Source organism: Micropterus dolomieu, linkage group LG10 (genome assembly GCF_021292245.1).
Source record: "Micropterus dolomieu isolate WLL.071019.BEF.003 ecotype Adirondacks linkage group LG10, ASM2129224v1, whole genome shotgun sequence".
NCBI classification, from domain to species: domain Eukaryota; kingdom Metazoa; phylum Chordata; class Actinopteri; order Centrarchiformes; family Centrarchidae; genus Micropterus; species Micropterus dolomieu.
In genome coordinates, this window is record NC_060159.1 from 13,849,170 (window position 1) to 13,912,656 (window position 63,487).

The 63,487-nt window shown below is 40.7% G+C and overlaps 5 protein-coding genes and 1 long non-coding RNA gene across 14 annotated transcripts; 2 read left to right on the forward strand and 4 right to left on the reverse strand.

The window, feature by feature from the left end:
• Positions 1-21,448: 21,448 nt before the first annotated feature.
• Positions 21,449-26,520, reverse strand: LOC123978061. 2 transcript variants are annotated; one of them, XR_006826854.1, is made up of 3 exons: positions 26,289-26,520; positions 24,070-26,141; positions 21,449-21,686 (listed from the first exon to the last, which is right to left on the reverse strand). It is a non-coding gene; the product is annotated as an uncharacterized LOC123978061 (long non-coding RNA). The 2 variants fall into 2 exon arrangements; XR_006826855.1 differs by lacking the exon at positions 21,449-21,686 and having other exon boundaries at positions 24,022-26,141.
• On the forward strand, positions 23,053-28,206 carry zc3h14 (zinc finger CCCH-type containing 14). Of its 5 annotated transcripts, none has more exons than XM_046061176.1 (17): positions 23,053-23,210; positions 23,550-23,592; positions 23,681-23,795; positions 23,957-23,997; positions 24,116-24,287; positions 24,381-24,705; positions 24,872-25,035; positions 25,217-25,317; positions 25,399-25,557; positions 25,758-25,835; positions 25,998-26,154; positions 26,294-26,496; positions 26,599-26,737; positions 26,854-26,993; positions 27,149-27,231; positions 27,641-27,747; positions 28,006-28,206. In XM_046061176.1, the coding sequence occupies exons 1-17, from the start codon at positions 23,175-23,177 to the stop codon at positions 28,007-28,009; spliced, it is 2,067 nt and encodes a 688-aa protein (XP_045917132.1). In that variant the 5' UTR covers positions 23,053-23,174; the 3' UTR covers positions 28,010-28,206. The 5 variants fall into 5 exon arrangements, with proteins under 5 accessions (XP_045917132.1, XP_045917134.1, XP_045917135.1 ...); XM_046061178.1 differs by having other exon boundaries at positions 27,152-27,231; XM_046061179.1 differs by having other exon boundaries at positions 24,875-25,035.
• Positions 28,207-30,697: 2,491 nt separating this feature from the next.
• On the reverse strand, positions 30,698-34,236 carry eif2b2 (eukaryotic translation initiation factor 2B, subunit 2 beta). The gene is made up of 8 exons (XM_046060711.1): positions 33,961-34,236; positions 32,794-32,914; positions 31,880-32,031; positions 31,599-31,762; positions 31,381-31,476; positions 31,165-31,302; positions 31,018-31,084; positions 30,698-30,893 (listed from the first exon to the last, which is right to left on the reverse strand). The coding sequence occupies exons 1-8, from the start codon at positions 34,130-34,132 to the stop codon at positions 30,736-30,738; spliced, it is 1,068 nt and encodes a 355-aa protein (XP_045916667.1). The 5' UTR covers positions 34,133-34,236; the 3' UTR covers positions 30,698-30,735.
• Positions 34,237-37,066: 2,830 nt separating this feature from the next.
• On the reverse strand, positions 37,067-43,234 carry tmed10 (transmembrane p24 trafficking protein 10). The gene is made up of 5 exons (XM_046060407.1): positions 43,010-43,234; positions 41,404-41,524; positions 40,908-40,981; positions 38,979-39,105; positions 37,067-38,530 (listed from the first exon to the last, which is right to left on the reverse strand). Exons 1-5 carry the CDS (start codon positions 43,184-43,186, stop codon positions 38,409-38,411), a joined length of 621 nt encoding a protein of 206 aa, XP_045916363.1. The 5' UTR covers positions 43,187-43,234; the 3' UTR covers positions 37,067-38,408.
• Positions 43,235-49,097: 5,863 nt separating this feature from the next.
• fosab (v-fos FBJ murine osteosarcoma viral oncogene homolog Ab) lies at positions 49,098-51,561 on the reverse strand. The gene is made up of 4 exons (XM_046060406.1): positions 51,290-51,561; positions 50,625-50,852; positions 50,403-50,510; positions 49,098-50,287 (listed from the first exon to the last, which is right to left on the reverse strand). The coding sequence occupies exons 1-4, from the start codon at positions 51,422-51,424 to the stop codon at positions 49,613-49,615; spliced, it is 1,146 nt and encodes a 381-aa protein (XP_045916362.1). The 5' UTR covers positions 51,425-51,561; the 3' UTR covers positions 49,098-49,612.
• A 2,150-nt stretch (positions 51,562-53,711) lies between these two features.
• On the forward strand, positions 53,712-60,018 carry LOC123977594 (proto-oncogene c-Fos-like). 4 transcript variants are annotated; one of them, XM_046060404.1, is made up of 6 exons: positions 53,712-53,777; positions 56,904-57,047; positions 57,221-57,322; positions 57,631-57,840; positions 58,440-58,547; positions 58,748-60,018. In XM_046060404.1, exons 2-6 carry the CDS (start codon positions 56,919-56,921, stop codon positions 59,462-59,464), a joined length of 1,266 nt encoding a protein of 421 aa, XP_045916360.1. In that variant the 5' UTR covers positions 53,712-53,777; positions 56,904-56,918; the 3' UTR covers positions 59,465-60,018. The 4 variants fall into 4 exon arrangements, with proteins under 4 accessions (XP_045916360.1, XP_045916359.1, XP_045916358.1 ...); XM_046060403.1 differs by lacking the exon at positions 53,712-53,777 and adding an exon at positions 54,223-54,532; XM_046060402.1 differs by lacking the exon at positions 53,712-53,777 and adding an exon at positions 55,188-55,280.
• Positions 60,019-63,487: the final 3,469 nt, after the last annotated feature.

Genomic DNA, 63,487 nt, shown 5'->3' on the forward strand with positions numbered 1-63,487 from the left:
AAACTTTGATTCTGCAGCTCAAATAAAAAGGCTGTGGCAAGCTATAATTTCAGCGTCAGCTGCGGGAAACAGGGCAAACACTTTGGGTTTGGGGGCACCAGCTGTGTCTCCCTGTCCAGGCCAAAAGTCTCAGCTGGGAATTTTTCTCTTTTACAAAGCTGACAGGAAAACATAGAGTCACTGTAACCTGAGATCAGGCATGGAGGGAGCGAGATGGAGCTAACGTAGAAAAACAAATCCTCTCAATGCTGCCAGTGTGTGTTAAAGAGAGAGGGACGGATTAGTGCAGGGTGGGGTGGTTGAAGCATCCCTCCCCCTCCTTGACAAGCTCACACAGAGACAGACAAAGGAGGAGGAAGGAGGTGCAAAAAGATGAGATGAAATGTGGCATGATGATAAAAAACACATTCCACAAACAAAAACCTCGAAATGGTCTGAAAGTAAATAAATGATGTGATTTCTGATAATGCCAGTAACATTTTGGTGCCATGTCTGTCTGCATTATGAAAATAGGTTTGCCTCCACACAGAAGCCTTCTTTGGAGTTTCAGGGACTTTCTCTGGAGCATCGACCTCTCCGTAGTTCTCCACAGCCCACTTCAGGGCTGCAATCAGCTTGCACATGTGTAGCTTCCGAGCACCTCCACCTTTGTCTCCATCCCCTGACCCTCCTTCCTCATGAGCTTTCAACTTGGAGGCCAGCTCAAGCCCAGAGCCAGTCTTTTCATCCAGCTGCCCTTTGAAGTCCTCCAGCTGATCAGCAGTGACCTCCTCTCTGCAGGCCTCTTTCTGCATGGGCTTCATCCCCTCCATTTCTAGCTCGAGAGCTTCTTTCTCCAGCTCTTTCGACCAGCTTCAAGTTCTTTGAGACTGCCTCCATAAGCGGAAGCCTTAGCTGATCATTTTTAGCTGCAACAAAACTTTGCAGCTCATTCAAGTCCCTTATGAGCTCCTCTTTTTTTCCTGTTATTTATAGTGTCTTTCGACTCACAGGGGCTCAGCTGGAAGCGCTCTGGAGGACAGACTAAATTTTTTTATGTTGCCTTTGAGCCTCTCTACCTGCTTTTCACACATGAGTCTCAAGCTCCGCTCCTCCTCCACTTTCTGCTGCGTCTCCGGGAGTCTGCCCCTGACGATAGCTCTGTTATGCTCCGCCATCATTTCTTTTTCCTGCTGAGATGGTAGTTTGTTACGTGCAGGCACTTTTTAAGAGTCAGTTCCTCCCTCCAGTGGTTTTGTGGTGGCCTTCTTACCCGCCTTGAGGCCGGGGGACTGAAGCTCCTTGTGGACATCCTCCACTTCTTGGCGGATAGTCACAGCTTTTGGCTGGGTGGGGAGCTACTTTTCTATTCGTTTGCTTGGTGCTGCTGTTGCTGCTGCCGTCATGGAGTATGGCTCTTAACTCCTCATGCTTCTTTGACTGAGCCTTGATCTCCATGTCCACCATCCACCAATTTAAAACCAAAACTTCCACACTACATACTGGAACACATGCTATGAACACAGTACAAAGTTAAAAAAGAGCCTTGCACAAGCCTTGTCAGGCCAACAATCAATTTTGATAGTCTAATATTATCTAATGTACTTGTAGGTTGATTTAGTTTCAGTGTTTTAAGTCTCAGGAGTTTGAAATGTTTGGAAGACATGTGTACTGACAAGAACCAGGAAAAGAGATCATATTTCTCCCGTTGTAGCTTCTCTGCACTGGCTCCCTGTAAAATCCAGAATATAATTTAAAATCCTTCTCCTTCTACTTAAAATTAGCCTGACCATTAAAGGATTTGTACACCTACAAATTAATTTTAGGACATAATGAGTTGAAAACTTGTGAAAAATGTTGTAGTGTTTGATTGATATTGCTTAACTGATTTGATTGATTGATATCTTTTTATTTCCAACATGTAAAAAAAAGAATTACACAAGGATAATGTCTTTATTTTAACAGCTACATTTTAAATGTACGTTGTATTTATGTTGTTCCATAATTATTACGAGATTGTCAGGAGAGGAGTATTTCACTGTGAAGACATCCAGAGTAGCATCTGTAACCCCATGCTTGACCCCTGTGACCCTCTGACCCACATCCCACTTTACAGACAAGACAGGGTATCAAAATGTGATTTATGAAATGTGTATGACACAGGTCATCACTATCACTGAGAAAGCTAAATAAAACATATTGTTGGTGAGGCCGATGAAAAAGATTAAAAACTTGTTCTGTAGGCACACACTCAAAACAGCTAACACGGACCAAAACAAAGGGGGATATCCTGTTTTTCCAGAGCCCACTCCTCCCAGAATAGCACAGCATGGCAGGAGGGGTTGTTATCGCTCTCATCACAGCCTGCATTATAATGGTCTATGTGGCAAGGAAACATCCCTTATTGTTTTTTCACAGGCTTCCTTTCTGACTAGGGGTTGAGGTGACCCGAGAGGACCTCGTGCTAATGGTACCACTGTCGTTTTCCTCCAGCACTGCCCACCTCATTAAGACATCGTATCTCCATCAGTGTTTGACTAATGTTACAATGACCCCACCCCCAACCTTATCTTAAGTTGCTGGAGCATGTTGAGGAGGGCGTATTGTACAAACATGCACATGCACACACTTACAACGCAATCTCATAGTCTCCCACTTTTACTAGTACAGCGGCATGTGCACAACAATATCCACACAACCTCTAAACTTTGATTGTGTCAGCAATGTTGCAGGAGCTATAAGTAAATAGCGTAATGATACATGCACTAACATGCCCCTCGTTGCAAAGCATCCCATGCATCTATGTGCACAGTACATTGCTTTCACTCAGCTATGGTTTGTGTATCAGCAACACACACACTTGCACATACACAAGACACATTCACACATCAGTTACACCCATATCTGTGTCACTCCGCTGAGTGTGCCACTTCTCATATCCACACTCACTGATACTTTGGAATGTGAAAGTATCACAGGCTCATAACGAGCAGCTTTACGCAGCAGCTGCTCTACTCATGTGCACGCTGCTGGCACGCCTTGCTCCATAAGTAAACCCACGCTTCAGGTATTTGCGGCATGTGATCCGGCCCAAGCCAGGGGCATTGTGCACTTGCGCAGGGGTCAAGGCAAACTTCAACCGAGGTCGAAAAGTCAGTAATTTGAACAGCAAGGTCAAAACTTTCAGTTGGAGGGCTGGTTAGGCACAGGGTTTGGAATGGGATGGTGCTGCAGCTCCTTCCCCGTGGAGGAGCTTCACTCTCTTCAACAGCATGTGCACTGCCAAGGTGTGTGACAATAGAGGGTCTGGTGCTTTGCTTTTGGCTCATGGTACCTTTTCTATTCGTGGTGTTACAATATCCGCCCTCTAGTCTACTAGATCCGCTGATTTCAAATTGGATTGTTTCCAATGTGCATATACACAATGTTCTCCAACCTTATGTGCAGACTTTTGCAGCTTGAAAGCACTGCAAAGCACAAGTCGAAGTGTCCAACTATCACTTGAATTTCAAAAACGCTTTGTTTTGTTTCAGGTTGGGCCCTGATTGGCTAGCTGCACCACTGCAACACAACATAGAAGAAAAAAATAGGACACAAGTCTTTTTCTAGTTATAAACACCAAATAATAGTGGCTGATGTTCACTAGGCATAGCTGCACATTTAGCATGTGTTTTTTTTTTTCTTTTTTCAGATGACTGTCAATGACGGGTGATGATTTGATTTGTGTTCTAAAAAATGTTTCACTTTTATTCATCTGTGGAGTTATGGTGCATACAAGGGCAGACTTAATAATCCTTGTTATATTATCCCTCGGAGCAAAACTGAAGATCCAGACAAAACATGTTGTAATGTTTGAAGTGGTATTGTGAATAAACTCAAACTCAAACTCAAACACACAATGACAGTGAGTGAACGCCTCCACATGCAAACTGTGTCCAAACAGAATAGTGTAACTATAGGCTTGTATTGAGTCCTGTAATTTTACAATGTAAACAAAAGTCAATTTAATGTTAGAGCCTATAAATGCAAACAGAGAGGTCTTGCTTGGTCAGTTACGAGTCAAGGTCAAAATGGTGGAGCAGTGCTGACACCGAATGCACAGCATAGTGAAAGATGTGCACCTGTCTCGCTAACTGTCAGGGCCAACTGTCGAGGACAGACGGTCGTGGGAAAACTGGGAGCATGCTGTGCTCTGATGTTTTGTTAGTCTGTCTCAGCTGAGTGAAGAGATGATTTGTCAGCTGAGGGACATGAGCTAAATTTACATACCAGTGGAGTACTTGACTTGCCAAATGTGCAATAACTCTGTTTCAAAGATCGGCAAGAATGATATTATAATCTATGAAAAGTATATTTAGAAGAACTAATTCAATCAAAGAGCATCAATTTAGACTTACCTGTATAATAACATATATTTTAAAAGTGTTTTAGCCCCCCAAAAGCTGTCAGTTTATATTTCTAGGGTTCATAATTAATGTCACTACACAATTGTGTTGTTCTGCAAGGCATTGTGCCATTTTTTGCTGAGCATTTAAAATAAATGATAAGTCATGATAAATGATAATACAATATTTAAACCCATGCTTTGCAGAAATTACAAATTGTGGAACTTCTATTTGATGTTGAGTCGAAAAGTGAAAGATGTTGTACTGTGGTTCAGGGGAGGACAGCTGACATGGCTTGGCAAACCACGTCTCACACATCACCCACGCTGTCTGAACTTGGACGGTGCAGGAGGGATGTCTATCTCCAAACTGGGTCGGGCTGCACGCTATTCAAGTGAGTTGTTTTCATCTCAGGAGAAACATGGTTTGAGGAACTCCAGGGAAATGTTCAGAGGCTTTCATGTTAACCACTTGTAAACATGATTGTGTGTGCAATATTGTGTGTGTTTTTAAAGGGAAGTAGCCTATTGTGGTCAGTGTTTTGTGGCCATGCATGATCATGTATGTTTCAACATATTTATGAACTCTCCTAAACAGTGCAAAATTAGGGGGAAAACATTACAGAGCAAGGGATCTGCTTTCCTCCACCTTGAGTAGATTGTGATACTAAAGTGTGAATTGACCATTCGCTTAGCCCCAACCTACTCTGGCTGACAAGGTCAAACACGTTACAATGGCCCAAAACATTTCCATTAGTGCGTCTGCTCATGTCGGCTACTGTACCAACTGTCAAATTTCTGTTGCCAAGCCTGTAAAGCTTTCTGTTCCCGCATATGTGGGAACAGAATTTAAAAAAGTACAAAATTTGTATATGCAATACGTGATTTTGCACGAGTCAAAGTTCTGTATATTTCTTTATCTCCCATGTACAAATCATTTCTCTTTTTGCAATAAAGATTTAAGGAGCAAAAAAAGATTCTGATTATTCCAACACCACATGAATGCACCATCAGTCACCCCTCTCTTTCCAAGCATGCAAGAGAAGCTACGGTGGCCGACGGTGGCTCTTGTGCTAAATAATACGCGTGGGCCTCCTTTGTCCAAATTTCTCTTCTCTACTTCTCTGACTTCAGACTACTACTACTACTAATAACATTACCTGTCCTTCTTCTTCTTCTTCTTCTTCTTCGTACGTATTCAACGTAGTGACAAAACGCGCTCTGTAGAGCTGTTTGTCCATTTGGGCTACTGTAGAAACATGCCGGTGCAACATGGCGACTTCCATGTAAGGGGACCCACAGTGTCTGTAGATAGAAATGGCTCATTCTAAAGTAATAAAAAGATAACGGTTCATTATGTAAGGTCTTTAAACACCACTGAAAACATAGTTATGGATAATATATTGCATTACTGTCAATAGATCAGCATTACACACTGAATCTTTAAGAGAAAAGGATGGAAGACTTTCAGGATGATGACTAAGAGCTGAGTTTGACAAACGTTATGCTAACTTGGGTAACGATGTTACAGCTGCTGCAGTGTAAACTTCCCCCAGCCCAATGAATAGCATCCAGGACATAGTGAGGAAATAATACAACGTGGATGTGCTTGTTTTGAACACCACTCTCTAAAGGTTTTAAATATGTAATATTGATCTTACCACAGCCCCATGCACTTCAGCATTTTGAGAAAAGCTTGACAGACCTGCCAAGCTTAGTTACAGTTGCTAAGCCATGATTAGACAACAGCTGGGAGGGGGTGTTTAGCGAAAGGCCATTTGGTCAGTTGTTGTTTTTTTTTACATTACATTTACATTTATTCATTTAGCTGACATGTCAGAGGTCGCACACCTCTGGAGCAATGGCTAGGGGTTGAGTGTCTTGCTCAGGGACACAATGGTAGATGGGTCACAGTGGGGAATTGAACACAGCTCTCTCACACCAAAGGCATGTGTCTTATCCATTGCGCCAACACCACCCCATAACTAAAAAGGCAGATGCCTACACTCATCCACCTTCTGACCTGTGATTTCAGTGTCACACTCTTACCTCTTTTCAGTCCTCACACCTTTAAGAATTATTTTGTGGCCGGAAAATGTGTCTCTGTTATGTTAGGTCTATTCACAGATCACAACTTAGTTTTGGCAAGAAAAAGGTGAAAATATGAGTAACTATCTTAATGGCTTCATTAACACCAGTTCTCTCCGCGGATCCAGCTGAACCGCACAAAGTAATAAAAAGAGTTTGATTATCACTACCAAAGGTTATCACTCTGACGTGGCTTCAGATTTTTTTTGACAGCAACTCTTAATTGGTCAGGGTGTGGTGCCAAGACTCAATGTGAGAGTGAAGTAGTGATGCGATGCCAGCAGAATAGCCAGGCCACAGGAGGAAGGAGTATTTTTCTTGGCATGGATTGAAGAGACCAAATCCAAGCACCCAGATGGACTCCAACAGGCTCCAGCAATAATACACACACCGAGAGAGAAAAGAGGTCACCTCAGGACAGACGCACAATAAATCCATTGTGACTGGTTGTCTCTTTACAAAGATATTTCACTGCTCGGAGACCTTATCTACCTCAGCACACCGAGGAGAACTACTTGGTGAACAATTAGTCTCAAATCTAAACAGAGCACTAGCACACAAACAGCACACTCAGAGGTTTCAAAGTGTATAGTGAGGTAAATGCATCACCGCTTAGGACATATTGGAAATCTACTGCCTTCTTTTGCCTTCATTATTGAGAGTCAGTCATTGTTAGGCTCTCGTCCAAGATCTACTTCAGTGTCTCTTGCAAAAATTCATTATGTAAGTACACCAACACTGAGCTGTTTGAAGATGGCTCTTTATACACTATTAAAATGAACTGGTGCATTGTAGGGCCTGTAAAAATGAATAAAAATGCAAGAGCAGTAGCTCGAAGTTGTTTGATTTCAGTTTGAGTGTATACTCTGTAGGAAACAAATAATGTGAGACAGTTTAATGCTGATCTTTCTGTCTCCACTGCAAACTGTAGATTTTTATTAGTTAATTGCTTTGCAGTCACTGCAGGCATTAAGTAAAAGATAGATGGCAACTGGAAAGTTTGCTGATTCTAAAGTGTACCTATGTGAGTAGTGTGCAAAAAACAGCCTGCTCTTTACTCAGAAGACATTTGTATGTCAACACAATAACAGACTAACGTGACAATGCCTACAAAGAGTCGAAATGATCATATCCCACAATATCGACTTATGGTATTAATGTCTAGACAAATGCAGACAGGCAGACTCGTACATGTAAATATAAAAAAGAATGTGAAAACCGCAAAATAAGAAAGGTGTAAACTCAATAGAAATGTTCCATCCACAAAAAATCACACGCTTATCTACACATCATCGTCAAGCCATAACAGAACCTACTATAATTCATATATAACTGTAAATGTGTATATTGAAAGTGTATTATAGTGAATATTTACCCTGTGCAAGCTTTACTGGACTTGTAAAGGAAACTGTTTATTTCTCTGTCTCTCTCCATTTCTCTGTCACTCTTCTCTCCCTCAATCTCTATGTTTTTCTCTCAGGAAAACAAAAAAACGCAGAAGCCATAGCGACAGAGAGCAAAGGAAGACCTGGCCCGGGCCTGTCACCTTTGGAGCATCCTGATTGGTCGAGGCCCACTGTGTGAGCTTTGTTGCTGTGTGGACGATGAGGCTGGCAGTTCTCTGAGCGTTGCTGTGGACGCAGAGCTTTCTCAGCAGTCCTGTCAGGGTGGATTTATGCTGCAGGCTCAAAGCTGATTTTTTCACTCTGTGACACATTTTGTGGATGGATAAAAGGAAACCTTGGTGTAATAGTTTATACTAACTTCAGTGACAGGAACAAAAGATCTGCTTACTTATTGACTGTTTATTGACACAGGAAATGTTTCAAGTGCTTTTATAAACAAGGGAAAATCAGATGCCCTTCTTTTTTTTCACAATATGTAATGAACTGTTTGTTGTGACATAAGAAATAGTCAGCCTTGAATGTGCAGTTTATTCACTTATGCATGGCAAAAAAAACTTGAAGGGGCTATTTGTAATTTTTTAATGGAATCACTTATCAATTTATCACTTTTTTCTTTATGATTAGGTTGTAACCCCACATAAAAATGAACCACGTGCCTTCCTTCTTGATCCCCTGGAAGAGGCACTTTGCTGCTTCTTGTGTGAAGACATTGGGTCGGATTTTCTGCATACGCGCTCCCGAGCCTTTTGCCTACTGATTCTAAACCATATACACACCGACAACACCGCAGCTAACAAAAAGGAGTAGCTAACGCCAAAAAACAACTGCTGCTAACAACACAGACTCCAGCAAACTCCATGTAAGGATAAAAACGTTTTATGTGCTGAAGAGGACAAATGAGAATCAGATCGATGTCAGCTTAAAACATGGATTGACATCGGAAAGGTATTTGAATCATGGAGAGGCCTCCGCTTTGTTTTGGATGAAAATAATGATCCAGAGCTGGCTTTCATCCTATTGGACCGGTAAACTAACATTACTGCAAATCATGTGAAATATATTTTGTGCTTTAGTTGGCTCAAGTTAGACAATGTTAGCTTGCCGGCTAACGCCGACCAGTTGCTAACGTTTAGCTGTTAGCTGCAAAATACTATAGTTGTAAAGTTATAGCTAACCATATTACTTTGCCAGCTTACGTGTCATGAGGCAGGCCTAGCCAGCTAGATTAGTATGAATCTGACATTGTTTTCTTCATAACGTTAAATTTAGATTTATTGCCATTTTACCGAAACTTCTACACAGCTTCTTCACCGTAACTTATGTGACCCACATGGGAAGGTAGTGGTTGCAATCAGAAACTGAACTGCTAGAGGCCATAACTACACATGATCCCTTTAATGAAATAAACAGGACATAAAAATTGCCACGAAAATAGTTAATTAACATGTTGTTGTAAGTCAACTTACTGAAATAACAACTATCAAATACAGCTGATGTGAAAGACTTTAAACCAGCATCGATATATTTTTTGGCCACAGGTGGCAGTGGAATTTAAGCTGCAAAGACAACATATTATCCAGTGAACATTTCCGCAAACAATTGTTTATTTACACATCTTGCAGAATACAGTGCCAAAATAGCACTCATTTGGAGTTGTGTTTCGTGGCCACCCGACATACAATAAGTTAACTTTTTAGCTCTGTATTTGTTCTCCACCAGCTCTAGCAGGATATATCTGTCTATTTGGCACCTAAATGCTTGTTAACAATGTCTGCTGTTTGGTTCTGGACAGGTAGCATACAGGGGGTTGATAAGATTGTTGAGACTGAACCAAAACAATAAAATTGCGGGAACACAAAACATGTAGCTAAAAGGTGCTGAAATGCACCATAGCGCTGAGGGGAGTTCTGTGATAATTCTCAGGGTTTGTCAATACAAGCAACCCGTTTCAGAGTTCACATAGTCATTTGAACCATTGTTAATATAAAAATATTTATGAGTGATACTTTAACTGCTCAAAGCAACCACTTTCAGACTCAGTTTGGTTTTGGTATAGGGAACTTTAAAAGCTAACCTATGCCATGTCAACCTATGCTATATGCTATGCTATGACAGTAAACTCAACTATGAATGATGTTAAACATCTGTGCAACTTAGATAGCAAGGCCTTATGAATGAATGCAAAGGTATGCTAATACCAAGATTAACATCTGACCTAAACTCACAGTGTTGACCACAATAGATGACTGATTGAACGGCAGTGTGGTAAATGGCACCAAAAGGTTTAAGGGTAGCAAGGTAGCAGCAGCTTGAACGCACAGGCTAACCCAATTTAGAATAGAGGGTTGTATAATGTTTTTGTTCTATTCCAGTATAAAAATCCTATGTGAATGTTTTGTTTAGTTCCCATCCTGTTCAGTGTCACAGAGGGCATTGGTGTCAATCCCAGCATGCATTGTGTCATCAGTTCATCACAGTGCTGTCTTTTATTCTTCCACTAAAGTTCAGGTAGGAAACAGTGCAGATGTGAATCTGCTTTCGGCGTTATTGTTAGTCATCCTACACTTGTTTGCCCTGTGGCACGGTGCTGAAAGATGAGGTTAAAATACAGTGAATAACTACTGACAGTTGTTTCCTCCATAGGAAGAAGACATACAATGAGTTCTCTGATTCTGTTGTTCTCAGACTGGGTCCAGATTGAGGCGATGACTTCCTATGACTCCTCTGACTCACTTTTGTCTGCATCAAGGATCAAATAACAGAGCGTTAAAAAAATCATACTTTTCACCCTGTTTTCAACACTGCACGCATGATTAATGTATAAGTTCAGGCATCCAACACCTTTATAGCAATTTTTAGCTATAAATTCAGAGGCAGTAAATTTTTAATCTTAACTTGAACAAATGGAACGGATCAATGTCAGGTTATTCATTGTGTGCTGACTTAAATTCATTCTTCCTCTGAAGTTGATGCCATTTCTAACATAGGCTGAAGACACAGGCAAAGAAAACTAACAGCCCACAAAATATGGTCATATGGTGTAGTGAGTAATCCCACGCTGGCTTGGCAGACAAAGCCAAACATGATAAGAACTGAATGTGCAACTTAAAGGCAATATCAAACAACACCTCTCCTACTACCTTTCTTACCAAAGGCCGCAAATGACATGCGCACCAAACAAGAATGTATCTCATTTAAACGTTTTTGACACATACAGTTCATATTTTTTAGTATTTGTGGATCTGAATGTACTTAGGCAACAAATTGCAGTCCTACAGTCCAACAACATTATTCATGGCCAGTATAATAGATGAACTTATAAATATGTGTGTTTTTGTCTACACGCACAGACATGTTTCATACAGCTGCAGAGTATGTGGTCTGTAATTACCTGCTAATGTGTCACAGCATTAGACAGAGCTGTGACCCCTGATGGTTGTTAGATTCCCCAGAGAACAGCCCAGAGCGATCTCACTCTGCATTCAAGCTGAACTTTCAACTCACATCAGAAAGACAAAGGATAATGACTGCACACACAGCCATACACAGACACATGTGTACTCTACATATAACACATACTCTACGCTTTCAAAAAGACTCACACGTACATACACACAAAAACACAGCAATTGCAACAAATGAAAAAGCACAATTTTCTAAATCATAATCATGACATTTTAACTTAAACCTGCAGAAGTATTTTTTGGGCCACTTGGGGGCCTTGACATATCATCACCTTTTAAGTCTAACATTCACTCTCTTTAAGCTCTTTAGCTACTAAATGCTCCACTTTGTTCACGAGCTAGTCTCTAACTGTGTCTGACTGCTGTTTAGTGCCGAGCAGGTAGTGTACAGTGGGTTTTTAGAACTTTTTCACTGAAAACATCTGCCTGCTGCAGCCAAACATGACAATATGAGAGCGGTGAGAGTGAGCCAAAACAGCAAAGTTGTGTGCCAGACAGCTAAATAATTAGGACCTCACTATAAATCTCTGTAAGAGAGAACACCTTTCACATTACACTGTTTTCACATTGTCATTTTTTTAAATATTGTTGTTTCAAATGGTTTAAAGGGATAGTTTGGCATTTTTTGTCACATAATGAGTTTCACAAATGTCAAATCTGGGTTTTTGTAGCCAGCTGATTGCCACAATACTGAACAGCAGCAAAAGCTGGCAGAAACTGAATCATTTTGAAAATGAGAAATATGGAAACCGCCTGACCAATTTGGTAGCCCTTATGCATTACTTACTGATTGAAAGAAAACTGAATGAACGCAAAAGCCACAAAAAAAATCATAATGTGACAAAACAGGCAGCTGCTGAGCTAATGGCCTGTTTTGAACTGAAGAGTTTGAACCAGAAATATTTGTTGTTGAACTTTGATTAAACATATAGTATCATTACAGATTGAATATTTGATTTTTTCCATGTTTGAAAGGTAGTTTGAATTTCAAATAGTAAGAACTACCCATAGTTCATATCATTTAATAACAGTATCATGCTGAATGTGAACACTCTTGACACTGAAACATAAAATGTTTTGGCTTAAAATGTTTGTTTGCTCCTGTGTCTGACTGGCTGGCAGGGAGATTTCCAATTTTTAGATTCATGGTCTCAGCTATAAACATTCATGTTTTGACACCAAAACCTGCAAATAATATTGCCTTATTTCAAAAGATCTAAATTATTACTTTAATATACTAATGGGATTTTAATTATCTTATTATCCTTGTTCAGTCAGAGCAGGTATTCAGCCCTGATTTATGTAAGGATTACTTGTGACAACCTAATGAAGGAATTCCCCACTGAATTCCCTTAAAATTGATTAAGCTAAAGAAGATTCCTGGGACTGTCCCTGGGGGGACATGAGACCAGGATAAATGAGTAAAGGAACATACTTCAGAAGTAACCCTTTATAACAAGATTAGAGAAAATGTCAGAAAACATAAAAAATATGCCAGCAAGAGCTCACAAGTTGCATTTGGAAAGGGCAGTGCGTACTGTCAGTTTGAGGATGACATGCTGCCATGCTAATGAATTATTTTCAGAATATGTCATTCAAAATAGAAGGGATCCAGAGAAAAGAGTTATTCTGTTTATTAGAAATTATATAAAGCCCTGACAGATTCAACGTTGTGTCTGTTCATTTGACTGCATAAAAAGAAAAATCACTTTCCCGTGCTGTTCAAAATGATCAGTTAAAATAATCACTCACTATTTAATCCCCTGTTAAAAGCATGACGTCAACTTCAAATTTATTGTTATTAAATTAACTATGTCATCAGACTCTGTTCCTCATCATTTAGCACCCATAATCTCCCAAGGCTTGTCTAACCCTCTGAGATAAGTCCAACTCCTCAGTGTTAGCCCCCACTCCCCTTTCTCCCAGCCGTCAGGTGTAGTGTGTCCAACAGCTTTATTCATGCAGTAACACCAGCAGTGAAGTTCACGCAAAGGTAATTAATCTGGAAACCTAAGGCTGCTCCCCATTCACAGCACACTAGGAAGATAATTATAGCTACAGGCCTTTGGGGGTACAAGGGCAATGAACGTGCTGAAAGACAGGCTTAAATGAACTGAAAAGTTATATTTAAAGGGTTTTTTTGTTTCAACCTCCAGAGTTTCATTTACTCCTTTAACCAGCTGCTTTTGGGGACCATCATGTTGTGAGGATAGAATATAACAAGAAGGCACTAAATGAAGGTTTTAAATAGTCCTCTTGTCAATAAAATCACATTTAAAATTATATCCTTTCTCCTACCTTTAACAACAGGGAGGCATGACGGGAGGTGTGTGGCAGTGCGGTGGTGTGGGGCTGTGTAAATGATGGTGCTGATAGATGAGTTGAGAGGACAAGGTCACAGTTCAAACCTGGAGGCCGTGACGGCAAAATGACCGTTTTAACTAAACTTGTTGTTTGGACAGTCCAGACATCTGTGGGATTCCAGACCAGCTTAAATCCATCTGCCAGTCATTAGGCTGTGAAAAGCCCAGACCTTTTCTAATTGCTGTTTTTAAGTAATTGCAGAGATGAATCTTGTCATCACAACCATTTCTCCAACAGAATATAGAACCAGTGTTTGTATTATTGACATCCAGCCATAGCTATGAATATTGAACGCATATAGTTCATCAGATGCTTTTCCCAGTTGCATCAGAATGAAAGTAAATATTGGTTCAACTGGTTCATGTGGGTTTTATCTCCATTGTCATGTGCCTACTTCTGGCCAGTATGTTAAAAGCTTCAATGTGGGTTTTGGGCAGCACATCTACAGTAAACAGTATGGGTGGCAATGCCATGGAATTTGGTTACGATCCACTGATTCATCAGTACCAAGCTGTTTACCTGAGTATTGGTATATTATAGTATTGAACGTTACGACGCAAACAGCGGCAGGTCAGAGCTACTGAAGCGTTAGCTGGCTGCTCCTGGCTGCTCCTGGCTGCATCACTATAGGCTAACGATAGTAATCAAATCGCTCCACATTTGCTTTTTACCGTTACATCCTTTCTTGAAGGGTAAATCAACAGTGGTACACAGGATAGTAACATGGGTCGCGTTAGTTGGTGAAGTAATGTGGAAAGCAATATAACTTTGCACCGGATAACATCAGCAACTGCTCGGCGTTAGCCGGAGAGCTAACGTGACTTTCTCTGTGTTTCTCCAGCTTTACTAATGCTGAATTTGTTCTTACTCAACATCACCTGAACCTGTTTGGTCTGATGGGCTTCAGCACATAAAACTTTATTGTTGTTTTGTATCCTTACGTGGAGTCTGTGTTTTGCTGTGAGCTGGTTGTTTTATGGTGTTAGTGGACTGCATGTCGTTAACTGCCATGTTGTCGCTGTAGTCTGAGAGAAGCTCGGGAGCGCGCACAGGGCTGAATCCGACCCAGTGTCCCCACATTAGTGTCTGATGGAAGCAACAGAGAAAACAGGCATGTGCTTCATTTCTAAGTGAGTTTTGAGCCCATTGACAATAAGGCAATGAAAATTTGATTAATTTCATTGAAAAACGTACATATAGTCCCTTTAAGGTGCCCACAATATGCTTTTTTTTGCTTCAATGCTATTCAAGCTAAGGTCGATACACAAAACAAGACTTGACATTTGTAATGTCGATATTTTAGGTACAGATCCGCCCACCCTTAGTAGACACGTGAATTTTGTCTTATTAGTCAGCTTAACTGATCACTCTATCCTTCGTAAAATGGTCAGTGACTAAGCAGTCTGGCTTTATGGCAACATGTGACGTTGTGCTAGAAGTTGCCAAGTAGAGCTGATGATCAATTTAATGTTTGAGTCAACAGATCACCTGTTGATTCCACAAATAAATGAATTGCTGTTAGCTGCTTCAATGACTGCTGGCTTCCTAAATACATACATGATTATAACTGTTGTCTGGAGAGCAGAATGGTTCATTAGGCTTTATGCATGAATGGATTACAACAATATATAGTAAATCATGTTAAAATTGAATAGACATAGGCTGTAATATTTAGGCATGTAGAACTTTGACATAAAACATGTAGAAAGGTTGTTATCAGAGAGTACTTTGGATTTTAAGAGGAGAGAGAGAAGTAGCTCAAAATCTAGTTGTTTTTAATTCTTACGATACCGTATACTGTTCAGAGTGCATATTGGGCAAGTTTTCATTATTAGAAAGAATATTAGTAGTAACTGCTTGTTGCGCAGTGGCTTTGGAAGTTTGTGGAAATGTCTGTGTACTCACAATGAGTCACTCAGTGAGAAATTTAACACCCACAACCTGCCTAAATGAATATTTCCTGTTGCAGGGAAGTCCTTCATGTGGGTGTAAGTGCATCTCTGTGTGATTTATTAGTATTCATAGTGTTACAGTCAGGATGATCAAGATCAGCTTGCAAATAAAACGTAAATTCAGTCAGAAGTTGCTAAATCCATTGAAAGAAAAAACGTAAAAAAAACAATTTATCTTTTGCCAAAATCAAGGGTCATGTTTAACTTTGATGATAGGCAGTAAATGGAACAGACCCCATACCCTTAACCATGACCTGAAAAATAATGATCTGTCTTGCAGCTTAATAATGTCCGCTAATATATTCAAAAGCAACATGTTAATTATAATAAGAGTTCCATTGAATATCATATCTCAAAATTCACAGAGGAGATTAGTCTTATCAACAGTAGTGATAAACCAGCACTGCAGGGCATCTCACTGTGGTTCTCAACTTCTCCCTCCTTTGGTCTTCTGATGAAAAGCACGGCTTGGCATCCCGCTAATACACTAATTAAAGGCAAACAGCCGCACAGCTTGCTCCACTATATAATCAGTCACCCCCTTCACCAAGATTCATTTTAACAATGGCATGTATTATCGCCCTTATTCTGTCTTTATAAGAAGATTATTAGTAAAAATAGCCTGAACCTGATGTGCTTTGTAAGGCGAGAAAGGCTTTGTTCAAGAAGGTCAAAGAAAACCTTTGGCTCAATAGATTGTAACAGCTACACTAGATAATGTTATTGGAACATATTTTCTGAAGTGCTATTTCAGACTTATTTGGGGTAATTTTATAAAATATTTGGAACCCCAGGACCAAACGTTAGGCCCTTAGACGAATAAAAGTGTTATCGAAAGCTACACTATAGAGAAAAATCAGGGGTTGAATCTCTTTGCAAACAAAGACTCCACATATGTTGTCTATTCAAATGGGAAAATGCACTTGTTGAAGCCAACCAGCTGCAAATGCAATCAGCAGAGGTTGTTACACGACTCTGCGAGGCGTGCCAAGATGTGAAGGCTTCAGCTGAATAGTATCTTGAATAGCTGCAAACTAAACCTGTCATTACCAGTGATTCAGACCAATATCCTCACCAAATGCACAAGAAACTGTGCACAAGTCAGGTTCAAGGTATAGGTCAGACCGGGGTCAAAGCATGTCCCAGCAAAAAAAAAGAAGCAGTCACACTGGATCTTTTGCAGAAAACTGAATTGTGTGATACTTGTGCAGTGTTAAGACCATAGACATACAATCCATCCATCGTCAACTGCTTATCCTGTGTGTACAGGGTCACGGGGGCTGGATCCAATCCCAGCTTACATCGGGTGAAAGGCAGGGTACACCCAGGACAGGTCACCAGTCCATTGCAGGGTCACACATAGACAAACGACCACTCACACCTAAGGACAATTTTGGAGACACCAATTCACCTAGCATGCACATCTTTGGACAGTGGAAGCCGGAGCGAACACACAGTGGACACAGGAGACACAGGGAGAACGGGGCAACCACGGTTTGAACCCACGACCTTCTTGCTATGAGGCAACAGTGCTAACCACTGCACCACTGTGCCGCCCTAGACATGCAATGACAAAATCAAATTCATAAAAAAAGTCACAAAATTCTTTAAAGCTAGAAATTTCAGCATCAACTGAGAAGGGCATTCGCGCCGTGCAGTGACCCAAATGTAGCGAGTTTGAAACAACTGTTTTATATTTTTAGGGAAGCAATAAAAACTGAGAACCACATGTTCAGCTTTAACCCATGGAACTCCTCCATTTTCCACACATCCAGGTCAGAAAGGATCTTGTACTTTGGCTATGTTTTAATCATTTTGCCCTACATCAATGACAGTACTGCTGTCATAAACCACAATGACACTTTATCGAAGGATTCATGGTAAATTGTGGCCTAACTGTATGCATCTCCAGTTAGCAAGATCAGCCAGAAGAAGAAAAACAACTGTGTACAACATGTGGATGATATGTAAAAATGTGGTATTGTCAGTGTCTGGGTTTCCTGCCAGGTCTCATTAACATGTGTACTAAGAATTACCAGAATTTTCACACCAAGTTTTTCCACATAAACATAACAGATGCACCTGATATTTTTAAAAGGCTTGATGTGGGTTGTATCTGTAACCACTACAGTCATTGGCGACCATGTTTACTTTCGGCACTAAAAATTCTATGTAACTGCACTGTAAGGGCTGTGCCATGGTAAATGATCTTTTCTAATAGCCTTCTGTCACATGAACATTTCATAGGTTATAAATAGTGCTTACGTCTTCCTCTGCAAATAAAAGCATTGATCCATTACACATAATCTCTCCAGAAACGGTGGTAGTAACACATTTTATTGGGCCAGCAGTGTCAATACAAGCCAAGCATTAAAAAAACAGATTTTTGTTTTTTGTGTGTGTGTGGGGTGGGGAGCAAATGGTAAAATCGGAAGGTTACAATTGCTACTTCATAACCGAGAACTTGCTTTGCAAACATCCAGTTTAAGTTAAAGGAATAGAACATTTTGGGAAACACGCTTCTTTGCTTTCCTGCCGAGAGTTAGCAGATTGTTATTTTAGCTCAGACTGAACAATAGAGATTAACATTGCAATAGTGAGATTAAGAGGTGCTGGTTTCAGAGATTATGTTACCTTTGGACAGAGCCAGGCTGTTTCCTCCTGTTTCCATTCTTTATGTTAAGCTAACCTGCTGCTGGTTAGGGTGACAGACATGAGAGTGGTATCAAGCTTCTCATCAGAATCCCAGCAACAAAGTATTTCCCAAAGTGTTAAACTATTCTTTATGTGAAAACTGGTTTTCTCCATGTCCTGAAGTATCCAACGAAGGTTGAGGTCAAGGGCAACTGGACTTGGTTGAAGATACTAGAAGACTGAAATGACTGAGAACCTTCCCAACGTCCTGAAGTATCGAAGTATGAAGTATGTCCTCATATGATCCCCTTATTCTCTGCACTCAGTACAACGATACTAAAGAAGAGACAATGTGGATTTGTTCTAAACAACCAGCTCACATCTATTGTAGAAGCTACCAAAACATACCCAGTCTGTGTGGGTGGTTAGTGTGTTTAAAAAATAGGAAGAAGGTTCATACAGACAGAAACAAAACATTCAGTCCTCACACATGATGATGCTCTCTTGAGGGCCAATTAATAATAAAATTTCACTTATCACAAAGTTCGCATATCACAGAGTGAAGTCCAGAGTTCACAAAGTTCCTTAAAGTAACACTTTCCAGGTTGTATAATTCCCTAAATATGCTGTTAAATACAAAATCAAACCTTGACCTGCACTCCTACACAACACAAAGACTGATATTTGAAAATGTTTCCAGCTGTGTAACCCTGACTCATCCAGACTCCGTGTTGGAGGGCCTGCAGTAGCCCACCAGCTGTAAATCTTAGTGGGCTTTCACTTCCTTGCCTGATTAATGAGTGAAAGCTTCAGCGCTGTGAACGTCGTGAATCAAAACAGAGTTAACCCTTTAGCATCTGGGTGTAGTCAAATCTTGTCCTCAGTCAACCTTTTGGGATTTCCTGACTTAACAAAATTTTCACGGGAAAATAGGTACTGTTGCACACTTGGCTGATGCAACCAAGCTTTGACACTTTTAACTGATTTGCATGTAGCACACTATAACTTCCACGGGAGCTTTTCTAACATCACATCTCTCTCACTATCTCAAGTGTTTGTGCACAAAATCTGGGCTGTTGTTCCTCTGTGTGACTATGCAGTCTTCCTTTCTGTGTTTGTATCTGTGTGCAATAGAAAAGTGCGATTGTGTGCTGACACGCAGCTGCAGCAGCTTCATTCATACAGGTGTCATTTTGTGCAGGAAAGCCTATATTAGGTTTCTGAACACTGTCAGAACAGGTGCAATGAATTATCTTCCTGTGCACGTCTTTGTTACAGCTTTTTTTTGCATTCAAATGCCTTTCCATCCTTTCTTTTACCTCTTTTCAGCCTCAAGGCAGGATCTTGATTTATCCAAACCGTAACGTGACACTAAAAGAGTATTACTTTCCTTCATGATGGACAGGTTTCAGAGAGAGCAGAGAGCAGCACTTCCCTGCATTGCTGGGTCAAAGGACTGTGGCTGAACTGTCGTCATCACAGCACATGTGGTTGAAGAATTCGCAGAAGTTTATCAGCTGATTCACAACTGATGCCTCTGAGCTTATGATAGCATTTCAAAGAAAAGGGAAGTAGACTTACCACAGTCCCCTGTGTAGGTGCCGGAGGAGACCAATGCCAGCCACAGGATAGCGGATTTGTGGTCACATACACACACTACAGATGGTGACTGAATGCACTTGCAGTTGGAATTAACATAAACATTCTCAGAAGTGTTTTTCATATCGCACTCTTATATAGTACTACTGCTATGTTGGCAGAATTTCCATGCAAATGCGATACGTGTCACCTGGAACATTTCAAATGCTTCATCACCAACAACCTTAATATAAACAAAAGTACAGAGACTTTTTTCATATTTAAAAAACAACTAGTAATAACCATAATAATATGCTGCCAGGAGTGCTTTGTCACTCAAAATATGAAATGGTCTTTGAAGGGTTCACATATCAGGCCATCAGATAAAGCTGTTTTGCTTTTGTTGTTATATGTGCAGTTGATGTGCCAAATGTCCATTGTCAATTTTATGCCTCTGCATTGAGTATGGGGCTAGAGCTAGGATATATTTATCCTAGCTTAGCATAAAGACTGGAAGCAGGGGGAAACAGCTCACTCTGTCCAAAGTTCAAAAATACACCTTCCAACACCTCTCAAACCCACCAATTAACATGCTGCAACTTGTTCATTTAATCTGTACGCACACAGTGTTGTAAAAATGACTAATGTGGTGTAACCATATCTAGACAAATAACAGATTATCCAGTTGCCCAGCACTTCTGTGCAGCGTTTTAAGCTATAGGGTTGCAAAATGCTGTTGTTGAGCTATAGGCTTACACAATGTCTACACAGCCCACCTAGTGAAATCAGAACATTAGCAGAGCAGCAGCAGCAGCAGCTTCAGTCCTATGTCCTATGTCAGTGTCTACACAAGATGTGTTCAGGCTCAATATTGCATGTAGGTCACCTGTGTTTTAGCAGTGCTCAGACTCCAACACACAATCACTGTAGTGACACTGCAGTTAAATGGAAAAAAAGCATAAAGCATAAAAATACGCTTTGAGTTGCAGATGTAAAGTGCAAACCAAGTGAAACATGAGCAGTTTTGCAGCCTTTATAGACAGCTGAACTTATTAACGTGTATCTTTTCCTTCACACACATGAGAAACAACTGAAAAGCAGCTGAGACGCCTCCTGTGTAGACGAGCTTTAAAGTAGAAGTCTCTACAGGCACAACAGTAGCAAACATGGCAACCTCACGGTGGTGACAACGATAACTCTAGGAGGCTGCCAGCAGTCACTGTTACACAGTATGCACCTGGATTGCGCTGTACCAAAACCACACAGTACCGGGTCAGGGTTTCTATTCAAGGTTCTCTTTTATTCCGATAAATAGGAAAGGCCGCCCTCTTCACACCCTCAAATGAATCCAGTCCTGCTTCCCCTTGAAAATATATGGAAATCACAGTAAGTTGTGCTATGTCTGAAAAATTACTGAAGTGACCATTAGGCTTCAGAACATGTGCATAGTTTCCCAGTGGCTCACTTGGTTGAAACACAGTGCCCATCACTTTAAAGACACTTTTTGGTAAAAAAATAAATAAATAAAAGGTATGACAATAGTGAAAATTTTAGGCTACTGGTAGTAATAATAATGATAATAATCATTTCTACAGAAGGAATGCTAAGAAATGTCTGTGCAGGTTCTTGTATGACAGGCACAACATGAAGTGTCATTTGTGAAAAAAAGACGAAGTTGATTTTTTTCTAAACATTACACTATTTGTGCCTCAGCACTGATGGTGTGAACAAAGCCAACAGAGAAACGTGAGCAGACAGCGGTGGTTGAGAGTGTGTGTGACGCTTGTCTAGACGGTGAGCAAGATCCTTCCCGTCATTGTTGGTTGGCATTGAGGGGCTGCAAAACAGGAAATAATATTTGAGAGAAAACATAGCTAAGAACATTCGAAAGTCTAACCACACATAAAAAATAACAAAATGGAGTATTTGAACGTTAATAAAAATGTTATTATAATTCTAACACAAAGCGCCTGCACCCTCTGAATGGCTTTTATGTCCCATTAAAAACTGTGGATATTGTCCAAGATGAGGTGCAACATCTATGATTATGTCAGTTTAAGATAATTAAGACCAATATAGAAACTTTAGTCCTTTAGGTCTGTATTTTGTTCACCAATCTGTTTCAAACTATTGGAGCAAGTCTTCAGGTCTTCAGCCATGGGGGCAGTCAAAGGGGTGTCTGTTTAATGGTCTCAAACGCCATCTTGTGGATATAGCATTCAGGTTTGAAATAGTCATGTTTTTACTCTGCCCATGAAAAAAATGACAAAGAATCAGAAATGTAATTAAATTTTCTGTTTCTGTTCATGACGAAACATGGCCTCCGGATTCTCAACATATTCACATTGAGTGTGTTATCACTGCACAGTACAATTATTAATAGGGCCTACAATGAAACGATCGCTTTTGAGTTCGATAGTCCTATCTTTGTTTTACCATAATTATGAGAAATCATTTCCTCATTAGGGTAAGTCTTATTTTACCTACACCATTTTTGCACAGATATGCTCAAGCGTTATTTGCCAAATATGCAAAGTGTTGCTCTTTGCTGTTGTAGCCAACCACTTTACTTTAATGCCACTTTGAATACCAGCTGACCTACCTCTTCGAACAGATATCATCTTCCACAAAATATACTATCTACTGCATTAGTTTTATTGTGTGTTGTATATTTATGTGTGTAAACATGTTGTAGCTACTGCACGACGAGAATCTGTTCTCAACCGGCCTGCCTGGTTAAATAAAGGCAAAATAAAGCAGAACACACAACACATAGAAATCAGACACAAAATACCACCTTCATACATACAACCTTGTTATTGAGACCTGATTTGTATTAAGGGACACACAGCAGCAACAGATTTACAATACTGAGGGCTGGATGCTGTCTGATGCCCTTATTTTAACTTCACTTGTTAATGACAATCTCTTCTGCATTGCCCATCCAGTTTTCTGTTTTTCCATTGTATTCTGTGGATCTTGATATAGCTTGTCTGCCTCTTTAGGGGGATGGTTTAAATCAACAAAAATGTTGATTGTGAGGTGTGTGTGTGTGTGTATGACAGAAACGCTACATTTTTAACTGAGTTACTGTAATGCTGATAGTCTGCATGACCCTAAGCCTTCCCTTAGCGATATTTTAGTATTAAAAAATTGAGCCAATAAACATAAAACCGCTCTACGGTTTTGGTCTTTGGTTTGTCCCTGTTCGGCTACCCTCGTCGGTCACGTGATCATACATGATATTTGTCCCTGTTGGTTAGCAGTGAAGCTGGAAAAACAATCGCTTTTTTATAATACATTTTAAGAGAACGCAACGATAAACATGGAGATAGGAACAGAGATCAGCAAGAAAATAAGAGTGGGTATCGTTATGGGCTGAATATAAATTATTTTCTCCGGCCTGGTTACGGGTAGTGTAGCATAGGCGTTGCTAGCTAGCATTAGCTTGCTAGCGTAATTTGTCAGTCGGACAGAATGGGAACGAGGTTTTTATTTACAAGGCCGAGGAATGGGCAGGTCTACAGGCTACAGACGTCTAGCAGCTTTTTATTTGATTTTAAACAAACTTCTGTAGTAGCTATACGTAGTGCCACGTTGTCGTTGTTGGTAAATTTATATCAGTGCAGCCAGGATGCTGATCATTATTTGTTTAGCTAGATAATATAACCTGTAACGTTACTGTACTGGTCTGTTTCAGGCTGCCATCAAGGGCAAGCTTCAAGAGCTGGGTGCCTATATTGGTAAGTGAATAAAATACATATTGTGGTGTGCTTGGTACTCCCATCAAACATTACACGCTGTTTGTGTTTCCTCTCTTTTCTGCTTTAGACGAAGAACTTCCTGACTATATTATGGTGATGGTAGCGAACAAGAAAACCTCCCAACAGATGGCTGATGATCTCTCCCTTTTTCTTGGAAACAACACTATCAAATTCACAGCCTGGTACGATCAAAGCAATAACTGTATTTTTCCTGTCTCATAAAAATGTCCATATTTTTTTCTTCTAACATGCAAAAGGAACACACGCTCTCTATGCTTAACAGTTATTTTCCACACCACCCAATTTGTTTTTGCCATAACATGGGTTTGTTGACTGATTTCAGGCTACATGGTGTCCTTGAGAAGTTAAGAACTGTTGCAGTCGGTAAGTCAGACTATGTTGAATGCATTCAAAATTTTCCACACTTTTTTATTTTGCTAAAAGCATGTATGGGACCTGTAGTTTCAGTGTCTCAGACATGCTCTTCTTCCACTTGTTACAGAGCCTGCATCCCTCAAACATCAGCTGCAGTCCGACAGTGGTGCTGTGGCTTCGAAGAGCCGGTCATCTGTAAGCGAAGACAGCAGAGCAGATGAGTTAAAGGTGCTGACAGTGTCCAGTTCACGCTCTGATAGGACTGAAGCTCGTGTGTCCAGTTCAGCTCATGAAAGCAGGTGCCTAATGCGAAACATGCTGACATTCACTATTTAAAGATCATATGCCAGACCCTGCAAATGTAAAAACACGTGTATACCTCTGTTCGTTAGCAGAAGAGGCGCCTTGGAGAAGAGTTCCTCTCGACTTACCTCCACTGTTAAGCCCCTCATGGAGCTGCTCCCCTTAGAGGCTGTCATTGACATCAAACCGGAGATGGATGACGACCTCATCGCTGAGGACCACTTAGAAATAGGCACAAACCATGGTCGAACACGCCGCACAGCTAATAGACCCACCGCTGAAATCTACAGACCGGCTCAGAGCAAGTTTACATCAGTAAGCTCTGCGGATACATGTCGACCCACAGAAGGATCCTCTCACACTAGGCAGCAGGACAGCAGAAACAGCAGATCCTCCAGGACTGGGTCCAGTAAGGTACAGTGATTCCGCGAGAGCACACTTGGTCCTCTTTTCAAAGAAGGATCATTTTTCAGGACTTGCTTCAGACACAGGACTACACAAATGATCTTTCTGTTGACAACGTGTCAGGCGGGTGTAATTAAGGATCCCTTAATAATAATGTTCTGCTGTCTTTGTTCAGCAGGAGGAGTTGTCACGGAAGCGTAAGGCGCCCGTAGCGAGTTCAGTGGTGCGAGTGAACCGAGCGGCAGACGAAGACAGCGATGACGTGGAAGAGGAGGATCCAGGCTATGGAGGCAGAGGCCTGTCAAGTAGAGTGTCCCTACCCTCCAAACCAGAACGCAAGTCAGTGTCAACAACTCATGATATTTTGGAACATCATGTGGTCAAGCCAGGATTGTAATTCACTGTTAAAAATTATGTAGCAAATGTGATTGGATTCAGTTAAAATCCTAATGTGACCCCTGTCTTTCTTCTTAAATTACCAGACTGGGCTTTAATGTTACAGTGGTTTCTATCGTTTCAGACCTACTCTCCCTCCAGGCAAGCAAGCAAACCGGAATCTGATACTGAAGGCCATCTCTGAGGCCCAGGACTCAATCACCAAAACTACAGCCTACCCCACAAGTATGTTTTAACGTGTTACCATGAACATCTCAATTGTTGTTGCTGTTTTCACTTTCTTACCTTGACCGCTCGGCCCTCCAGTACCACAGAGGCAGACTGTTCCTGTGGCACCTCGTACTCGCTTGGCCAGCAGCGAAGAGATGACTGCAGCCATCCAGCTGGTCCAGGACCACCTCCACAGCCTGGCCCCTAGGGTTCAGACCTACACCTCCACAGAGCTACCTCCCACCAGAACACCTGGTATGTGAATTACTACATCAAACAGAATGGTTTTTTTTCCTGAGCACTACTTTCAACACGCTGCTATCCAAAGGCCAGAATCACATTTAACATTCTTACTGTTCAGTGAGCTAAACTAATCTAAAAAAATGTTCACTATTTAAACTCCAGTGAATAAGAAATTGTTGTTTTTTGTTTTTGATGTTACATTTTCCTCCCAGCTCCAGTGAGATCTTTAGCTTCACGCCTCCAGTTGGACTTACCAGAGAGCAACGATGGAGCCGAGCAGAGTGACTATGGTGAGTCTTTTTTGCTACAATAAAAGTTTCATCCCACAAATGTGTACTTGACTTAAAACATTTAAAGTAATTACTAATAATGAGTATCCCAGAAGCTGTCTGATTTATTGTCTTCAGCGATGCATTACCCTGGGATGTGTCCATTTTGTGATGTACCTGTAGGCGTTGAGGTCGCTGCAGGCAGTGAGGCAAAGCCATTTGATACCCGCTCCTTCATAGTGAGTCGATCGCAACTGCAAGAACCTCCAGCCAGAAGCCAGCAGCGCCCTCAGGTCAAAGAGGAAGTCCAGCCTGCTTTGCCACGCACTGTCCAGGCCAGGTACACACACACACACACACACACATAATGTGAGTATGCTGTGTCAGATCTGTCCAATATACATAAACGTAAGTGTGTGCCAATGTGGATTTGGTGTTTTATTTTCTCCTTTTCGGCTCTGTGGATTTTCTCACACTAGTAAGGAGAGGGGCGACTCTGCCAGCCCCAAGTTCATTGTGACATTAGATGGGGTACCGAGCCCTCTGGGGAATCTTGCGGACTGTGAGATGGAGCTGGATGACGTGAGACCACCCTCAAAGGTCACAGAGGCGACCGTACACGCCAACAGGGAGCCCAAAGTCAGTGTTCTTCACAGACTACAGGGAGGAATCACATCTGAAGGTGCGGGGTCTCGTCAGAGTTCTTCTTTACTGTAATATGGGATAACACAAATAATAATGTCATTTAGTCATATCCCTTAACATTCTGTCCTCTGTTTGACAGATGATGTGATGGAGGTTGAGATGGCGGAGGAGGGTGCGGTCCCTGTAAAGAAACCAAAGGTGATGGAGCGCTGCAAGTTCTGGCCGGTCTGCAAAAGTGGAGATGAGTGCGCATACCATCACCCTACAACACAGTGCAAGTGAGTATTTATGTTGATAAACCGAAGAAATGATGATGGAGCATTTATCGCTCAGCACTCACCAAATCAGTATTCACAATGTTGTTTGTTTTTTTTCGCATTTTGCTTTTCTGAAGAACTTTTCCCAGCTGCAAGTTTGGGGATAAATGCCTTTTTGTCCATCCGAATTGCAAATATGACGCCAGATGTACCAAGCCAGACTGTCCCTTCACTCATGTCAGCCGCAGAAGCACAGTTGGTCCTCTTCCCAGGCCAGGTACTCTCTCATCACCCCCAAAACACAGTCTTCTATACCAACGTCGCAGCATTGTCATTTTTGATCAACATCACAGTAAAGCAGATCTTTATTTTTTTGCAGTTGTCTAGTTTGTTAAGGGGGTGCATCTCTAACTTCACTTTTTCTGTTCTCAGCAGTGCAGCCAGTCCAAACAGCTAGCGTGTGTCGGTTCTTCCCAGAATGCAAGAAGATGGACTGCCCGTTCTATCATCCCAAGGTAAAACATTCAGAGTAGTGTAGCTATTCCACTGCTACTACAAAGTGTAGCTGTGGAGCTTTGATTCTGTAATTGTAATTTTAATGCATATACAGATGGGTGACAAATTGGTACAGATATAATGTTTGAGTGTGTGGCAGTTCAAAATCTTCCATAGGTGTGAAACTGGGTTGAGATCCGATGACTGTAAAAGCTTTTAGCATTTTATTCACGTCATTTTTATACCAGCGAAACCTTTGAGCCAGAAGTACATGGAAGCATCTGCATTGGATATGTCCCTCCACTCTTTTATTCAGGTTTTTCCTTCTAATTTGTACCCCCCGTCTGTAGGATTAGGTTCAGTGGACATTGTGCACAAGCCCTAAAGTGCCGTCTGACTTTTCTAAATGTTGTTCCTCTCCATCTATAGCCATGTCGCTTCGCTGCGCAGTGTAAACGGGCCGGATGTACCTTCTACCACCCAACCACAGCTGTGCCTCCCAGACACGCCCTGAAGTGGACAAAAGTGCAGAGCAGGTGAACAGATGAACAGACTTTAAATCAAAGAATCTCCTGCATAACAGAATCTCAACTAATGTGTGAGGGGCTTTCACCCAATAAAACATTTAATAAATTTTTAAATAAAAGCAGTGATTTATAGTAATGCCAATATATTTATCCGATCTCCTAATTACAATGTATTATAATGACATACTATAGTTGGAACACGGCTTATACAGAAATGCAGTCATATTTTTCCACCTACTAAAGGCTGTCTGTCTTTCTCTTTCACAGCTAATAAAGTCCAGGGAGCCTGACAGAAGTCTGATTATGTTAACTTGTGGAGCTGGGGAAGATGTTCTGTGTATATGGGTTTTCATTTCATGTTTTATTTTAATTAATTGTTGTTTGGATTTGTTTTTAAGAGTGAAGTGTTTTGTAACATGAACATGTTTTCGCTGAAGCTCTCTGAATATTAAAATACTCCACATTGTACTTAATGTTTTATCTCATCATTATATATCCTATATATTCATTCTATGTATATTGTTTGTGGTTACTGATATTATTTCCAATTTTAACTCAATTTCTATATTCCTGTCACAAATAACTGGGGACAAGGTCAGCCAGTCCTAGTTGAGAAGAATGTCCTTTTGAGAAGAAAGCAAAAGACATTCTTCTTACCTACATTACAAAGAAGTAGGCTACTTATAACATATATGTTAACATATATAACAGATATGTTAAAATAAAAACATCTGTATGTTCTGGTTAATTTACAAATTCGCTTGTGTACCAGGCAGTCTGGATGGAAAAAGATTTTCTTGCATGATTCTTTTTTGTATCCACAGAAGTGAAATAAGTCGCTTTGGATAAAAGCGTCAGCTAGGCTAAATAAATGTAATGTAGGTACAGTTGTAGTTCAGTCTATGGTTCAAAGGTAGATCAGGACTTCACATACAGACAGTAGATGCAATAAAATAGACTTTGTCAGGGAAATCAGCCTTTGCTGCTGCACTTTTAGTTTCCGCCGCTGCCTCGTGCTCCGTGATGACGTCATGTTAGTCCACGTCAAATGTCCTGTGAGGGCGTGCGAACGCCGCCGGGTGCGGTGGCGCGCGCCTGTAATCCAAGTTACCGGGAGGCTGAGGCTGGCGGATCGTTTGAGCTCAGGAGCTCTGAGCTGCAGCGGACTATGCCGATCGGGTGTCCGCGCTAAGTTCGGTATCGATATGGTGCTCCTGGGGGAGCCCGGGACCACCAGGTCGTCTAAGGAGGGGTGCACCGGCCCAGGTCGGAAACGGAGCAGGTCAAAGCCCCCGTGCCGCTCAGTAGTGGGATCGCGCCCCTGAATAGACGCTGTAGTGCAGCCTGAGTGATACAGCGGGACCCAGTCTTTTACACTCATCCATAAACTGCTGTCACAGCACACACTCGCAAACATTTTATCTGTTCATCACTGCTGCTTCATCTTCTTGTTCCATCAAAAACCTCCACAAACCTGCTGCTCTGCTTGTTCTACACCGCCTCCACCTGGAGGACACCTGCAAAATACTTCGCACGATGTCCTGCAGGTGGCAGCAAACTAAAACTACAAACATTTAACAGCTTCCTGTTGAATCACTCATGAACACTATTCCATCTTTATCAATGTTTTCGTGGTGATAGTTTCGTTCTAGAGAAAGTGCAGTAACTGTTCAAACTAAGGAAACACACACAGAGACACATGTGGACCTCCACAAAACTTTTAGATTCTTTGCTCCAACAAGTATCTGCAGGGTTCTTGTGTGTGATTATGGTGTGAAAAACAGTTTGAGGTGTTTCTGATCTGTTGTCTGAATCCACTGACAGATGATTTAACATTAATGAACTTCCATCCATGTCTTTGGCTCTGTTCTTCTACACATGTGCTGTTTTCAGTGTAAAGTGTTTTACTCAAACATGAAGCTAAATGACATTAGGCTACCTCATGGATATTCATTCATTTCTCTTAGGGGGAAATAGGCCTAACTGTTAAAAAGAAAGTCTGTGTAGGAAAGACAAGACATTGAAGATTTCTTCTGGCATGGTCCAGGTCTTTTTAACACCGGAGTCTCCCGTCCTGCTGCCTTGACTCTGTATATGTTCACAACAGTGTCAAAATGCCACAGGTGATTGTCACTTCGTGTCACTTCTTCCCACACAGTGAGAATGCGGAATGTTTGACCGTTTAAAAGGGTAAAATATTTTCCACAGAGGTTCAATATCATGTGGGCCACACTGTATGGATTAAGCTGCAGACATGGTAAGTAAACAGCTCTTTAAAATGACTGAGTAGAAAATAAAATGAAGGTAAACTGGCTTTAGGGGGGCTGACATGAGGTCCATACAAGGGAAATGCTTCAACATCTGTGTTTTCTACAGGCTTTTCTTTTTTTGTCAGTTGTCTGTTCAAAAGGGCAAAAACTCCACAGACCCATCCTGATAACTGAACTCTACCTTCACAATAGTGATAAAATCTAACCGGGTGATCCATAAACTGCTGTCACAACACACACAAACATTTTATCTGTATGTCACACAGCAGGTTCATCACTACTGCTGCTGCTTCTTGTTCCATTAAAAACCTCCACAAACCTGCTGCTCTGCTTGTTCTACACCGCCTCCTCCAGGAGGACACCTGCAACTACATCAACACACTGACAACTTACTTTTGACATGAAACATTATTCAGCCATGAACTTGCCAATCGGGGATAATGAGAGTTTTTTTCACCCTTTTTATGTGGAATAAAGTTATAACTTGCATTTAGCTGTCAGTCTATTCTTCCTACACTATTAATGATGCTGGGACACATTTCACATGGAGTCTGTTTTTCACAAACTGTAATAACATGGCCTGTTTTATTCCCCCCCTTCAACATTTAGATACTGATGTGGGAATAGATGAAAATAATTTAACATTGTGCAAAACTTTTGTGAAGAAGTGACACAAATGACACAGCATGAACCCTTTAATTAAATTTATTAATTACACTGGTTAAAGTCAAAGTTCGTGGTCTTCTGGGTGGTAAAGTTCGCTCATCAGTCGGTAGATGTATGACGGTGCATGTCCTCCGATGTTAGAGATGAACAATGTGATGATCTCAGGTGGGACATAGTCAAACACCGGACAGTGTACATTGACCTTTGAGAGAATCTCACCTGAAATACAAATATTAAAAAAATGAACTTTAGGATATTATATTAATCTCCAAAAGAGGAAAATTTATTTATTTATTTAAGTCTTAAAAGTGGATATTCAAAAGATGAAGCTTTAGCTGGTTACCTTCAGTGAAAGGAAGCACCTCGTGTGGAGAGACGAACTTATGGAAGGTGTCTTCTTCATTTGGGAACTAAAGACACAAAATAGTTTCATCATCATTTGTTTTCAGCAGAAATTATAGAAACCTGGCAGACTAGACAGACTTCTCACCTGAGGCGAGAGCTTGAACATGGGAGCACAAACAATCAGAGGTGTCGAGTGGTGCTTGGCTGCAAGGGCCAGAGTGTGTGTCCCATTGACGGCCCTCAGCCCTCCGTTCGCCAGAACTGTCTGCGTACCAATGATGACCTGAAGAGAGATCCCCACACAGGTTAAATCATATGCTCTGACAAGACGGGCTTCAAAGTCTCCTGTGGTGCCAAATACCTTATTAACACGAGACATGACCGCAAATATGGCGGCATCTGCAATAACGGTTGTTTCGATGCCAGCTGTTGAAAGACTGGTTGCCATCTCATGTCCCTATTGGGAGGTGAACAAATAAGATTATAACAAACCTTTTATCTCAGTCACTCCCAAGTTTTCTTTTTCCTACATGAACTTTTCATTTTAAATGTCTTGCATCTTTGATGGGTTTGAGCTACCTGGCAGAAAGGAGCACACTCGGCCACAATGACGTGGAACTTGCGTTTGCGTGCGGCGTCTTTGAGGAAAGCCTCCACGGTGCGAGAGCGGCCAATAGTCATGATGACCTCATTAGAGTGAATGTGCTCCAGGGCCTGCATTGCAATGTTATCAGTTGTTCCCTCTGAAAAAAAGAAATGTAACAGAATAAATACAGACTTTGCTTCAGTTTGATTAATGAACATCTAATAACAGCTACTGGATAAATGATGCTTGTTAAAAATAATTTTTCAAAACGTACCCAGTTCAGTGAGCAACTCATTGATGGCCTCGATGACGTTCGCTTTGAGGGCAGCGAAATGCTGTCTGAAGTTCTCCTCGCTGAGTCCTCCAGAGGTCAGCAGCTTGTGGAGGGATTCCTGCTGGTCCGTCTCTTCACTGCTACCTCGAGATCTGCAGAAAAGAACAGAGCAAATAAGCTCATAGAAAGAGGAAGAGTGCAAAGCTATTTTTGTGGAAACACTACATTCATTTTCACAGACATTGTATAATTTAAGAAGGAAATTTACCCCAAACAAACAAAACGAGTACAACAGCAAATAAACATATACAGAACAGACATGAAAGGGAGGAACCAGGGAAAGATAAGAGTACGTTTTTTGCCATTACACTTTATTTTGTGAATCTTCATTTTCCTAATAAAGTTTCTAGTTATAAATTAATAAAGATTGAATATTTACTTGGGTTTAAATAGTATATGCGGTCTTCCTTATAATTAGTACCAAAATATATAATTATAATTATATCCAGGAAACGTGCTCCCTAATTATTAAAAATGTTTGCATATATTGCTGGGTTTTCTTTTTCAATGGTTCAAACAAGACTTAACTTTATTAAATTTACTCTTATGAAAATGGAAATGATCAGGTTAATAATGTTCAAATATGAAATAAAACCCAGAAAGGATGTAATAAATAATAAAAAGCACAAGCTTCAGGCAAAATATAATGGACACTGCTTTGATCGTATAGCTGCTTTCGATGAAGCTATAAAAGGTGACGTATGACTTTCCAGTATACACACCTGCTATGTGCAATAAATCCAGATCAGCATTCATAATATTCAATGGCAATGTGAGTGTGTATAATCAATAAACTTAATCTTTAACATTTCCTGTGCAGTGACTGGTTTCAACAGTCCCTAAGGCCTCCTCACCTGGCATATTCCTCTCTGATGATCTTCAGCACCCGTCTGATCATGTTACCAACAGTGGTCTCTGACGGCTGGGCGGTAGTCATCCTCCTCCCCTCATTCCGGATTATTTCCATCAGATCGCCTGAAACAAAACATTTGAGTGGAAATAGGATTTCTTTATATGTTGAAGATTGTGACAAACTGAACCTCAATCTACTATCCTTGCTGTTTTCAATCATGTCCTCCTTCTCCTTTCTTTTCTATGAATAGAGTGTGCAACATTTTGGTGTTACATTTATATTTGTACCATTTGCTGCATACCACCGATACACCTTTCTGTACAGGTTTACTAATTGCTTTTAATTAATAATAAAGAAGCACTTCATAGTGCCCTTCCTTTGTATTTTCATTCACATGTGTTGCAGTCAGTTGGCAGTTTTACTTTGTTCCTCCATTTATTCTACACATATTTAAACATAGAGATAGAGAGAGCTGCATCTATTAATCGATAAGTTGTCAACTATTAAATTAATTGCCAACTATTATCATCATTTATTAATTGGTTTGGGTAATGTTCCGTAGAAAAAAGTAAAAATTATTTTATTTCAGCTTCATAAATGTGAATATTTTCTGGTAAATACAGAGTAAACTGACAGTAACTGAATATATTTGGGTTGTGGAGAAAACAAGACATTTGAGAATGTCACCTTCAGCTTTGGAAGATACTGATTGTAATTTTTAAACATTTTCTGACATTTTATAGACCAAACAACTAATCGATTAATTAAGAAAATTATGTATACATTGTATAATGCACATCTTGTATGAATAGATTTATTTTACTATGCACTTAACAGTGTATTGGGCACAAAAACATTGAGTTTCCCCTCTGGGGATTAAATAAAGTATATCTTCATCTAAAGCTCTATTTTGTCTCATCTTATCTTATTTGAGTGACCTGTCTCATACAGAAAACAAAACTAAGTCTACTTGCTCCCTCAAAGCCTTTATTAGAAGCTCGTTCTCTTGAACAACACAGTCTGACAGCAGCTGCACCATTCGAGTCCATGTTGTTCAGCTACAGTGACAGCTTTCACATTAGCTGTCTGCACTACTGTAATGTCTATGACATATGAGTTAAACTCATAGGTTAAAATGTAAATAGAGAAACAGAGTAGCATGAAGCACCTGCGCTGCTCCACCGTGCCTGGGCTGTGATTCTGCGGAGCAGGGCTGTCGTCTCTCGGGCTGTCTCCGCCGAGCCCCGCAGCGGTCCCGTCCCGGTCCCTCCACGCTTCAGGTCGGACAGAAACGCTTCGATTCTCTCCGTCAGGTCTGTTTCTTTGTCTGGACCCGGCATAGCTGTTATAAAAACCACTTGCTGTTACACTAAAACGTAGGCTACTTTTTCTAGCATGAGAATGTTTTGACGAGGAAATGGTTCAGGAGTTCATCCGGGTCATTATGACTACCCTCTCATTTGATTGGTCGACCACTTCACGAGCTATTGCATCAAGTTTGCGGCAGTTAAACAAACAACTGGAGACTTGACCGTAACGCGGCGGCCAATCAGATCAAGATACCGGTGTAATGTCAAATTCTGTCTCCCCTTCATAATCGGTCCCTTTTGCTAGATGCCCGGAAATCGCCTGGAAAATAATGTTTATCTTTCACTTAACCTCATTTAATTCAAGTAATTTAATTTAAAAATATTTTTTTAATTATTGTATTTTTTTATTGCAGTTTTATGTATGGTGTGACATTTTGAATGGAAAAGTCACAGAATAAAGTGCTTATTTTATTTTGTCCCAAGTGTGACTGGTAGGTGTTTCATATTGAAGGCAAAAGAAACACAACATTTGATTGAAATACTTTTTAATTTATTTACTTACTTGAATGAGTTATTCAGAAATCAGTAGGTAAACAACTTACAGGTATAATGTAAACTCATTGTAAATAGTACAGTATCATAGAACTACAGAATGAAGATTTGATATCTGCTTAGCATCTGGATGTTAGCATACTGCCATTAGCATTGAGCACAAAGCACCACTGTACCTGATGTACAGCCTCACATAGTTGCTAGCACAGCTGTAGACTAAACAGCTTATGAATTAAGGGTGATTGGGGCAAATTGGACAGTATAACTAAGTTGATTTTCTCACCTGATGAGGGAAAATTACATTCCCTTACTGGTCTGACATCATATAGGTGGGCATCAAACAGAAAGGTGACGCTGCAAAGCATGAGGTGTGGAAAACTACATAAACTTTAGCTAGTTTTCAAAGTTAATATATTGCACAACCATTTAATGTAAATATGATGCACGAATGCAACAAAATCAGTAAAAAAATATGTTACTATCATGTTTTTATTTTGTCTGATTTTGGGTGATTGAGACAGTGCTAATGAAGAAAATGCAAGAGAGCAGGGGTTTTCACAGTCAGAGAATGAGGGCCTCCCCTTAAGCAAAGCTTGGAAAAAGCCCCCCATCCCCCAGTTTACTTGATGATTATGTTATTGGATGCCATAGACACTCAACAATTGAGCCAAGATAGCCTAATATTGCTGTTTGACGTAAATTCAGACTACACCAACTACATTAAAAAAAAGGTCTAAACCTAAGGCATTTATTACACTGAATAAAATTATTAACGCAACACTTGCTGTCTGATCAGCATCTTGATATGCCACACCTGTGAGGTGGATGGATTATCTCAGCAAAGGAGAAGTGCTCACTAACACAGATTTTGACAGATTTGTGAACAATATTTGAGAGAAATAGGCCTTTATTGTACTTAGTGTCTTAGATCTTTGAGTTCAGCTCAAGATGAATGGGGGCACAAACAAGTGTTGCGTTTATAATTTTGTTCAGTGTAGTTTCTGACTCTTATGAAGTGGGGAAAAGCAGTCCCCCACAACTACTGTATCTCTGAACTTTGTCCAAATCACACACATAGGCTATGATCTTGTTTTGATAACTAATGTAATATTATTCCACTTCCATTCACTAAGCCTTGCCTAAAACTGTTTAGAGCCCCCGTGGGGAGGTCCAGCTCACACTTTGAAAACCTCTGCAATAGAGAACCATCGTGTGTGCTCTGTATTTCATAATGATGAACAGGAAAAGGACAATTTGCACGTGAAACTATATAAAAGTATGAATAAAATTGTGCAATAAATGTGCTTACACTAGCTTAAATCAATGATAAAACGTGTCCCAATCATCCAAATGTTACCAAAAAGAAAGGTTTGTGGTCAGTTTACAAGTTATTCCATGTCTCCTTGGAATATTATATAACCTTCTTCCCTCCTTAAATGGATAGGTAACACCTTCAGCATTACAGAAATGTATCATGTGTAAGGCTTCACCCTAGATTCACCCTACATGTAGGCTGGTTAAGGGTTTTCTGTCATTGGCACTTTTTTCCATTTTTTGTATCAAAAATTTCCTGTTTGTGACGTTTCAAACTTTCATATGGGTGTGAAAGGAAACTAGCTGTTTTGATGTTTTGGTGCACAGTCCCATGGCAGCGAGATCTTATTATCCAATCAGTGACAGACAATGAAATGAAGAGGATGTCATGGGTGGAAAAACAGCCTTGGAATATACCTGATTTCTCCTCAAAGCCCAGGACAATACTGCGTGGGATCTAAAATATGCCTCAATATGATTCTTGCAGTTTTATCAAATTAATGACTCTGGAAACCAAACTAATCTGACAGAAATCATTAGCATGGTAACTAACATAATACCTCGTTATTTTATTGTCCCGCTAGTCACGATTTCAACAAAGCAACATGGATAGCATTTTATTTCAAAAAGAATATAGGAATTTTCAAATGTTGTGGAGCTTTGATGATTTACGAGGGCTACAGAGAGCCCCTGAACTGTGACGCTCTGAATGCTTTTGGTTGTTTGGGAGGGAGGTGTGCTCAACTTCTCTTCACATCTGGCTCTTGTTAAAAGCATTTTCCAAATAAATGTAATGACTTCATCCTGTCTTCAAAGCGCACCAACGACGTGAACAGTCATGTGACTATTTACACTGAAACAGGTAAAAGACAAAACAAGTTGATCACGAATTACACATTATGAACATTGTAGAAACAAGTACATTTATAGTCCGAAAATATGACATTTAAATGCTAGTTTGTCTGTTTCAGCGTAGCACTCGCGATACTGTGATATTACAGCTGATGTGCGGGTCGGTAAAATGCTAAAACATAAAAATAAATAAATCGAAAACCGCCTTTTAGACCTCATAAGAGAGTTAGACTACATCACAGCTAATGTAAATCCATCCAATATTTTATTGAATAAAAGCCCAACACAAATTTACAAAATTTATCAGTCAACATAAAAATCATTGGTTGCGCACAGTGCGCATATCCATTGTTAAAAATGTATCCATGGCAGATGCCTCAATTAATCCCTGTCAAAACCAATATGAAGATTTGCAACCACCCACATTCTCATGTAACCCAAGCCTCACAAGTATTTCTAAAGAAAAGAAGCACACTGGATGGATCTGCAAGTACTGTAATTAGGAAGTGATATTTTGAAAATTACAAAAGGACAATTAAATTTGCCAGTGTGTAAAGAAAAAGGGGCATATGACTGAAAGGAAACTTCAGAATAGCCTATTGTACATTTCCCGTCAAAACCTCCAACTCCCTGCACTCTGAGAAGAGAAACTAAACTTGCACATGTAAATATGAATTGTATCATAGAAGTCAGGTGGTTAAATTACTTGTAGCCATATGCATATAGTATAATGCTGCAAATTCCTTCTTAAAAATGACATGGTTTTTGGTTTCTGGATACTTTTAACTGGTGACAAGAGAAAGTTGGTGTGTTCCAAAAAAACAAACAAAAAAAACCAAAACAAAAAAAAAAACCTACAACGTGCAAGAGCTCATAGAAGTGACCTAATTTATAACTAAGAATATTACTCTGACAACGCACGATCCCCCCTCCCAAATAATAAACCTGTAGAAGCAACTAAATAGCATTTACAATATGAAAAACTAAAGACACGGTTAAATTTAGCTACCAAACAAGTATGCAAATTAAGTGACACAGAAGTTCAGTGGTTGCCAATTTTCTTATCAAAGTAACAACAAACCACTTTTTTTCTCCCCCAAATAGCATTCACTTGATCAAAGGGCACCAAGGATCTAGTTTGCTTGGCATGGCAAAGAATGTGTACATCAACAGAAGGGCAAAAAGACATTCGTTCATGGCACATCCATTCAAACTGAGCTCAAACATCACTGTTCAACTGATTGAAGGAACAAGTTCTTATTCAGTAAGCTGCAACACTCAAAAGACAGACAGAAATGTGAAGTACCATGGAGACATAATTCACTAATACGGTGACATATGCCTCCCATGTCTCACAGCGCATTTCTCCCTACAGCACTTTTCATATTTCAAACCACTAAATAAGCAGGTGAATCATTTTTCAGAGGACAACCTTGGTACTCTCTCTTACAGCTGTGAAAACTAGAATTTGAGCCCCTCAACCCCACTTGTTGTTGTTTGCTGAAGCTAGTCCAAGGAGGGTGGATGTTGGGATGCGTTGGCTGACTGGCAGACAGCTTCCCCCGAGGTAAGGAGCTAGGGGGCTGCTCTACTCGATCAGCTTCTTTGCCTTGAAGAAGCGCCGCAAGTAGAAGACCTGCCATGTAGCCAGCCCAATGAGACAGCACATGGAGAATATGCTGAAGTACAGCACACGTGTGTTGGTGGACTCTGGAGAGTGGTGAAAAAAGGAGGGGTAAATGTTATTGGTCAGGGAAAGTGTAATACTTTTTGTTCATACAATTAACTAACCAACCAAAGTGAAAACTTATTAATTCAGGAAATCAAAACTCTGCCAAAGCTTGGCAGAGGCTGTACTCTTTATTAATCTTGTGTTAACTCATACTACAAATTTTAAATTGGCCTTTCTGCACAGCCAGAACCTGTGACTTCTCTGCTCACACTGAAGGCAAGGCATCAAGACCCTCAAACTGTATCAAACCTGATTTTAAAACTAGTTGGGGGTGGCGAATTCGTAGTAAATCAGGCTTCATCAATTCAGTGTCTGCCCTGCTAAAGGAACTAAATAAGCATGTACGTTCATTTAGAGAGGTAACAATTATAGTTCAACCAATTGTCCTTTCTCTGTAGTCACGTGGTCAATGACTTGTTTTCTTACCATTGGTGTCACGCATCTCCTCCTCTCTCTTCTTCATGTAAGCAAAATCATTGACGATTGACTCCGACAGGTCCTCCAGTCGCCTCAGCTCGACCTCGAGAGGCTTCAGCTTCTCTACCTTGGCAATCTGGAGGGACAAAACAGAAGTTACTAAAACCACCGTTTGAAAATAATGAGAAGCCAATGGTGGGAGGCATTAATGACTTTCAGCAGTGTCATTATGTATTTTGTCCAGCAGGTGTCACTCTTGAGCTGTATGTGTTTAAAGAAAAGTGCTGTATTTATTAGTCTTGTTCGTTCAGGCTGGTGAGAAAGCTGCCATTTGAACTCTGGTGTGAACTGACCAGCTGCACCACCTAAAAAGGGACAGTCTTCATCTTTAACAAACTCCAGGATAATGTGATAACAAATGTCTGACGTGTACACATTTAACAAATTCACGAAATTTATCTGAGGATTGTGGCAACCATTGTCCCACACGTTGTGGTTCAGGACACTTCCTTTCCTTCAGTATATCTATCAGTTTGTTATTATATACAATGGAAATATTGTTGCAGCAGTCTCAACTAATAATGCTTACAACAACTATTTCTGCAATGTGCCGTCAGCCACAAAACTGAACTCTGGTCTGTGCAGTGATGATGATGCAAGATACCAAAACTGCCCAACGTTACCTGTCTGCCCCTGTGACTTATGTTTGCAACTGTTGGTTCGATTCTAAAAAGTCTGTGTGAACCCGAAATGGACAAAAACCAAATAGCAATAATGCCACCGTTGTTCCCTTTGGTCTGGACCAAATAACCAAACTGTACATTGAACTGGTTTGGGCAGCAGCCCCAGACAGACATCTGCCCATTAGGAACAGAGAATAAAGAAACACTTGATAGTACCGCTTCCATCTGCCAAGTACACATTCTCAAATATTGTGCAAGAGACAGGGACTTCATCCAGCATATTTACCAAATACCAGTACATCATCTACTGAACAGCTTGCTCATTTGTTAAGTAACACACCCATCTAAGTAGGTGAATTCATGTGCAATTTAAGATCCACCCAGCTGCCCACAGACCGGCACGCCCACTTGAGCTCTCCCCTGAACATCCACCTACACACTCCCTTCAGCAGAACAGTACGTCATGTTTGTGAAGCATGTGTGGGAAGGGAGGTGATTCTCAGCTCGCAGGGTTTTATCCCTTATGAAGTGTTACCTGAGGGAGCCACAGTGCCAAGTGCTATCCATACTCACAAGGAATACAAAGTAATGTAAATGATGATGCAAAACATGACCCTATATAGGAGAATACTGAATGATGTGGAGGCAACGAACCACCTCCGCTGACGTCTCTCTATTTTCTGTACTTGGACACGATGACGCCTTTATCATGTTTTGACAATGGATACTTGGCAGTGCCACTAATACCGCACAAGGCATCTACATGGGTACATAACAGTAAATAAGGTAGTTAGTAATCTGATCTGCTTGTTTCAACGTTGGGCAACAGTTTCAGGGAAAGGATTGTATGTCGGTTTCATCTCTTGAATCTGAACTCACTTTATTTCTACGGTAGTTTGATAAATGAGAACCTTCATCCTGACTAGGGCTATACTTCCAGATTTAACCAAGTTGCAATTTTCCAAAGGTCCAAAACCAACTTCTCAAAAGAGAACTAAAGTTTAGACTGTATTTAGGACATTTTGGTGCCCTCTAACCTTTTACCAGGCTCAGGAGTGCAGGCAGTTGGATTCAAATGAACCTCTGGCTTTCTAATTTTTCAAACCAGAATATTTAATATATGTAGTGAAATCCTGGGTGCAAGACCAATAACCCACATCCACTGACCTACTCTACAAGCTGCAGACAGACTTATCTGCAGTGTCTGTCTTCACTCTACAAAAGTAAGCAGACATTTCAGACTCCCAACACTTACCTCTTCATAGTTTTTGGCCTCCACTCCGTGCTTCATGTCAAGATTGACCAGCTGGTCAGGCACTCTTCCAGTCCCTGATTTAAAAAAAAAAGAATAAAGAAAAGAAGAGATTTTAGCATCATATCAAATAAGCTGAATAAAACTGTCTTTTCTGAAGAACTACTGTGCAAATATAACACAAGACGTGTGGTTCATTTCCATAAATTCACATCTCTAATCTCATAACAATCTATTCATATCACAACAACGGAAATATCACCAAACCATGTCACACATTTTATTTCTTAACAAAGTGGAGAAAAATGTTCATCAAAACTCAGATCTTTGATCTTCCTCAATGATAAAGACATAAACTAATTGTATGTGTGGGTTGATAACAGCTGTAGCATACTCTTTACTCTGTCAGTGAAAGAAATAATGACATGCATTGGTGTTGAAATAAATTATAATTTTGTGCTTGTGTGAGCTGCCTGGTTTTGGGAGTTAACACACTTACCCATGGGTGATTTGCTCTCAAAGCACACCTCAAACATGTCATAGTCCTCTGTGGTGAATGCAAACTTTCCTTTTGTTGCATCTTCCTTGGAGTAAAGAGTGTGACTGGAGGAATCTGTGATCTACAAAGTTAAAGACAATAATGATATAAATATTAAATGCATTTCTAAAATCAGGGCTTGGCGATATGGCCAAAAATGTTAGGATAAAAATGTCATATCAATCGTGATCAATAATTAACACGATAAATGTAAAATCATTATTTCTTTCAAGTTTAAGGGCTGATTTTTGCTCCTGAGTGAAAGTTCTACAAACCAGATGGTTAATTAAAGCTGCGGTAGAACTTTCAAAACAATGATAAAATCTTCTTTTTTTTCAAAAAATAAAATTAAGTAAAATATTTTTTCAGTCCCTTTTCCTTAACAAAATAAACATCTTAATAGAACATTTAAGTTCTAATTAATTTGTGATTTAAATGAATTAAATCAAAAATTTATTAAACATCTGTTATATTGTTATTGAGGAAAATTATATCGAGATAATTATCATAATTGTTTTATTTCCCAGGCCTATTCTGAACCCATTGACCAATTGACAAAAGTTTGTAATTAATTTAGTAAGTCTATCAACTTCTTTATTAAGAAGAAAAAAGTCTCTGGTTCCAGCATCTCAGGATGCTGAGGATTTCCTGCGCTTCTCCCTTTTAAACGATGGTAAGGTGAAGTTGTTTGAATAAAACAAGCTATTTAAAGATTTCAGCTTGGGCTGTGGGAAACTGTGTTGGGCATTTAAATAATTTTTGTCATTCTAAAGATTTAATTATTAATTGATAAAATAATAAACATATTATACGAACTAAAAAAGCTACTTGCAGCCCCAATTGAATGCATTAAAATAAGTATAAAATTTTAATTAAAACTAATAATTCCCTCTTTAATGCAGCACCAGCTAAGCATTAATGTTGGCAGCTGTTAATACATGGAGACTGTTTCACAAACCCTTATTAGGAAAATGGTTAATATGGATACAATGGGTTAATAACAATATTCAATAAGGATAGAAGGCCCTGTATGTTGTATGGAGGCGATCTTTAGACCGCATTTATTAAAATAATTGTACACACAAGCTGTTTACGTGTATATTAAGTGGCTAATGTGCTAACGTCGCTAGCTTGTGGCTGCCAGTTGAATGGACGGTAAGACTGACGTGTAACAGCAGCAGAACCGAGCCGATGACACAGATGGGATTATTTCAAGCTTCATAAAACACAATCATTGTGAAATAAACACCGGTAATCGTCGATACAATGTGCGTTCATCAGTGTCAGAGTAATCTGAGGTTTTGCCAAAATGCATCTTTAACGATAATGTTAGCACGCACTGACGTTAGCTAGCTAATTGGCTACTAAAACCAGGAAGACGAGTTTTTCGGGGCCTACGTTAGCCACAATGCTAACAACAGCTGAAACAGATTTCAGCCACCGACTATTCAGATTATCTTCAACATAAGATAAAGTTTCCACTTGTACCTGCTAGCGAATTTAAAAACAGACAGAAGAATGAGGCCTCAACACACACTGGTTACGTTAACTGCAGGTCTGTGCTCACCTTCAGATTAGTTTTGGTGTTCGCCTGTTCGCTTATTTCATACTCCCCCGTAACGAGGACGTCTTTGTGGATCTCCTCTCGTAAACACTTTCTTGAGTTGACCGGTAAAAAGAAAGAAATGGAAAATACAGATTCAATAAGAACCGGTAACAGCAGTAGCGCAGCGAGTCGAGCCATGGCTACCCTCAACCGACCAACCAGCCCGTGCCAGCAGCCAACCAGCTTAACACCGAGTTCCAACTCACACAGCCGGCCTGACTGAAGCCTCCAGCGCCGCCGCCGACCTGGAGGAAGAACTACGCCTCGTTTAGCGACCCTTCTTCCGTGAGCTTATGGTGAGGTCAACGTGTGTGTGCATGTGCATGGCCGGATAAACCTGTATGTATGGAGTCAGATCAGCCTCAGAATTAATTCATGCACACAGAAGGATTCACAAATGCATTTCAGGATTTATACAGAAATGACTCTACACAAAAATATTTATAGTTGTGTGGGCCTAAACCAGGGTGGCATGGTGGTGTGGTGGTTAGCGCTGTCGCCTCTCAGCAAGAAGATCTTTAGTACAAACTTTGGTCATCCCAGGCCTTTCTGTGAGAAGATAATTGCAACATTTGAACTGTTACTAATAAGACTGAAATAGTTACTAGTAACTAATAAATAAGCACTAGTATCTGAATAATAGACACTAGTAAAATGGAAATGGTTACTAGTAACTATTCAAATAGTTACTAATGAATAGGTACTATACTATCTAAACTAGTAACTAATGGAATAGTTACTAACTAAAAATTAAGTACTACTATCTAATCAAATAGGCCATTACTAGTAAAACGGGAATAGTTACTAGTAGTTAATGGAATAGTCACTAGTAACTAAAAATTAAGTAGCCTACTCGTATCTAATCAATTGTTACAAGTAAAACGGGAATAGTTACTAGTATCAAATAAATAAGTACTAGTAGATTTTAAATAGCAACTAGTAAGTTTTGTTAAAACGGCTTGCCCCACAGGGGACTAACTAAACTGCAGATGTTTGAACATTAGAGACATACTGTGACATAGTGATAATAGTTGAGGATGGAAGCTCTTTAACTACAACGGAACCTTCATCAGCATCTCACTGTCTTCATGAGCAAATAGAGCTGGCTCAAGTGTAGCCTAATCACTTGATGTGCGCTTTTATGTTAGTGGTGAGGTGGGACTCCATTACGTGGCTGGGCTGCTGGAACATCTAGCCGAAGTCTTCAAGTCGTAAATCACTTACCACAAACAAGTTGACACGTTCTACACCCTAAATAGTAAGCCACCGCCTGTTTATCCTGTTGCCTGGGAAGAGATATAGAAGAGATATAGAAGTTTCTGCTGCCGCACCACCAGATTGCAGAGCAGCTTTCCCCCCAAGCTATCAGACACTTAAGCTCAAATTCATCCTTAGCACCTCTCCATTGAATAGTTTATTTCTGTTTACCATTTTTATAATTGCTTCTATATAAATGTATATTGTCTGCTATGTAGCAGAAGGGAGTTACAATCTCAATTTCACTATCTAACCTGTTATATTGTGACAAAATAAATCTACCTACCTACCTAAAGACAAGACCCAGAGAGGAAAACTGAAGTGGCGCATGACACATGCAACATCTGTGAGGAACACTACATTAGTGCAACTTGAAGGACAGGGGTTAATGGATGATCAAGCAGGACGTTCACATCCAATGCCAGATACGTATTTGAACAGAGACATCCCCAGACATACAGACATGACTGAAGCTGCACTCTTAGATCATGTGATGACACCTGAGCAAGCTTAATTTGCTGAAGAATACAGTGAGTCTGAAAGCTGGTAAGTGGGCCGTTGAGCTTAGATTACTTTGTTATAGTGACAGGTTTTGTATTCTTGAGCTTTGCAGCTTGATGTAGGGTACAGGTACCACACAGCATCATTTATCCCAGAAGTATTCCTAGCTTCAGATTATGTGCACTGTGCAGTGCCTGCTGCAAAAACATTTAGCCAGTTGAAGGTAGGTAGATCTGAGAGTACACAAAGCCAAACATGGAACAGGGCAACCTGACCTCATATTTAGTGAAAGGGGACAGTAGCCTTCACTATAAATATCACCCTTTATATGTACAAATACATGGTATCATGTGTTTAAAGCTCTGTGCAGAATGGACACGGATCTTGATTATACCTGAACATCCCGGAAAGTAAGTAGGCTCTTGCGTCAATATATATCAGACTTTGCAACAGATAGGAGCCCCATACAAGCAGAGAGTTTTACAAAACAACTTAACTAGCAAAGTGCTCCTTTGAGATGACTAAAGTTTCTGGGGCCCTTACATACAGTCCATTTAGGACTTGGGGCCCCCTAGTGGGTCAAAATGGCCATTTTCCTGAGACCAATAAGGTGTGTGGTTGACATGAGTGTGGGAAGACTTGTGCTAACATGTAAGTTCAAGGTAGTGAAAACCACAGTAGACTGTTCAGAGGTTCAAGTTGATCTCTGTAATGTGTGACCATCTTTCATACCATGTAAACTCTGTTGGACAGTAGACACAGGCTTTAGCTGAATGAGCAATAATTGATATACTTCTATCATGGTTCATATTTTAAACCTGCTCCTATAAAAAGATATTGATACTGCAGTTCCAGTATTAGAAATGATATATTTTCATTTTGTCATGCTTGTCTTACATCTATATATTTTTACTCAGAAATGTCTTTAATATTACTCTAACTGTATGTGATTGGTAAATCCGGTTTACAAAACAGACATATCATGCTCAGTGTTGGCTGGGGTATTTTGAAAATCCCAAAAGCTATTATTTTTCTGTCAGCAGCTCAGGGATTACCCAATTACATATGATCGAGCTGTCCAGTTTCCAGGGAAACGTCCTTGTTACTGATCCCACGAGATGAGACGAGGACATGCTGTTGTGTAGGGAGTCTGGCGTTAAGTGAGCAGTAATTATTGGATAGAGAAATCCCTCCAGTATTGTAGCTTAGTGCGTCAAATAACCTCTAAGAATAGCATGTCACACACTCCTCCATGCTATGGAGGTTTTGGGCTGGAAATGAAATTCCTAAAACTTTATATAATATTAATATACCTGTGACTAATCAACATTTTTGCATGTTTTGATTAAACAGAAATGTAAATGTCACACCTTCTGATTAAACCTACCATTATCTCTCAAGTAGATTTTGAGCAATATTCGCTGTGGATTAAATGTTTCTAGGGGCAAGATGCAATCTGTAAACTACTTGGAAAAGTACATTAATCTTACTATTGAATGATTGACTAATCTTTTTATCGCCTCTGGGCGCTGGTTCAGCATTACGAAAGTCCGTCTCTACAGAGGAGAACATTTCCTTAAATGTGCTTGCATGCTGACGCAAGTGTCTACACACCCTCCAAACAATTGCTGTCATTCTTTGAGTTGTGGTCTTTCTCATGGCTAGATACTGAAAAAAACAAACAAAAAGCAGCCATATGCTGATAAGAGCAGAGAATCCAGACTTAGTTCAAACCTTAATTTGATTTGTCACTTACTTATAGGATATCTTCATTGTGTCAGATGGGCTCACTCTGTTGACACTTGTGACAGTAAAACAAAGAAAGAGATATGTCAGGAAAGGACATAATTTGCTTCAGTGAAAGTGTAATTTGGTGTCATTGTAAATGCACTACTCTGTCACTCAGACACTCTGCCACACGGGGAAGACACTGAAGTATTCACGGTTTCTGAAAGCTTTCATTTCCTCCCTTGACAAATGAAAGGTATCAGGGGATGGGTTTCTGTGTAGCTGAGCCAAACTGAGCTATTGTCGTAGTGGCACGGAGGCGAACTCGGCAGTTTCATCATTGCTGTGCTCACAATTACACCCAGGCAGGGATCTCTGTCTGTCTCCCTCCCTGCTATCCTCACACGGTCGTCATTTTCTTCTTTCGTCTTCCTCGCCTCGCTCTTACTTTCCTCCTCTCTTTCTAGCAGGCGCTGCCTGGTTTCTCCCCTGGGTTGCAGCACCGACGCAGGTTGGCGTCATAGTGGTCTAATTTTACTGCTGTTGATGCTGATGTTAAAAGAAGCAATAGGCACCTGCTATTTCTGCTGCTACCCCATCTCCCTGGGGCCGGCAAAGAGGTATTAATAGACAGAGTTATTAGGCACTGCATGGTCGCACATAGAGGCTTTATTGAGGAAAAAAAAGGCTCTGCTGAAGTGCAGAGGAAAACAGATAGGTACTCAGAATTCAGCTGTTACACAACAGCTCAGTGCAACAAAATAGGAGGCTTTGTAAAAACACAGTTTCAGCCCAAGCATTTTAATAACCAAGGAGGTAGCACTGCAACTTTTATTGTTTAAACTATATCACATATTCAACTCTTTTGATTTGTTTCAGGTTGTACTTTGGAGGAGCAGGCCTGTATCCATACAGGAAGCAGAGTAACAACTGCTGATGTGTTGGCTTTGTTGCACAAAAGGGTGTGTCCACACTAGAAGGACTCAAACGTCAGAGTAAGTTAGTTATTGTGCGATCTTCCACTGAGCATGTTTCTCACGTGCACATAATACGCACTTCCTGTGAGAAGCCATTAAGCAATCTGCCTTCCGATGATTCTTTACATGGTGAAATATTGATAAAGGGTGTAATGGGCAAGTGAGGAGAAAGAATGACAAGTAGAAGGCAGGGATAGGAAAGATTTCATGACAAACACAGGTGTTGCATAAATTACACTATCATCATTGACTGTAAGTGATGAATTTACTCTCTTTATGCTTTTAAATGAACTTCTGAGTAACCATTTACTGTTTAGGAAAGATGGAAGAGACAGGATTGCTTAAGTGTATACAGAGTCAGACAGATGCATGTAACACCCAGCTTTGAGAGTAGGCTACCTTAAGTGCATGAAGTACAGTGACTTAAATAAAAAAGGTCAATGTTCTTAAAAACTAATGTTCACACTAATTATATGAAATGCATCGAGTCAGTTCTATGATTCTGGAAAACGGCACATAAGACAGCCCATCAGTCACAGGAGTTATTCTGATCTGGCTTTGAATGGAAAGAAAACCTATGTCTGTTTGCCTGCAGACCGTCAATGGAAAAAATAAATGTGCTAGACTTTGTGAATTAACTTTCTGGATCATCATCTTCCAAATGAGGTATTTACATGTGACCTTCTCATCATTAAATAGATTATATGTGTTAATCTTGGTCCAGCTGTGCTTTCAGAAGAGGAGGAGTGGATTTAGTGTGATGGGAAGAAAGGAAGAGTTGGAACAGACTGATTTGAACTCACACACACAGCACTTTGCGGACAGCCACATTTTACACCTCATGTCCAGCTGTCTGCATTGGCTAACCCCAGTCCAGTCCAGACTGTTGTAGAGCCTTTATGAATTGTCTGTGGACTGTTCGCCTGCATTGTGTGCGCGTCTTTCACTGTGGAGAGAACAGCATAGGGTCTATGTTGTGATTAAAATGCTGCTTTCAGATCCTCTTGCTACTTCTCCTGTAACGTTATAGCCTAACTATACGTGTGCAGCGGTTCTCTTGCAACGAGCACATGAACACTAAGACAAACATAGCCTATCGCCTCGATTAGGCAAGCAATGCAACTTGTCCTACAGACATGCCAATACTCGAATCAAATGTCTCTGTAGAGAAAACCCAGAAACAAACACTCCGTATTTTAGCGGAAAAGGGTGTCTGGCCGAGCTGCCCGTCTGCTCCGGCTCTCCTTTCTGCTGGCAGGAACGCGCCGCCGCAGCATTCTATATTTGGGCACGGAAGCACGACGTCAGCGCGCTGTGCTTGAAAAATTTAAAAAAATGGAAAGAACGCACTGACGTCAGAGCCCTGACGTATAGTTAACCTTGGCAACAGACGGAACAATAAATAGAGCTAGTGGAGGTGCAGGAAAAAAATTCTTCTATTCCTTATAGAGGCTAATTTTGGACGTGATTTTTATTATCTGTTGAATGCCACTGGAGCTGCTACTCTGTCTCACTGCTAGCTACACATCTGCAGAGAAAATACTCATGTTTGTGTGTGTGCAAAGAGTCATGACAAATAGGCTTAATTGAATTGAAATATCACTATATTTTTATTTACATGTCATACAAACAGCATTCATCTTTACTATCTCTCTGTAAAAAAATAAATTGAAATTTCATAAATTAAAACTACTATGTTTTCACAGAAAACTGCATCCTAAGATAGACCACTCAGAACCATGGTTAAGAACAAAGCACGTCAGTTTTAAGTTTTCACAAACAGTTCACAGTTACTCTCACATTCCATCAACCAGGAAACAAACTGGATCAATAATAACTATTGCTCTGAACACACATCAACACTACAACAAGGTTTGTTATCTAGCACCATAAAAATCATATATGAACTCAAACGACTAGGTGGTATTAGTTAAAACATGCTTTTTAACTTGCTACATTGGTGTAATAGGCAAGTATAGATAAAGGCAAATAAAATCATACATAATTAGCATCCTGGTACAAGTCCATTCCATAGCCCTGTGATCTCATACATCAAGAAATAAATGCTTGATAGGGAGTATTATTGTTTTTTGAAGAGTCTTTAAAGGGCCAGCAGGGTTGGTGAGCTGAGGGAATCAGAGGACTGGTCGTTGCTGCTGCTTCCTCTCCTGTGGGCGACGCCACAAGTGGGGAAGGTCTCTGCCTCGGGGAAGGTGAAGACAAACGAAGACGTCAAGGTGGTGCAGGCCGGTGTGCAGGTCACCACGGGCGTGCACAGGGGCTCAAAGTCATTGTTATTGGCTGAGGTGTGAAGGGCCTCCCAGTCCTGAGTTGTGTAGAGGGAGTTGGACAGGTCAACCTCGGGCACTGACCGCGCCGTCTCCATCTCCGTCTTGGCCAGCAGATCCAGAGACTCCTCCAGGACGGAGGCGTCCAAGTCTGTCATCTTGACAGTGCTGCTGGAGAAGGTGGTGGCAAGGGCGATGGGGCTGCTGCTGGAGAAGATAGAGTTGGAGGTTGTGGTGAAGGTTGACTGGCTGGAAGTGAAAGTGGATGCCTTTGGGATGGTGACCTGTGGCTGGGAGGACACAGCGGTGGAGAGGTGGGGGTGGGCAGGAGGGATGGAGACCATGGAGAAGTCTGTGTCTAGATCTGAGGGGATTTTGCAGATGGGTTGGTGGGCGGCCAGTATGAACTCAAGCCTTTCCTTCTCCTTCATGAGATTGGCAATATCATTCTGCAGGCTGGACTTCTCATCCTCAAGCTGATCGGTTTCCTGCAAGGGGCAGAGAAATAGAGGAAGTGGCATTAGCTTGGCTGTTAACACTGCTATTATAGCTAAGGCGAGAAATAGACTTTAACAAATGATGGTACATCTGTGGCACACTTACAGCTTGCAGAGTGTCTGTAAGCTCTCGCCTCCTGTTGCGGCATTTTGCTGCTGCGTGCTTATTTCTCTCTCTGCGGATTCTTTTCTTCTCATCCTCCTCGGGTGTTATCTGCACATAATAATAAGAAAATGTTAAGCCCCCAGCTCTTTGATAAGTACACTGTAACATGGAAGTTATTACTTGTTATGTAACACTTGAAGTACGTGGTCAGATAATAATTACCTGTTCCATTCTGCCCCTCTTGGTAGTGTTGTGAGCCTTGGATGGTGCAGACCTCATGGCTGGCCTGGAGTAAGCAGGGCTGGGGCTGGAGCTGTAGGGGTGAGCTCTATGAGAGGGGGCCACTGAGGAGATCAAAGGCTGGACCATCCACTGCAGATCCGGGCTTGTGGAAATGGCTGTGACAGTGGGGATGAAGGAGGCACTTGAAGCTGTCAGGTCAGTGAAATCCTGTGGATAAGGAAGCAAGAGGATCATCAGTACATTTGGTAATCTTTCAGGAGGGGGATGCAGCATTGCAGGATGAATGAAACAGGGGTCTATAAAAAGCTGGGTGGGTTAAAAATATCCATATGATGTCAACTATGACGTTACACTTTCTCTGAGGAGTTTCCAGGTGAATGAATGAAGCTTGCTGTGTGCAGCGCAGGTCAATGGGCTATTTCAAGCACAGCTCAGCTTATGCTATTTGTCAGCCAGCCTATATTTATTATTTAAAAACTTTGTTTAAGCTTTATAGAATAATTTAGTAAATGCTAAAATGAGCTTAATCTTCCCAAGTTCTTCCTCACATACCAAACAAAAACAACAACAACAATAAAAAGCCTAAATAGCCTATTAATAGCCTGCAATGTGATAAAAGTTGAGTAATATTTGCCTAGACGTACCTGAGACTGGGGAGATCCCATGCTGGAGTAAGATCCCGCTGGTGACGGATAGTATCCCAGGTTGTCCCCGGACGGGGAAGCGGTGCTGCAGCGGGAGGAAGAATCGCACTCCGTGTTGAAAGCGGTAAACATCATCGTTCCCGAAAACAAGGAAGATCCAAACAAACTACTAAGGGGTAATGTAACCTTGAGATGAGGGAATCCTTTGAATAGGTTTGCGAAAAACTATTAAGTGTCGCTCCCGATCTCTTTTCCCGTATCCTTGTACTGCTACTGAAAGTTTCACTGCCAACTCCAGCAGCTCGGAGCCCTTTTATAGCCCGAGACAGGGCCGGCCGAATGACGTCGGTAAAGGGGAGCGTCCCTCACCCGACACGGTGAGGAGAGATACACCAAAACACGGACATAACAACGCAGCAATAATGCAAACTATTGCGTCTACACAAACACATACACTACCGTTTGAATATGCAATGCTAAATAGTGATGTTTAAAGGGCAAATAGTAGCATTTAGAAACAAATTGTTGAACTCACCCTCAAGAAATGGAATCTTCCAGAAACGGGATCCCCAGTACGTAATTTTCCATATATGGTGCATCCTGTAAAAGGGGCGGGCCATGCTGGGAAACACACCATGTGAGATTGGCCGACAGCTTCATGACGTAGTAAGAAAACAAACACAGAGGCTGTTGTGAAAACTAAAGAACTGGGGTAATGGTCAGCAGAAGTACATCCTACACAGCAAAGTACATCAGAGATGCATTTGAACATGCATATTGTAATATAGTATTATTGTTTCTTTTTATATTTTTTGTATACTTGTACATTTTTTCTGATCTCCTTACTTTTTATATATTTATATTACTATTTATGTTATGTGTACTGTAAGCACCAATTCATACCAAGGCAAATTCCTCTTATGTGAAAATTTACCTGGCAATAAACCCGATTCTGATTCTGATTCAGATCTGTCAATTCTGACCTATAGGCCTACGTGTAGCAAACAAACGGATCAAAACACCCACAGCGTAGGCTATTTGTATCAAGACTATGAACATGTTGGATTTTATTTGTTTTTATTTTACATCTCTTACTGAGCGTTTAATGCATTTTTATAGCTCACGGACAGAGCTATCAGTATCATATACAGGGTCAATCAGGTTTTGTGTCATAGTGTTAGAAGAAGTCTTTCAGCATCAAAAGTTTTGTTTTACACACGCTCACACAATATTAGCAGTGAATTGCAGGGTGGCTATTTGGTGAGATTACAACATCAAAACTAAGATGTGAAAGGTTCAACTGAGTATTGAAAGTGAAAACTGTGGTTTTAAAACAGAAAAATAGGATTAAAACATTTGAAGATAAGATCTGAATGTCTTAAACAATTACTTGTCTCTTGCAATGTTTGCAGTTTAATGCAAAAAAAAAAAAATACAATGTAGGCAAGGCTCAACTTACGCTACTTAAATGTAAAATCTTTGAAAGGAGTGTGTTGAATGTATGCAAAGCAAGTTTCAGATCTTTGAAGACACAGATGGACACTGAAAATATTACGCTGCAAACTAATATAATTATCGACATTCAAATCTTATTTTCAAATGTAGTCTTAAAACTCTGGTTTACGCCTTCAAATCTTATTTACTTTTAATTTTCTGATATGTAACTGTAATCTAACCTCATGGGTGGCATGCTTTTTACACTAGTGTGCAACAAACACCAATTAGAGCAAATTAAGAGTATAGAAATGTGGATAAAACATTGAAGATAAAGAAATATGCCTATCTATGCAAATATAACCGTGGGTAATTGTCTTTTTCTTTAACTGAAAGACTCTAGTTATTGGCAGGAGACCGAGGTATGTACCTAATTTGCTTTAGGTAAGCATACGCCACAAACACCATAAATTCATGTCAGAACTCTTAGTTCCATGTAAATTACACCCTCAGGCAGCGCTTGTACATTTTGTGTGCAATCCAAGCAAGGATGTGTTTAGTTGCACAGCCAGCAATAACTGGTTTTTCACCACAGCAGTTTCTTTTCTCAAGGGGTTCATCATAAAGGGGTTCCCCTTAAAAGGGAATCCTCATGCCTCTCCTTTTGTGATTTGCATAATGAGCTACATGAATCCCTGACATGCAGGTTTGACACTGAGCCAGACTTACATTATTCACCTTCCCATAAAAGCCCCTTTCTTTTAATATAGCCCCAGCCTATAGAATTAGCACAAAGACCAACCCAATTAATCCAATTTCACCAGTGTTTTATTGTGGTGATTAAGCATTTACAAAAAGTAAAAAATGAACATAGAGCAAAACAAAAACTGTGGCCAAAATGTTTATTTGTACATTCACAATAGTTCCATAAGTTTTCTTCTTCTTTGCATAGGGGTCCTTTAGGGAATCCCCCTCTTTACTGTTTAGGGAACTGTTTGTTCCCTAAACAGTGTATAGGCTACATGCCACAGGCTGGACTGTTGTTCCAAATAAAGTAGGTATTCTATGCTTTAACATGGCACTAATAGAAAGTGTTAATAACAAAGTACAAGGTACAAGGTAACAATTTGGATTACAGCCAGCAGAAACAAATATATGTTTCAAACAACAACAAATAAACACAACCACAGTAGCCTACAACATAATTTAAATTGAACAGTGTTATTGTGTCAAAGTGCACGAGTATAAAGTGTTAATAATAGTTTTATTGTGTGTAAGTGTAGTGTAGGTTAAATTAGCTTTAACATGGCATTGATAAAAGCATAAATTGTTAATAAGAGTGTTATTGTGTCAAAGTGCAGCAGTGTAGGTTAAAGCAGTTCGCTTGTGTTTTGGTGAACATTCCTGGGTGTCATAGCAACACTCCACCTCTTCGCGTCAGTGACGTCCTCATTTTGCATAGCAACAAGATCGTTTGTGTTGTGACGACGGATCACTCAGGTATGTAAAACTAAACCGGCTCTGCGGAGACGCAGATACAACCTACAAAACGTCATTACGTCAGTGAATGGCCCGAAATCTCTGGTTCACGGTAACAGCGGCAGAGTGAGAGCTCGCTGTGTGGCTGTGTGGCTCTCTCCACGGAGTCTGCAGAGCAGTGGAATGAAACAGGACACCAAACAACCCGTTTACCATATAGCCTGTTTGAGTATTTTGTTTGACTGGTTGGCAGGAGCAGAAACTTCCCATTCAGCAGCCTACTCAGAGTATTTGTTTTGAACAAGAGCCAATTTTTTGTAGCCTTTAGAGGTAAGAATAGATGTAGACAATATTAAAAGATGGATTAACAATTAGCATATAGGCCACTCTGTGACCATGGTAATTTAGTTGAAGAACAAAAACAGAAAAACTTGTCAAAAATGATAGGCCTAACCATAGCCAACCAAATCAATTAACTTGCATAAACACAGGGGAGTGCTATTTAATGGATGAGATGGGCTAATAGGATACAACGTATAGGCCTATTTATTTATCATTTTGCAACACACGACATAAAGTTGTAGTTCCCTTTACGCTACTAACAAAAAACAAACGTGTAGGCCTAGCATATATCCTACAAATATTTGGCTATAGGCTAAATAAAACTAGGCTATCTTACATGGTGGAGTGCTCAGGATGAATTGAAGAGTCGCACAGGGGGTAGAAGCTGCTCTGAAGTCTGGTGGTAGGCTAGCCTTCTTACATTTTGGGGAATATATTTTGCAATGTAACGTAGCCTGCTTTTAGGTGAGTTAAACCTGCATTATAAATGGCCCTATTGCTATTTTATTTTATTAAAATAAATTAATAAAAAAACAAAAAAATCTGGGCCATTTCATTTTAGCCTGAGTTTCATTAGGCTACATAGCAGCAATGGTGTTTTGTTTTTTGTTTTTTTTTGACTATTTTGAAATGGTCTATTTGCCCCAACTTACATGATCTTGAAATGCTGCTGTCACTCAGTCTAAAAATAAACTCATGCCGGTCTGAGCACATTCAAGCTCAAGTCGCTTTGATGGTAAAGTCTTTCAGCTGTAGGGAGGGTGTCTGTAGTTATGTCCGACCTTTGAACCCTTCTGTTCTTGAGCTGCCGGCGACTGAATAGGCTCAAGCCGACCACCTAATGAAGTGCCGGTAAATAAGCCCAGAGGGGGCTGTGACTACCGGGAAGCTGCCGGGAGCACAGCCCCCTTTGAGCGGGGAGAGGCCCCCTCTATTCACCATCTATCCCTTTCACTTCAGCGGATCTGTGAGGTCATCTGAAACCTGAATATAGCATATCCAGCATAGGCTATACAATCCTTTTATCATATGAGCTGAATTAGGCTGTGCGGGAATAACGCTAGGCTAATTGGTGCCAATAAATTACATCTAAGTGGAAGAAGAAAAGCAGTTGTGTTGTCTCATCAGTGATCAGGAGGAAATCAGACACCGAAATCAATCAATTAGTAGCCTAATACTGAACTGACGCCTATGTTGAATTATCTGCATTATTGTGATGTTATTGTGTGTTACCATGATCATTAAATGCATTTAGCCTACAGATCTATATGTGCATATGAAAGCTGTGCTCATGCTATTCTAAGTGGATCAAGTGCAGGGGTTTGCCCTCCTCTTCTGTCCTACAGCGCCTCTGCGGTCAGTCAAGGCGCAGGTAATGACGCTGTTACATGTTGTCAGGTACAGTGCATGACGGGGGAGCCTTTTAGCGCCTGTTTTACTTTCTTTTTGTGTGAGTGAGTGGGCCACACACAGCCACGCGTCCGTCTGCGCGCTCTCCGTGCGCAACAGCGCGCCCCTGTTAACCGGAAACACCATATATGGATCGATCGGTCCATTCGGCGATTGGCTGCTTTGCTACGGCGACAATTCTGTTGCTGGAGCTCTATTCATATGCAGAGACAGGTGAAAGGCAATGTGATATATGGATGACACTTCATTTAGCAGCTCATAGCCCACATAATCAGCTGGTATCAGCTGTGGTCATTAATCAAATAATTCACAATATAGGTCCAGATTAATAATTGCTGCAGCTGTTTCTATAATATTGCACTGTAGCTTTTACACCAGCATTGTCCTCATCGGAGGGGACACCGGCCCACTGTTTTAAACTGTTTATTAATTTATTACATTTACATCACCTCCCTTCGTCTCTGTTGCCACGAAAGCGCCCTTAGAATTAAGATTTCGTGAACATATATGTGGACATAAAGGGAACATAATGTATATGATGCAGATGCTGCATAGGCTACATGAAGTGACGTAGTTCATTCATGGAGATGGGCGCCTCTTGCAGGCGGGGGTGTCATTTAGTATATGTACGCTGTTTTTTTTAAATATTTGAGTCATTAAAATAAGTTAAAATGTAAAGTCTGTTAAAATAGTTGTGCAGACATTTTAGGAATGTAATTGTTAAATCTCCAAACATGTGCTCGTTTTTATTCCCTCTTACCTCACCCTCTGTGAAATGGTTCGGTCTCACCACACAGATTTCATTCATAAAATTCCAGCTCACTATAAAAAGGGGGCCTCTCCACTATCTGCACAGTTACCATTTATGATCCTGGCACATGGAATATAAAGGCGTTTAGGCGTCTGTTTTCTACTTAGAAAAGACAGACTATTCTATCTTTTTATGCAGAGATTAGACGAGAACATGCATCCAGACTCCAGCACTGAGTTCGACTCATCGTCCAGCTGTAGCACAGCATCGCCTGGCGGGGACACCCCTGGGTGCAGCCAGCATCTTCCTGACTCGCTTTCATCATCAGTGGACAGCGCCAAGGTAGACGCGGATCTGATCATGCAAAAAAAAAAAAAAATAATTCCTCACAAAATGAAATTCTTGCAGGATAATTCATGCATAAGGCTAGGTTGCAAAAGGCTAATATGGTACAAGATCTTCACACATATCAGTATCATATAAGTACATTTCACAGACAGTCTTTTCTTTAACAGGATTACTGCCCCGTGCTGACAATGATCCTAGGCTACAGATGCAAGACTCCATGCATCTATGGGGAATCTGTAAAGACAGCGCAAGCTCTTATTTCAGGAAATGTACTTTACACAGACATGTCTTAGTGTCTTGGTCTTGACCTTTCATTTTGAGTGATGATGATGATGATGGTGATGAAATTGAGTGATAAAAATGTGATGAGAGGGCATGTATACTATCTGATCTTGATGGATTCATATAGACAGTGTTGATTTTGTCTTTTCTTGGCATTCCTTAGCCAAATAATTGATGTACCATTTAAGCACATCTAAAGGTCAGACACGAACGACGTTCTTCATCCATCAGATAAGCTAAATTAGTGTTTGACAGCATGCATATATGCATGTCTCTGTGATGTGGGTTTTTCCAGGATATTGAGACCGGTGCAGCAGACTCCTTTGTTCCGACTGTGACTGCAATCTCAACCTCGCCGGATCTAAGGTGGATGGTGCAGCCGACAGTCCTCACATCTGTCTCCCCGGCGTCCGGCCGTGCCAAGACTCGCGGCGCGACCCAGCCATCTTCCCCGGCAGGTGCAAACAAGGCAAAGCCCTCCAACAGGAAAGGGCTGAAAGACAAGGTAGCCTATGCAAGAAAACAGGGCAAGGAGGGGGCAGAGAAATAACGTTACGTGTAGCCAATCAACTCAGTCAATAAATCAGCCAATTAAGTAATTTATCCAGGAGTCCGTATTGTTCTTCGATAATATCCTATTCTATTCATCAGATAGAGGTTGATAGGCCTATGGGCATTGAGTTAACCTGATATATTCAACAGGACGTGAAAGAAGATGCAATTGTTTTTATAGTTAAAGTAAGATTAGTGTACTGCAAATACATTCCTGCAGCGAGTAGCGCATACAGTCATTGGAATGTGTCTAATTGGTGAGTACTTTTAGAGTAACCTGCACAGCACTGTTTGTGAATGGGATGGGAAATTGCATAAAAGTGCGCGTTCACGTGCTTGACTAGACCCTGCCAGTGGTGCAGCATTTTAACGCCTGAGCTGAAAGGCAGTCTGCACCGACCAGATCAGTATTCCCAGCATACACAGCAACTAAGTTTTTTTTTTTTTTGGGGGGGGGGGTTGGCAAGTGAAATGGTGTTGAAGAGCCAACTGCTGACATGGCAAAACTTAGCGGGATGTGCATTTAAAACGGCTATATCTGATTGATTTTAGCCTTCCAAAGAGGAGGAAGAGAGGAGGAGAATCAGGAGGGAGAGGAACAAAATTGCTGCAGCAAAGTGTCGTAATAGAAGGAGGGAGCTGATCGACACTCTGCAAGCGGTAAGTATGCCGTTTTATGAAAACATTCACACAGCACATGCACACCTCCGAAGCTGAGGACATACAGCTATGACATGTCACTAGTCATTACAGATAACAGCAGCACAGCAGGGAGGACTGCCGAGCACCACAGGGTAGCATGTGTTTGCATCTCCCCTCATGCCATTTTTTTTTACTAATTTTGTCCCTCCTCACCTCAGGAAACTGACAAGCTCGAAGACGAGAAGTCCGCCCTCCAGACGGAGATAGATGACCTGCTGAAGGAGAAGGAGAGACTGGAGCAGGTCTTAGCCTCCCACAAATCATCCTGCAAACTCGCTGCAAATGACAATGGCGATGAGGAGGAGGAGGAGGAGGAGGAGGATAATGAAGATGATGTTGACACAATGCTGCAGGATCCCCCGGCCTCCCCACAGCTGCTGTCCATCTTAGAGAATGGAAAAACCCCAGAGGGCAACACAACCATTGGAGAAGCCGCCATTGGTCAAGACATGGACAGTGCACCTTGCATCCCTGCTGCAGCCATTTTGGGGAATTCCAACATCCTCCTGTGTTCCAGTGCAGAAGAGGAGGATCTGGAGGACTTAAAAGGAGACGACCTGGATGACTTGGTGCCCAGCCTAGAGATGGCAGTGACTTCTGAGATGGCTGTGTCTGTCCCTGACATAGACCTGAGCGGCCCTTTCTGCCTCTCAGACTGGGAAACCCTGTACAAGTCTGTGGCAAACGACCTTGAATCTTTGAGCACACCAGTCATGTCTTCCAGTCCCACTTGTAGCAATTTGCGCACAGTGTTTTCCTTTAATTACTCTGAGATTGATTCCTTGGCTGAGGGCTTCGAGAGCCTCAAAGGCAGCCTCAGCACGTCTGAATTAATGAAAGATAGTCTCAACTCTCCAACACTTCTGGCCTTGTGAATGCAAAGAAGTTATGCAATGATACTGTAATTATATTCTAACCAGCCAGCAAGCTATGATCTCTCTCTCAAATAATCTTTTGTAGTGTGAGTTGTTGATGTTGTGAAACTAAACATCAAAGGTTGTGTAGATGACATGTTTTTCTGTGACTGTAATGGGGTTGACTTCTTCCATACTGTTGGTGCAATTCTCTGAGATGAGAAACTTTGTGCTGGTAACAAAAATGCATGCAAATCCAAGTCATCCGTAATCCAAGAAGCGGTGGTATCTTGTGTTTTTAAAAATCCCTAAATGTGATGTGACGTTAGATCATGCTTGTATATGTAATATTGTTGACAAAGTTGTGTTGTAACACGTGAAAATAGCAGGGTTACTAATGTGTAGTGTGTAGGTGTAACATCTTGCTGTAAGGTGTCCCCTAACTTGACATGTCCTTGCGAGTGTTTCCATAAAAAAAGATTGCGTCATGTATTTTATCAAGATGTATTTTATGACATAGTTTATTTTTTTACTTATCAAAGAATATCAGATGCAAAAAATTGTATAACGCTGGAAATAAAATAAGACAACCACAAACAATTTCTTGCTGTTTGTCATTTGGTCGGGGAACATACGTTTGAATAAACAGTCTCAATACAGGGTTTGTAGCTTCTCTGGAGCTTTCAATCATATCATATAATCTTCATCAGCAGATGGAGTTTGCTTCTAATCTTTAGAGTGCTGAGGAAGATCATGTGATGTGACTGAAAGCTCTAACAGAACAGCAAACCAACAGCTACCAAATGATGAGATGTTTTTCAAGGTCAAGAATAAACTTTAACTTGGGCAATATAGGGAAAAAAGTTTAAAGATCTAAATCCATGACAACTGAACAAACTACATCTGTTAACCACGAGATATAATCAAAAGCTCCAGAACAGCTAGGCTATGGACCTTGCAGGGAGCTTTACACTTTATCTTCTTATGCTTTATGTGTCTCTATGAAAATAATATGATATGACTGAAAGCTCCAGGAAAGCTAAAGCTGTGGTGTCTCAAATGTTGTTTCCAAGGTGAAGCAACTTTTAAGCACAAGAAGGGCTAAAATCTACAATTCAAAGACAACTGTTCAATCTCCAGCTGCTGATAACGATTATGTACTATGATAGCTTTAGGAAACGTGCTAAATAGAGTCAAGAATGAATGACGAAGGAGTCACGAATAAATTTAATATTAATAACAGTCCATAAGGATGTCAGTGAGCCTATTTTTGGATTCAAGATTGCATAAGGTACAACCATCGGGGATTTAAGCGTGCTTAAAATGAGTGGGAGCAGCAGAAACAGCAGGTTAATTATTTATTCATAGCTCGTTCACTGTTGTCACGGTCGGAGGGAATCCGATTCTACAGCAGCGCAGTGCGTGCTGTGCGTGACGTCAACACGCGGTTGCCGTATTGCGTCACTTCCCATGACCATGTTTGGGTAATTGCAGTTGTTTTGTTTCCTTGGCGACGGGTATCATATTTCGGGGCCGGCTAGGACTTTACCGGAAAAACTCGAAGCAGGAGCGAGCGGGAGTGTTGTTGTGCCGTAAACAGACGAACCTCTCTCATCAACTACAGAGCGGGCATCGCGTGCATGATGGGAATTGGTCTTTAAGTAATTTAACGGTGCCGAAGCATTTCTCGGAACAGCAAACGGGGCATTAAGCCTAATTACCACAGCCTGCTTGGATTGGATCTTCAACGAGCAAACACTGTTTCGAGGCCGCAATAAAACGGCAGTGGCGCATTTAATGTAACCACATTCAGCCCAAACCAGTAGCCTACATTACGCATGCCAAAGAGCCTTTGTTGAACGTTTTACAACATCTGCCATGTTTTCATGTGTGAATGAGAGATGCAGTCTTTCTTTTCGACAGTAGGAGGAGCTACAGCGCGAGCAGTGTTCAAAGCACCACACAACTGAGCGTCTCCTCATTTATCAACCCTGTGTGTGTGTGTGTGTGTGTGCGCCGTGATGTCTTGGTGCCCCGCTATTTTAAAGTGATGATGGATGGGCCTGTCAACAGCTCTGATGTCTACTGACTCACTCTCTGCCCACTCCACTTGTTCCATCAAACTATTCGTGTCCAGCAGTGTGATGCTTCTCACCTCATAGCCTGTTTCAGAGTTGTAAAATGTCACATAGCTACAGTTGTTCACAATCAACCATCAAGCCACAGCCTTACTGTATGAGAGGGGAGCTTAAGGGGAAGAGTTTTTTCTTTAAGGGTGAGATTGAGGCCATTGCCTGCTGTTTCAGTGATGGAGGACATCTTTTATTTCTCTTACTTTGACTAAATATATTAAATTTTAAAGTAAAAATAGTTCAGTATTAACAGTAGGCTATTAACAAATGTAGACACACTTCGGGGTTATTGAAACTGAAACAATGTGTAGCCTAGCATATGTAAAATTTCAGTAAGTAACTAGCAACAGTTGTCAGATAAATGTAGTAGAATAAAAATACATTTTTGCTCTCTAAACTGTGGTGAAATACTGTAGAAGTAAAAGGTTGCATAAAATGGAAATAGATAACATGAGTAGCTCATACTTTAGTGCAGTAGGCCTACTTGGGTGTATTACGCTGAAGTCAGACTGAATTTGTGTATGTGGCAGTGGTGGAAGAAGTATTCAGATATTTTAGTAGAAAGATGGAAAACTATATCATGCATTCAACATTTTAGTTAAAGTACATAAGTCTTAAGAGCAAAATACACTTTAAGTATCCAAAGGAAAAGCACTGAATTGGCAGCAAAATGGTCCCTGTCAAATACTATAAATAGAAAGTACTCAAAACTGTACTTAAAGGCCACACACACCGATGGTACACCCCACACAGGTGTTCTCAATTATTTTGGTTGATAAAAGATCTGTTTAGGATTGATTCAGACTCACTCACCCTCCTGTTACATTGGTTGCACCTGTGAGGACGGTCTAATTTTCATCTTTATCTTTACTATTTATTCATGAAGTTTGGTGACCTTACATAATTCCCATCATAACGCCGCCATAACTCATGCTGAGCAGCGGTTTAATCATCCAGAATGTCAGAAAACACCTGTGTGGGTGTGCAGGGCCTTTAAGTAAAGTACATTTTTGACTTCTCATAGTAGCAAAAACACAGGTGCTACTAATAAATGTCTCTGTTCTTTTCAAGTGTCTAAGCCATGACAGCGTGACAGTGAGCCAGCATACACAATACCAGGACTCTGAATCTGAAGCAGTTAATTGGAATTCAGCCAACATTAATTTTTATTATTTAAACCTTCTCCTATTATTAGTTACATTTCAGATGTGATAAGTGGAGCTTGTTTTAAATTAGATGTCAACTGCTTTTGGTAGCCTATAAGGCCTTACAAATAATAGTAATTAATTATAATTAAATGAACTGCCTTTTGAACTGATTTCTCAAGATTGTTAGTTGTTTTTGCTTAATCCAAGCCTACTCTCACAGGTTGGTGCATATTTGTGTACTGGCAATATGTGTATATGTAACCTATATTGTTTATGCATGTGTATGCATGTTTTTACAGTATGAGCTTTTTTTTCTCTGTATAGCACCTTGAATTTGTGAGCACTGACTTGACCTGACTTATTAATAAAGAACAAAGTTTGAAGGGCGGCTTCCCTATTTACTGTAATAGGCTGTGTCTCAAACTGCCTGGTTACAGATCTTTCCATTATTTGTTGTGTGCTCACTGTTTCCACCTCTGTTATCTCATTCACCTCCTGACCACTCTGTTTCCTGCTTGCTGTGATATTCCCAAGGAAGTGCTATATTTACTGGGATAAATCAATGTCACACGGGTTTGGGAAGACTGGGTCACCTGACATGAGTAACGCTATGAGAGACGTTGTAACAGTGCCAGAGGTGGTGCTGCAATGCACATGAACTCAAACAGCATTGTGTGGTTCCAACTGGAGATCTTCAGTGATACAATAAGAAGAAAAAGGTTTGATTGATTTGATTTATTTTGAAATGAGCATTAACATTAGGA

Bases quoted from the DNA above. Each gene is read 5' to 3' on its own strand.
- fosab (XM_046060406.1), bottom strand. From the start codon at position 51,424: ATGATGTTTACCGCTTTCAACACGGAGTGCGATTCTTCCTCCCGCTGC. The intron at 50,853-51,289 runs GTACGTCTAGGC...CCTTATCCACAG, and splicing joins TGGGATCTCCCCAGTCTCAG to GATTTCACTGACCTGACAGC. The intron at 50,288-50,402 runs GTAAGTGTGCCA...TGCCCCTTGCAG, and splicing joins TTACAGACACTCTGCAAGCT to GAAACCGATCAGCTTGAGGA.
- zc3h14 (XM_046061176.1), top strand. From the start codon at position 23,175: ATGGAGATAGGAACAGAGATCAGCAAGAAAATAAGA. The intron at 24,706-24,871 runs GTACAGTGATTC...GTCTTTGTTCAG, and splicing joins CCAGGACTGGGTCCAGTAAG to CAGGAGGAGTTGTCACGGAA. The intron at 26,738-26,853 runs GTGAGTATTTAT...GCTTTTCTGAAG, and splicing joins CACCCTACAACACAGTGCAA to AACTTTTCCCAGCTGCAAGT.
- LOC123977594 (XM_046060402.1), top strand. From the start codon at position 55,209: ATGCTGCTGTCACTCAGTCTAAAAATAAACTCATGCCGGTCTGAGCAC. The intron at 55,281-56,903 runs GTAAAGTCTTTC...CTTTTTATGCAG, and splicing joins AAGCTCAAGTCGCTTTGATG to AGATTAGACGAGAACATGCA. The intron at 57,048-57,220 runs GTAGACGCGGAT...TTTCTTTAACAG, and splicing joins CATCAGTGGACAGCGCCAAG to GATTACTGCCCCGTGCTGAC.
- eif2b2 (XM_046060711.1), bottom strand. From the start codon at position 34,132: ATGCCGGGTCCAGACAAAGAAACAGACCTGACGGAGAGAATCGAAGCG. The intron at 31,477-31,598 runs GTAGCTCAAACC...ACCTCCCAATAG, and splicing joins AGTGTGCTCCTTTCTGCCAG to GGACATGAGATGGCAACCAG. The intron at 30,894-31,017 runs GTAACCAGCTAA...TTTGTATTTCAG, and splicing joins GGTGCTTCCTTTCACTGAAG to GTGAGATTCTCTCAAAGGTC.
- tmed10 (XM_046060407.1), bottom strand. From the start codon at position 43,186: ATGGCTCGACTCGCTGCGCTACTGCTGTTACCGGTTCTTATTGAATCT. The intron at 41,525-43,009 runs GTGAGCACAGAC...TTAACTTTGTAG, and splicing joins ACACCAAAACTAATCTGAAG to ATCACAGATTCCTCCAGTCA. The intron at 40,982-41,403 runs GTAAGTGTGTTA...TTTTTAAATCAG, and splicing joins TGAGAGCAAATCACCCATGG to GGACTGGAAGAGTGCCTGAC.